Here is a 72089-nt window from a genome sequence, read left to right as displayed (position 1 = left end):
CTAACTTCATCTGACCAAGTTGCTCCCTGTACTGATTCGCTTCTGTCTCTTGATCCTTCTGAGAATTCACAGCTTCCATCTCCTATGCATGCGACTAAGCTGCCACCCTCTCTACCTGTTGCTGATTGTTCACCTGACAAAGTACCTACATCCACCGAACTTTCTTTGTCTTCAGAATGTAGAGCTCTCTCTGAATTTCCTCCATCTCTCACTATCCCACCTGCCTCTGTTCAACTCACTGCCCCATCCCCTGAATGGTCTTCAGCTATCCAAATTGACGATGACGATGATGATGAGATGCCTCCTTTGATTCCTGCTATCAACGCAATAACCCTCAGTGAAGCTCCTGCCCCACCTGTTGTTGAGAAGGCAATTCCCAAGATTGCTCCGACTGGAAAGGAGTCTGTGGTGAAGCAAAATGATGAGGGTATTAAGTTTGGTTGAGGTGTGCATGTACTGGTGTATTGCTTAGTTGGATTGTGCACCTGTATTAAACTTGGGAAGTAAAGGCTCATTAATGTTCACAACTGGGAAAGGCTAACCTTTAAGTAAAGCATTTGGAGGACTTTCATGGAATATGTACCATTCTCCAGAACTGGGTAGCTTAAAGTTAGCCTTATCCTTAAAACAAAAGGAAAATTGTGCGGTTTGAAATCTGTACGATTCTGAATTTATTAATTGGGAAAAGCTCATTTGTGAGCATAAATCTGATTTGTAATGGGTGGGGGGGGGGGTGGTGGTGTGAGGAAGGAAAGGGAGACGTGTTGTATAATTATCAATTCTTTCCTGAAAGATGGAGATGCACCAGTCTCTTGGTAGTGACCTTTAAAGGTTGATAACCAAGGTCATGTTCTTTGGGACAGGTAGTTACTGTACAAATTTCAACCGTTTCCGAGGGGTGTTTGGAGCTTGTGTGCTAATGGCAATGTAAAGTTCACCTTGAATTTCACAAGTAGCTGTGACTTAACTTGACTGAACTGGTTTTGAAAAGGTTTGTAGCACACTAATTACATTAACACTTGGCCTTGTGCTAAAACTGGCCTGCATACCTCAGCCTGTGAATATTTATCTATTTTAAAAAGAGGCTCAATTATAACAAAGACTTGTTTACATCACCTGAATTCTCCAACAAACCTGTGAGCAATTATTTTGTCTTTTAGATGTTTGGTTATGTTAAACTCCAGAGTATATTGCAATGTTATTTGCCTAGTTTCTGCTCGCAGGATGAGAATAGAAAATTGAAACCACATGTTTAATAATGTAATCTGGTTTCAAGGGTGTTCACACTAACAAATCTTTTTATTGCATGGTTTGAAAGCATTTGAAGTATCCAGGACATTTTCTTGTACATAACAGTTTAAGGTAAAAAGGTTTCTGTATTGGCACTGAGGTGTTTTTTAACCACATTTTTTAGGTTTGTGTTTAAGGCTATATAGAAGTAGATCAATCTCAACAATGCACTTTTAAAAACCATCTATTGAACCGGGTTTATTGCACAGTTTAGTTGCACAGGTTTGTACTTCACTTGAGCATGGGTGTGTGTAAAATAGTTTTAAAAATGGTGTCGTCACTTTCCCTCAGCCGTGGCACATTTTCTTTGCAAGTCACTAAAACATCCCACAAGCCTGAAATGTGCAGAGCCCTAGATTAAATTGTGACATTTTGTAGGGTCTGGGACAGAATCGGACAGCGATGAGTCGGTACCAGAACTGGAAGAACAGGATACAACACAGTCAACAACACAGCAAGCTCAGGTGTGTCTGCAAGTATGTGAATATAAGCATGATGAAACTGTTTCAAAAGGCAAGCTGTCGACAGTGTAGCCCTTTCTCCCTTACCAGCAATTTTAGTTTTGATGTTTTCCATCTGTCTACAATTGCCCGTTCTCTTGTTTTACCAGTAGATACTGTTTGCAAATTTCCACCCCATCCCTCCCCCACTAATCCAAAATTCAGAAAAGATGTGCTTGCAAAAAGGAAGTGCAATAAAGGTTCACAAGACTACATCTTGTTACATCTGACGTAAGGAGAGATTGAGAGGACGAGGCCTCTTCAGTAGCATTCAGAGAGATGACTACATTGGTCTGCCACATCCATACTGATCTTTTTGTCTCTACACTAATTCCATTTGTCTTTGCATCGCATCCTACGCCTTCCTTATCCATTGAAGTATCTGGCTAAATGCTCCTAAAGTTTTTCATTATTACTCCTTATTGCACCACCTCCTTTGGCAGGTGCGTTCTAGATGTTAATCACTTTAAAATTAAGCTTGCCCATCAAATCTCCTCACTTTATACTTAAGCTCTTTTTTAAAATGTGCCTAGCATGGGTAAAAGATTTTGACCATCTACCCCTCTTGTATAATTCTATCACATTACCCCCATCAGCTTTCTTTGCTTTGGATGGGGAAACAAGCCCAATCAATGCATGTTCACCCCATAAATAAAGTCCACCATGCCAGGCAACATCCTTGTGATTCCCTTTGGCAATTTGTTCAGTACATTCCTGTAGTGTGGCATCCATAACAGCACAAGCTTTTCCAAGTGCAGTTTTGATGGTAGTTATGGAGATGATTTTTTTTTAACCCCCATTCTACCCCCCCCACGGTGAAAGTAGACAGCCATTCTCAACAACAGCTTGGTGGCCAAAGCCTTGGAATCATAAATATTGTTTTTCTTTTTGTGACAGTTGGAACGAAGTATAGAAATCAAAACTTGACTGTTTTACAGGGGGGGGGGGGGGTCATAAACTTTGAGGAGTTATCAGGAGGCTATAGTTGAAAAAGAGTCAAGAATGGCTGATGGGGACAGTCTTAAAATTGAGACTGAATTGAATAGATGTCTTACAAGGTGATGGGCAATTCATTAATTCTCCACCCTGTGGCACACTGGATACGTTAAAGATTGGGAGATTTCTGGGTGCTCTGTAGTCTGGCAAATCCCATGGTCTGGCATATTTGAATCTGGCACTGTTCGTACAAACTCCTTATAGACAGTGTTGGAATTGAACCCCGGACCCAATCGCTGGCGCTGTAAAGGTGTTGTGCTAACTAACCAGTATTATTTCCTGTTTCAACTTTTCTACCATTGATATGTTTACATAGGGGGTTCCCTTAGGGGTCAATTTCTGTGGTCCAGCAATGGCCAGGTCTCAACATTGCCGGATTAGAGGTTCAACCTGTACAAGGATGGGGTTGAGCAATGGTGTTTCAGATGAAAGATCAGCCATGGTGTTAATGAAAGATGAAGTTGGCTTGAGGGACCCAATAGGTGGCAGTCGGATGAAACAAGCAAGCCCTTTGTCCCACTGAGTGGGCTGACAATCAAACACCTTCCCCACCTATCCACTCAGATTTGACCACATATTCTATTTGTTTTTGGTGTAGAATTAGGCTTGGTATCTAAATATTTCAAGTATTCTATTGTGTGGCTGAGGTTCACCAAATATTGTGCAATGTTTTGTCTGGGTCCTTTGAAGGCTTTGATTTGTACTCTGTGGAATCTGTGGAATGCTCTGCCACAGAGGGTGGTAGAGGCAGATTCGCTGATTATGTTCAAAAGAGAGTTAGATAAGACTCTAGTGGACAAAGGAGTTAAGGGTTATGGGGATAAGGCTGGAAAGGGGTACTGATAGTAGTGATCAGCCATGATCTGTAAAATGGCGGTGCTGGCTTGACGGGCTGAAGGGCCTACTCCAGCTCTCCTATTGTCTATTGATATGCTTAGTTTTTCAACAGCCTCTACAAGCTTAGCCAAATAAATTACTGGTATTCTTGAGTAGCTCGGCAGGTTAGCTTCGGGACTTGCGTGAGAAGGTTGGGCATCATTGTGACAGATGTATTTCCTGTCAGATAACACCACTTTTATGCATCTGTCTTAAGTTATTAGCTTTAACCAGTCTTCGTAACTTGTGTGTGCATCTTGAGCAGAAAGTGTTACATGAAATTTGAATGCTGACTTGGATCTGGATTGAGTCATTTGAAGTTGCATAATGCAACATTATGTACATTAAATAAAGGTAGTATAATTGTTGTGCCAGTTTCCTTTGTGTGGAATAAATAATGGTAGCTATTTTTGCTGCCTCTGCTTTGGAAGGTGGTATCCAGTACTGAGGGTAAAGTTCCATGGGTGTTGGCTGCTCTCAATGACATTTTGCTTTATCTTGAATCATCTGGGTACCAGCAAATTGCTGCTTAAACATTGAGGAATTTTGAGTGAATTGTGAGCCCAATTACAATACCTGTTTTCAGGCTTAACCTGTCTCGACATCCTTCCCCAGAATCATTGTCCACAAGACTTTATTGTTTTTGATTTGTGTCTGTGGGGGCTTCAACAATGTATCCAAAATATTTTTAAGCACTTCGAATATTGAAGCTAATCCTAAGAAGACTGGCCTGCTATTTTTGATTTGCAAGTTCATCAAAATTCAAATGTTCTCCAACAACTGATTTTAAATGTGATCTGCATAATTGGTTAAATTAAACTTGAATTTTAAAGCCCAGTCTAAATATGAATTTTGGTTTGACAGTTCCTTGGACTCCAATTACAGTAAAATCCTTGATATCCATCAGATGGTAGATGCGGGATAAGTGAATTTTCCAGTTGTTTGAGACTTGTATGAATGGAGAACTAACAGCAAAGCACGCCAATTTTAAATTTCCGTATTTTTTACCCATTTATTTTCTGCTATTATTTTGCCTGATCCTTGAATTCAGGATAACAGGATTTTACTGTCTATACAATAACTTCAGATTATATGGTTTTTAGTGTAGCAAATTGCTTATAGTTGGAACTTTTGAATCCCTAGAGTGAATTTCATGCGGCATATGATGGTGTCTTGATGGAGGGGGGTATGGGAAAGACAATAATTTTGTTGACATTCTAACATTTAGGGAAAGGAATTTCAGGTTTTGCTTTTCATTGGTATTGTGAATGTGGTCATCTCTGCAGATCAACTAGAACCTGCATGACACTTGATCATAAGAGGTGTCCTCTAATTTGGTTAATAGAAACACTTGCAAATATTTGCTTACTGCATAAAGTGGTTTAATCATTTTTTCTTTGCAGCTTGCAGCAGCAGCTGAAATTGACGAAGAACCAGTTAGCAAAGCAAAACAGAGTAGAAGTGAAAAGAAGGCGCGTAAAGTGAGTATTTCTTGGCACTGAAGTTGGCAGTTAACTTGAAAGTTGAGACAGGTGCCCTCATTCTGTACAAGTAATGGGTTAGTGACAAGTTATTTTACATTTTGATTGTTTTGATGTTTGGGAGTTTAGTGCTGAATTAATTTTTTGAATGTTGTAATAGCCAAAATGAGAGAGGGGTTTTCTTTCAAGAAAACCTCTCGAAATTTCAGAATTTGCTGCTTTTGTCCTATTTGACACATCTAGATGGTTAACATTGCACAGTAACCTCTCTGGGGGAGGCTTTTTAAAATTGTATCATGAGAGCTTCCCTGAAGGTTCTTTTATTCTTTGCAGGCAATGTCAAAACTAGGTCTTCGCCAGGTTACTGGGGTAACAAGGGTTACGATAAGAAAATCAAAAAACATTCTGTTTGTCATTACAAAGCCAGATGTCTACAAAAGCCCTGCATCTGATACATATATTGTTTTTGGTGAAGCTAAGGTAAGATCTAGTTGCTATTTACCAACTACATGTATAATTTACCAATAAGATCATTTCAAATAAGAAAGATGTGACAATGTTTCCTCTAGTTGTAGACCTGGCAGACTTTGGCACTTTCCCTTGTGTAACATGTTGAAACCAGCAAATCTACCCTATGCTGCACCAACAATGAATTTTCTGACCTGCTTTTCTAGTCTTAATCTTTTTCTTCCCCCACCCACTCCAAGAGGTACACTAATGTTTCTGTTTGATGGCAGTAAGGTTGTATTCTAATGTGAGCTAAGATGGCCACATACATCAAAATTAGATAGACACAAATGTTGGTTTAGAATGTGCTGCTTGAAGTATGAAATCTTGATCACGGGGAAATTTTATTTGCCGAAAGTAGTTCTGCAGTGGAATATTTCATCTTTATTCTTGTGCCTAGATTGAGGATCTATCTCAGCAAGCTCAGCTTGCTGCTGCGGAAAAATTCAAGGTACAGGGAGAATCTGTTGCCAATATCCAGGAAAACACACAGACTCCAACTGTACAGGAGGAGAGTGAAGAGGAAGAGGTATGGTTTTGAGATTGGTTTCAAAATCACTGCTCAATCTGCATCTGTTAACATTTCACCTTTAGTCTAGTTCTGATGATATGGTTCAAATGAGCAAAGGTCCTGATGTGGCCTAATTAGACATTGGTGGCATTTCTTGGTTCCAAAAGCCCATCAAAAACCCCTTGATGTTCATTTTTTTTAGCTGAATCCAGATTGTCTATTTCCTTCATTCTGGTTTTACCCCACTACCCAGAAGAGTGAAGGGGAAGTCCATAAGATGTAGGAGCACAAGTTGACCATTTGGCCTGTTAAGTCCACTCCTCTATTCCATTAGCTGATACATTTTCCCACATGCCCTCTTCCTGCCTTCTCCCCATAACTTTTGATGCCCTGACTATTCAGATACCTATCAATCTTTGCCTTGACTGTTGAACTGATAAAACAACCCTCCGAGTCTATTTATGAATAAGATTTCTTTTAATATGTATATATGTACTGGTGGAGAATTGGATATGTTTATGGATGGGAAAGGAATAGAGGGTTACGGGTTGAGTGTAGGTCAGTGGGGTTAGGTGGGAGAAAGTGTTCGGCATGGACTAGAAGGGCTAAGTTGGCCTGTTTCTATGGTTATGGTTAAATGCACCCAACAACCTGACCTCCACAGCCACCCACGATGGCAATTTCCAGAAATTTCTCCGCGTCTGTTTTAAATGGGCACCCTTCAATCCTAAAGTTGTGCTGCCTTGTCTTTTACTCTCCTACCACAGGAAACAGTTTTGCCACATTTACTCTGTCCAGTCCCTTCAATGTTTGAAAAGCTTCTATGAGCATCCCCCCTCATTCCTATGAACTCCAAGAGCCATCAAATGTTCCTTCTATGCTTATACTTTGAACCTTCTCTGAACCCTCTCCACTGTTGGCACATCTTTTATTGAATGAAGAGCCTAAAATTGCTCACAATACTTTGAGGCCCTGCTCTTGCATTTTTTTTTGCACTACCAATATGTAGTAATTCTGCATGACCTGCATGAAAAAGAATCTTGGGGTTGTATGTATGTATTCTTGACAATAAATCTGAAATTTATTCCTCTTGAAATGAATGCCAGCAATGCATTTGCTGTCTTCACCACCAACTCAACATGCAAGTTTACTGTGCTTAAGGCCATCTTGCATGAGCACTCCTCGGTCCCTTTGCAACTGACATTGTATTTCATTTGCCATTTCTCTGCTCATTAAGCCCTTCTGCACCCTCCCTGTTTCCTCAACCTACATTCCACTTCCACTTGCCATCACATCATCTGAAAAGTTGGCCACAAAGCCATTCATTTCATAATCCAAATTAGGAATTCAAGCAACCGGCAAAAAAATACGGAAGTTTAAAATTGGCGTCCCATGGTGGTCAGTTTGCCAAGCACGCACTCTTGAACAACAGGAAAATGTATTGCCTGGCATCTACCAATCCCCAGAGGTGTGGATATTGTACATCATAAAAAGAAGTGCCTCCAACACTGACCCTTGCCGGAACACAGCTAACAACTTGCAGCCAACCAGAATATGATCCATGTATTCCAACTCTACTTCATGCCAATCAGCCAATGTTCTTACTCACACTAGTATGTTTCCTGTTATACTATTGGCTCTTGTTAAGTAGCCGTGTGTGTGGATGGTTTACTTCACCCACACCCCTCTGCTTATTTTGGGCAAATGAGACTGCTTGGACCCTGGTGATAATTGATTAGCTTCTGCTAAAACCAAGCAAGAAAGTTAACTTGGAGTTAAACAAGAAAGTCTGCAGATGCTGTGCTAGTAGCTTACACAAAAATGCTAGAGAAACTCAGCACGTCACGCAGTGTTCTTTATGCAGCAAAGATAAAGGTGCATAACTAGCATTTCGGGCCTGAGCCCTTTGTGACTTGGTACAGGTATACCCTGCTTTACGAATACAAGCTTTACGAAAATTCGCTTTTATGAAGAAGCCCGTGTTTGGTGTCTGAAAGAAATTTGGATGGGTTATTGTTTTTCCGAAAATAGCCTTCAATAGTAGTGAATGGGTCTTTGCTTTACGCCATTTTGGCTTAAAGGTTTCATAGGAACGCTCTATTTTCATAAAGCGAGGTATTCCTGTGTTAGTAAATAACTCCCAGATGGGATTTTTGTGATACTGATTTGAGTGAATGAGTAGGAATACATTTGGACATTATGACTTACAGGTGTGAGTTGAACAGCAGTTGACTAATTTTTAACCTGGGTCATTACATTTGAATTGAAATATAAATGTAGAGCTGCCACAAAATCTTTTTTTTTCTTGTTTATTCTTTTGGACCAGCTTATAAACACCAAATTGAAGGGGACGTGGGCTCAACTTGTGCGATTGTTTTTTATTTATTCTCGTGTGCCCCCCCCCCCCCCAGTGTTCTGGAATGCGTTGGGAGTGGTGTTTGATTTTGGACTGAAAGAAAACTAATAGCAGAAAGGTTCACTAACTTTTAAAAATTTCTTTTAGGTTGATGAAACGGGTGTGGAGGTGAAGGACATTGAGCTGGTCGTGTCCCAAGCTAACGTGTCCAGGGCTAAGGCTGTCCGTGCTTTGAAAAATAACAACAATGATATTGTAAATGCTATTATGGTATGTTCCGTCTTCATTCTCTTCACGGTATGTTCTGAGGGGTGAGGGAGGGAAGTTGTAATTACCACTTCATTTCATACTATACTGAGTATCAAGGTATTATTGTTTGTTTATGGTTGACTGTCGAATAGTGTCGGATTCTGATGATTTTTAATTTTTTTTTTGCAGGAGTTGACGATGTAAGCTGCAAGATCGAAGTCCTTTTGGTGCAGCATCAGTACATTTGTACCATTTATATTGATACACCTTAAATAAAAATGTGGCTTGAAATATTTAATCTTGTTTAGACTAATCTATGTACATTTAGATTCCAGCAAAGGTTCATCTTGAAGTTGGTACCACGTACTTGCTTCATTTAATTCTTTGGGCCTGAACTTGCCAGGCGTTCCAGTCTGATGCTTTGGAAGATTTTAAAGCACCATTGCGGCATTTTCTCTATTGCTATTTATCAACTACCTTCCAGTATTGACAATGGAGTTCAAATAAAATGAGGGCTGCTGTAAATGTGTCTTGATTCTCCCGTCACTTTGGCTGTGCCCATGCGTCTTGGAATTGTACACCTCAGAAATGTTTTTTGGCCTGCCATGTCCATTGCTACGCACCATTAGCACTATGTCAAAATGCCTCTTAAATGGAGTGCAGTACAACTCCGATTATCCAAAATTCTCAGTTATTTGAAATCTTTTCAGAGCCAAACTGACTGGGGACCTCAGGGACCCTGGCATGAGTGGGGCCTTGTGGGAAAGTGTTGGTGATGGCGGTGGCCAGCATTTTTTGTGAGAATTAAACATTATTATGTTTACCTTGTTTAAACATGGTTTGATTTGCTGTTGCTATTAGGTTGTTTTTAAAAAATGACCAGTTCTCTGAAAAAATGTTTATCCCAAATAGGCCCAGTCCCAACCATTTCAGATAATCGGAGTTTTATTGTAATTGCATCCAATTTTACTGTCATCTCTGGCAGTGCATTTGCAATGTCAATGACTTTTGTACATTTTAAAATGTACAAAAGGGTCCCTTTTAAGATTTTTTTCATCACCATAAGCCTTTGCCCTCTTGTTTCTAATGCCCCTACCAAGGGGAAAATGTATTCTTGTTAGCTATATTTCTTCATCTTTGAAACCCCTTTGCCTCCATTGCTCCAGGGTAAACAAGCCCAGCCTACCTAATTTCTCCATAATTTAAATCTTCCATCCCAAGCAACATCCTGGTGAATCTAGTTTATAAAGTCTGCAGGTGCTGTGATTGTGGCTTAATACATGAGTGCTGGAGAAACTCAGCAGCGTTCTTTCTGCCGCAAGGATGTGTAACCAATGTTTTGGGCCTGAACCCTTCTCACTCCAGTGTGATCACGTCTTTCCTGCATAGTGTGGCGATCTGAATTGCACAATGTTCCAAGTGGAGTCCAACCAATGTTTTGTAAAGTTGCAACATAGCATCCCAACTCCGGCATTCTGTGCTCTGATCTATATTGTCTTTACCCCATCAACTTGTGTTGCCACTTTCAGGGAACAATGGACTTGGACCTGACTAATTAATCATTGTACCATTTACTTTGCCAATCTTATTTTAAAAAAATTTAAGGCTAAACTATCTGAATGAATTAGGCATTCTGACTTTGAATGCTCTCAATATTATGACTTTAACGTGTATCATAGACATTTCTCTTTGACCTAGTGAAGGCAATGGAATTATTCATATTTGCAAGTGTTAGATTACGGAATAACCCATTATCAATGGAAACTGCTCTTGTGAAAATGTTTGATCTTTTCGAGACATGAAAGTTGTCTTGTGGATCACTAACCATATGCATGCTGAAATCCTGTTGCAATACCTTGCGTTATTTCAATATTGATGGAGTCTTGGGTGTAGCGGATGATGTGTAATTTTATTTTTGTTTAAAGCAACTAGATGTTTTCTGTGTGATATTTGTGTAGAAGCACCGAGATCTATTAACCTATCTGCCGTTTACTTATACCAGCTAATACTGGCTAAGCCAGTGGCTCTCAACCTTTTGATGCCAGAGGTGCTCTGGTAAGGGATTACTGAAGGTGGTATGAGTGGAAAAAGGTCAGTGTAGCAGTTGGCTCGATGCTGTTACAGTGCCAATAATCGGAACCAGAGTTTGAATCTCGTGCTGTCTTTAAGGAGTTTGTATGTTCTCCCCGTGTTTGTGCAGGTTTCTTCCTGGTGCTTCCGTTTACTCTAACCGTTCAAAACGTTTTAGGATTGTAGGTTAGTTAATTGGGCAGCGAGGGTCCGTAGGCTGAAAGTGCCTGTTACTGTGCTGCATATCTAAATTTAAACTTAACAGCTGGGTTAAGCATTTGAAAGCAAATGAACTATGGTAACATCACTGTAATTTTGCTAATTACCAGTGAACCAAACTGGAAAGATGATCTGTCCTAAAGGTACACGTTTTCTAAAACCAGACTGATCTGTTCCTTGCATTGCTGTTGTGCTGAGTTGCACAATTAGTTTTAATTGTAAGTGCAATCAGCAATGGAACGATTTGAACTATTGAACTCTAGCTATATTGCACCTTTCTAGTTTTCAACATCAAGAAACTGAACTTGGCGCAAAGAAAATGTTAATTAAATTCATCCTTGTCCTTGTGTGCAACTTTGTTTGCTTCAAGCTTTGACCAGTGCTGGGCTGAACCAAGTACAATATCAAATGTTGTTTTCTTGTCTGAGCGATTTACCAATCAATTTCCATTCATGTTTGCTATGCCACCATGTAAGCAAATGGTCTTACAATACTTGCAAAACAAAACCAACGCTTGTGTGTGGATCTGAGCTTACTTGTATGCTGGTAGACGAAAATCAAAACTAAATGCTGGAAATCTGAAATGGTGGAAACATTGAGCAGGTCTGGTGTCACCTGAAAAGAAGCCACTTGTCATAATTCTAAGACACAGGACAGGGTGGATGATACAAGGGGGCCATAACAGGTTGGGGCTGTGATTTCTGTGTGGCTAGGTTGACAGTGGGTGACAAAAGTATTGCAAAAACAGGGCAGTCTGCACTAATGGGAGAGTGAGGAAAACAGTGAATTTTGACCAGCTCACACTGTTATTGGAAGTTGGCAAATCTGATACTGAGCTCTGCTAGTGGCAGTCTGCCCATATGGGGAAAATTCAATGTTTATTGAGCCGTGTAACCAACCTGGAGGGCACAGGAAAAGTCGGAGGGAGTGGGATACAAACTTGAATAGGCAGGCAGCAAGAAGATCGGTCGCTCTGCAAACCCAATGCAGAGGCTTCACAAAGTGGTCACTTGGCATGCTTGATTTCTACAGTTGCAACGACATTTAAATGCAGTTACTTGGTTGAAAAAGCGCAAATGCATCACTGTTTCATTTGGAAAGTCTGGTTCTGGTAGATGCCTGGATCTTACCAGGTTAGGCACAATTGAATATTGCACCAACGTGGATGGTTTAGATATTTAAAATCAACATTGCACATTGAACTGTTTGATTTTAAATTTGATTAGTCTTGTATGTAAATATCCACAAATTATGGAATGGTTTTATACCAGATGAAATTTGTTCAGAGTTGCCTGGGATTAAGGAGGACTGAAGTTGTTGAATGCATCCAGGTGTCTCAGTGGGCTTGGATCATTTTGACATCTATAAAAGTTGAGATTTTTTGCTTTCAACACTGCATCTGAGTTTACAGTGCCAGTAAACTTGAGTGTAAATTTTGAAATGAAAGTTTTAAACTCCCAAGTCATCAATAAAGATAATATAAGATTGTTTTCCACCTTTCCTGGGTCTGACTGACTTGCACAGCATCAGAGATCGTGATACCCTGGCATAATGATGGGAAACCCCAGCAACACAGCTCTCCTGTTGAAGCAAAAAGCCCTGCAAAAGGTAGTGGACACAGCCCAGGGCATCACAGGCAAAACTCCTCCCCACCATCGAGAACATCTACAGGGAATACTGCCGTCAGAGAGCAGCAGCAATCATCAAGGATCCACATGCTCTTCTCACTGCTACCATAAGGAAAGAGGTCTAGGTGCCACAAGACTCACCACCAGATTCAGGAACAGCTGCTCCCCCTCCACTATCAGACTCCAACAACAAACTCAATCAGGGACTCATTTAAGGATTCTTACTTGAGCACTTTTTTCTCTATATTGCTCACAGTTTACAGTTTTTTATTTGTTTACATGTGTATGTTGTGTAGTGTTTGCATATTAATAAGTGGTAATTCTGCCTTGCCCGCAGGGAAAAGAATGTTGTATGTGATGTCATGTGTGTACTGTGACAATCTGAATCACCATTTTGACAATGCTATAATAAGAAAATGAACAAAGTTGAAGAAAAGGTGTCTTGGGCTACTGCAGAAAATTCTATGGAAACGGTTATTAAATTTGTGAAGCAGAACCATAGTTTCTAAAATATAATCTATAAAATAACTGCTTTCATTTTTCTTTTACAATGTTCATTTTTAAACAATTTCAAGCATTTTTTATAGTGAAATTTTTACATTTTTGTCAAATGTTGACTTCATTTTTCTTTGAAACTGCATTTTTTGATAACGAATAAACTTAACAACATTTAGCTGTTCATCATTATTCCTCGAATTTTAAAACTACTCCCTGAGAATCTGGATAGACCCAATCCCCGAGCGGACTGGAGTTTAGGACCTCTATATTACTTTCCTTCCCAAGATCGTGTTATATGGCGAGCTCTTCACTGGCCACCGTGACAGAGGTGCACCAAAGAAAAGGTACAAGGACTGCCTAAAGAAATCTCTTGGTGCCTGCCACATTGACCACCGCCAGTGGGCTGATCTCGCCTCAAACCGTGCATCTTGGCGCCTCACAGTTTGGCGGGCAGCAACCTCCTTTGAAGAAGACCGCAGAGTCTTCACTGACAAAAGGCAAAGGAGGAAAAACCCAACCCCAACCAACCAATTTCCCCCTGCAACCGTGTCTGCCTGTCCCGCATCGGACTCGTCAGCCACAAACGAGCCTGCAGCTGACGTGGACATTTACCCCCTCCATAAATCTTCGTCCGCAAAGCCAAGCCAAAGAAGAAAGAAAGATTACTTTCCTTTTGATTGGGGGATGTCTTGGGTAAACTTATACCTCTCATTTTGTTCATTTTAGATTGGTCACAGTGTTTGAGCTACCGAAAGAAAATAGACACACACACCGAGAGCAGTTCAGTTTATACAAAAGTTTATTACTAATTTAAAAGCTGATTTCACACTACAATATGCAAGCCCTTTCCAACTATACTTATCAACGCTTGGACTGGTCCCAACTGCCAAAGCGAGGCAACGACTGCACACTTGTAGTAGGTTGTCAGGGCGCCGGTAGCAGCTTCTCCACCTCCCCCGACCGGGACGTTGCTCAGACTCTGGCTGTTCTTCCTTCTTGACAAGGGGTGTTCCCACCCCTCGGAGAGTCTAAACTTCAGCAGCAGGACCACAGACTTTTATACCCCAAAAACAATTAATCATGCACCCACTCCCTCTAACATTTGTCAGTCAAAATCAAAGCTGAGCATACTATTCTACAATTTAGAAGATTAATTATTATGGAGCAGGATGCTATGATATCCTGGTTTATCTCGTAGATACAAGGACTCATTAAAACTTCTTGAGCAAGACAGGTTGTGACCAATACGTCAATTTCAGAGTGTCGTATTTGACAACTGCTTTCCCTGGGCCTCACGGTGGAATTCCATTTCAAAGTGTATCTTCAGATAAGTCCCCATGGCTGAGTTTAATTACATCTGCTAGTTCTGAAAGTAAGGTGACCTGCTTGTGGACCCAGTGTCGTCAGTTCCACATAAGCAAAAAGCATCTGGGTACATGGTTTTAATCCTCCATTACAGGGGATATGTTAGAATGGGAGGATGTGGGTGATGTGCAAAATAAACCAGACAGCAAGTGACCCAGTGTTTGTAATTTTTTAAAATAAATGAGGCACTCAGACCTTTCTGATTTTTCAATTGCTTTTCCTCCATGGACTTGCTAATAAATTCTGTTCCCTGTCATTCCATCCTTGCCCTTTGCACTACTGTTTAATTTTGCATAGCTAATCTTGGCAGGAATAGTGATATTTTGTTCCTCCTACCTCACCCTGGGTGAAGAAAGTATTGCACTCATAAATTTGCTGCTTCTGCTGTTGGTGTGCCTGTTGGGTGGAGATTTTTTTTTGATACTACGGTACTACCTGTACTGCAGACACTTGGTGATCACAAGCTTCAAGTATAGAGGGTGGAGCTAAAGACAAATTTAGTTTCTGCTGATTGTGAGTTCAGTTTCAAAGTAATCACTGAAACGTGCTTGAAGTTAGTAATACATGCTCTTTGGTGAGGGCAAAAGGGGTTTAAGAATGCACACAACCTGATTTTGGCAAGGCAATTTACAATTTTGTAGGCATTGCAAGTTTTGAAGGAAGGGGAGACTGGTGAATAATTAGCGTAAACTGTTAGTGCTGACTGGTTTCAATTATGGGAGATCAGTAACACTTAAGGTGAAATGAGCACACTGCAAGCTGAAAATTTGTGCAGAGAATTGGGACGCTGGGTTTTCAGGAAGGAAAATGCGATAAATATTTTTAAGTACAATTTAAAACCAGCAGAAACAGGAGATCTGGAGGTTCATGAGCACAAATCTTTCAGTGTGGTCAGAGGCAAGATTTTAAAGGGATTTATGAATTTATAGATACAGAAATAAGTTATTCTAAACAAGAATGTTGTGGCCCTATATGGGGCACTGCATTGGGCACCACATTGAGGCTTTTGTGAGGTTATGGAGATGATTTAGTAGGTTGTGAAGAGAACATAAAAATTGTTCGGGTTTTCACCTTGAGGGTGCACGCAAATGTCTAGATTGTGATTAGTTGCACCCACAGTTAGGGGTGGAAACGTGTCCAAGGCTTAAAATTGAGTTAATTAAAAGATGTAGTTAAAACAAAAGTTTTTGTGTAATGTATTGTTTTTCTAACTTCTAGAATGAAGAGTGTGTGATTTGATTAGTTCACCTTTTTTTTATTGGTAGGTTCTTCTGATTGATCGTTCAGGATTGACTGTTTTTTGTAAGTTCAGCTATTCATTTATTTTCTAGTCACTTTGATCATATTTTTGCTTTGTTGCCCATGGGTGTGCTTGCTTTTCTACTGTAAATATTTTAATGAAACAAAATTTTATTACCTCTTGCAGTATTTGCAATTAAATTGGCTTGCAATTAATTTAAAGTTTATATAAAAAAAAAGTTCTGGACAATGTTCAGGCTAGCTAACCCATCACTGACCATATCAGAGTGGAGCAGTTATTCCCAAAGACTGAACTTTGTCTTTTTACATTAAAAAAAAACATCCATGTGGTTGAAATGGGTAGATGCTGGGTGAGGGAGGATTTTCAAATTCATTCTGCAAAATGAACTGTGAAATAGCATAATTTTTGCATTTAAAAATTTGAGAGTACAGCTTCTATCTTCTGTTTAACTGTAGCCCATTTTCCACTGGCATCCCAGTTAATTGACTGTGCAGTGCCCCAGGATAGGAAGCCCTTTTGCTGTTTCCACTGGAGCACCTTTAACTGGGACACTGCTTTTCCACTGAACACAACTCAACCCTGGAGATCGCAGAGTCTACCTTCAACTGGAAACGGGTGATTTTTTTCACTGATTTTATCAGCACGCCAGTGTCAGCTGTTGCTGGGGATATGAGTAGGGATAGAGGCGGTTAATCCCTGGCATGAAATGATGTCATTTGACACTGGCGTTTGGTGGACAATGTTAGTTTTCCACCGGATCATATCCCAATAAATTCCTGAGACAGGATGCCAATGGAAAAGGAGATTATAACTGGAAGCAAAAATTTGCAGCTGAAATTTGGGGTTGTGTTTTGGGGCTTGAGGAATTAAAAGGTAAATGTGCACTACCTCTCGCCCCTTTCTCACTTGCCAGTGATCCCAGGAATTGAACACTAATCAGCCTTTCAAGTGGCAAGTGTGAAAGCAAAGTCTGCTCAACACTGGCGTCATATGACGTCATCTCACGCCAGGGATTGCCGGTCTCAATCCCTAGTACAATCCCTGGTGTTGAGATCAGGCAAGTGTGAAACGGGTAGCAACATTGCAGGCACTTCCAGATCAAATGCTGGGGGTAAACCCTTGCAAGTGTGAAAATGTTCAGTGTGAAAGGCCAAACCCGAATTCCTATCCTGGGACACTGAATGGGCGATTTACTGGGATGCAAGTCTGAATGTTCCATTACCCCTTTTACACTTGCATTCCATTAAATTGGCTGTTCAGTGTCCTGGAATAGGAATGGGGGTTTGGCTGTTCACATTAGGGTTAGGACTGTTCTACCTTCTACTGGTGATGTCATGACAAATCCAGCGATGGTGGACTTGCCCTAAATCTGATCAATGTGTTTTGATCCTATATTCAAAAAAAATTAATCATGCCTAATTATAACATAATTAAACTTTATGAACAGCACAGTTTGAGCCCTTCATCCCCTGTTGTTGATGTGCCAATCTATATAAATCTTTATAAAGGACTGTGGGAAAGTGGTAGCAATAAATAACAATAGTGGACAATTTTTAAACATTGTGGGAAAGTTGGTAGTGCTTTAGTGCACAATTTATACAGTGTGGGGCGGGGGGGGGGGGGGAAGAAGAAGCTACCATCTTTCCCATGCTGTATAAATTGTGCTATTGCGCTACCAACTTTCTCACAATGTTTAAAATTTTTCCAATATTGCTATTTATTTCCCCTCTCTCTCACCCGCTGAAACTTTCCCACGGCAAAGTTTATACCTTCATTTTAATCTTTTTCTTCAAGTTTCTCATCCAAAAATTTGGATCATTTCAATCCCACAATGCAATTACCCATTTCTCACTTGCCAGATTGCAATGCTGGTGTCTTCAGACACCAGGGACTGTACTAGGGGTTGAGGCCATCAATCCCCGGCGTGAGATGATGTCATCTGATGCCAGCATTGAGCTGATTTTGATTTCACACTAGGCACTTTAAAGGACGATTGGCTGTTAAATCCTTGGATCACTTGCAAGTGTGGAAGGGGCTTGTGTCTTGCATCTACCTGCTGAGACAGTGTGCTGCTACTATACATTTGGAAAATTATCAGTTTGAGTCCAAAACCATCCATCAAAGGCTTCATTTAAATTTTATTTACAGTGTGGTGGAAGCAGATTCCTGCCATTGAAACCCATGTCGCCCATTTACACCCAAAATAACCAACAACTCCATATGTTTTGGAGGTTGGGGGAAATAGCACTCAGGAAAAACCCACACAGACACGGGGAGAACATACAAGCTTCTTTCAGACAGTATTGGATTCGAACCTGGGTTACTGGCACTGTAAAAACATTGTGCTAACTGCTACGCTAGAAATGCCATCATTTGGAAGACTACACAAAAGAGTCTGGAAAAACAACCAACTGAAAAACCTTACAAAGATAAGCGTATACAGAGCCGTTGTCATACCCACACTCCTGTTCGGCTCCGAATCATGGGTCCTCTACCAGCATCACCTACGGCTCCTAGAACGCTTCCACCAGCGTTGTCTCCGCTCCATCCTCAACATTCATTGGAGCGCTTTCATCCCTAACGTCGAAGTACTCGAGATGGCAGAGGTCGACAGCATCGAGTCCACGCTGCTGAAGATCCAGCTGCGCTCTATCCAGAATGGAGGACCATCGCCTTCCCAAGATCGTGTTATATGGTGAGCTCTCCACTGGCCACCGTGACAGAGGTGGTACAAGGTACAAAGAAAAGGTACAAGGACTGCCTAAAGAAATCTCTTGGTGCCTGCCACATTGACCACCGCCAGTGGGCTGATATCGCCTCAAACCGTGCATCTTGGCGCCTCACAGTTTGGCGGGCAGCAACCTCCTTTGAAGAAGACCGCAGAGCCCACCTCACTGACAAAAGGCAAAGGAGGAAAAACCCAACACCCAACCCCAACCAACCAATTTTCCCCTGCAACCGTGTCTGCCTGTCCCGCATCGGACTTGTCAGCCACAAACGAGCCTGCAGCTGACGTGGACATTTACCCCCTCCATAAATCTTCATCCGCGAAGCCAAGCCAAAGAAAGAAGAACATTAACTCAAAGGCTTGAATTGCAAAGATACAGCAGAGAACCTCTTTACTGGAATATTTGAAATGGGTATTTTGCAGAACGAAACCAAGTTCCATTGTATGCTTCATTAAATATTGCTCTTCGCTTCTCTCGATGAATGCACCCTTTATTGTTTAACTCCACTGTACACCTAGTGACTGCTCTTTTCAATGAAGCTATGAAGGAAGTAGCATGGGTGCAAAGCAAATCTGCAGACTTCTATTTTTTAAAAAGGTAAATCTCTATTGAATACATTTTTAAAAAGGTAGATATGGAAAGAACTCAAGCACAGCATTAGAAAGGCCAAAAGGGACCATGAAATGTTGTTGGTGAGTAGGATGAAAGAGAATCCCAAGGCATTTTAGGCTTTCAAAACATGTATAACAAGGAAAAGAATGGCACCTCTCAAAGACAAAGGAAGGAGTTTATGCTTGCAATCAGAAACTGCGTGAAGTAATAAATTGGTACTTTGTGGCAGTGTTCGATGATAGTGGTAGAATGGATGGTGGGGAAAATGCAAATACTGAGATCAATAAAGTGGTGAGGTGGAGTCTTTTTAACTACTTTAAGGTGGCTAAATCCCCAGGTTATTGAAAGAGGCAAATGAGAAGTTTATACAATTGAGAGGTAGATGGATTTTCCCCATTGTATTTTTTAAAAAATCTCATGCTGGAGGATGAAAATTTAAAGCTGTCCAGGACAAGTTTTTCTGCAGTGTGGTAAATGCCAGGGGGAGTGGTGAAAACATATTGGATCTCTAGCAGAGATTCAGTTTAATTTGGCACGAAAGAGTCTGTTTCCATAGCCCCTTTTACACGTGCATCCCACTAAATCAGCCCTTCACTGTCTCAGGATAGGATGACATTTTTGCTGTTCACATTTCATCACTCTTAACTGGGACACTCCAAGCATTCATACTTGCAAGGAGCCATCCCTGGGGTTAGGACTGTTCTACCTTCTACCGGTGATGTCATGATGGTGATCGATGGTGGACCTGCCCTAAATCCTGATCAATGTATTATGATCTTATATTTGAACAAAATAAATCATGCCTAATTATAACATAATTAAGCTTTATGTTTGGCACAACAAAAGGAGCTGAAGAGCTCACATACTGTGCTGTACATAAAAGCTTAATTATATTATCTTATATTTGAACAAAATTAATCATGCCTATAATTTAATTAAGCTTTATGTACAGCACAGTATGAGCCCTTTCAGCCTCTTGTTGTGCCGAACTATATAAACCTTTAAGGGACTGTGGGAAAGTGTGAGCAATAAATAGCAATAGCGGACAATTTTTAGTGTGGGGAAAGTTGATAGCCCTATAGCACAATTTATACAGCGTGGGAAAGTTGGTGGCGCTCAATTTAAATAGCGTGGGAAAGTTTGTGCTATCGCGCAATTTAAATAGTGTGGGGAAAGTAGTACTATTGCGTACAATTTATAAATACCGTGGAGACAAAGCAATGGTGGACCTTCCCTCCCAGAATGCTGTGTGGCAGAGAAAGGGCTGTGTGCACAGCTGCATGCACGGAGCATTCATGGAGGGGTTTCTCTGCCGCATGACATTCAGGGAAGCCAGGTCTGCCATCGTTTTGTCCCATGGTCTTTATAAATTGCGTGCTATAGCACTACCAACTTTCCCAAGCTGCTTAAAAATTGTCCGCTATTGCTATTCATCTCTCCTGCTGTGACCCCCACAAAAAAGTTTATACCTTCATTTTAATCTTTTCTTCCTTCACCTTCCTGCATTCCCACAAAAACTTGGGTCATTTCTATCCCAGAATGCAATTGCCCATTCTACACTTGCCAGATTGCAATCCCTGGCATGAGATTACATAATCTCATGCTGGTGTTGAGAAGATTTTGCTTTCACACTAGGCACTTTAAAGGATGATTGGCCATTAAATCCTGGGATCACTTGCAAGTGTGAAAGGGGCTCCTGCTTTACTGCTCTGTTTCAGTTAAGTAGAACAATCTGTGCATAGATTTGTTAGTTTTGTTTTGCAACAGAGGTGCAAATTGAGTTGCAGTGCCAGATGTCTCAGACATGAGGGGTAGGGCATCATCTGTGTGTAAATAGGATTTCCACACCTGGTGATTATTTGCCAAAATGGTGCAGTGTGGAAAGAACACCTAGGACGATTGAAAAATCTCAACTGGTCTGAGAAATGTTGTCTGAATGTGTAATATTTTGAACTTTAAATCAGGATGTTAATCTGGTAACTCCTTGCAGATTAATGTAAGAAAACTCTATTACAGTGCCAGGCACCTGTGTTTGAATCCTGTGCTGTCTGTAAGGAGTTTGTACATTCCTCCTGTGTTTGTGTGGGTTTCCTCTGGGGGCTTCAGTTTCTGTCCATCTTTCAAAACGTATTTGGGGTGTTGGTTCATTGGGTGTAATTGAGTGGCATACATAGTCTTGTGGGTCAGCCTGTTACCATGCTGTTTGTCTAAATTTTTAAAATTGCATTTAAAAAGGATAGCCCTCCTATCCTTTGCCCATTCATTTGAAATTTGTATATCCAGATTGTATCTTATCTCTTACCTCCATCTTAAAATGTAACAAGCTCAAAGAACAATTAAAAAATATAAATGAAAACTGCACATGCTGTTCTAAAAAATACTGGAAACACTTGGTCAGTTAGCCATCTGATCTGAAGGGTCTTTGCCTTGAAATATTACTGGTTCTCTTTCCACAGATACTGCCCAATCTAAATTGCCAGATTAAAAAACAAATTAATTGAAGAGCACTATCATTGCAATAAGCAATGGGCAGGTTACATTATGTATCATCAGGTATGAGGACGCTGATATTAAAATTGCAGAGGGCCTGTGTCCTTTAAGGTATGAGGTAGAGGGTGGGGGGGGGGAAGCTCAGGCCAACAGACAAAAGGTGAGAATTGGATATGGGTAGGAGGACAAGGGAGGAAAGGTGAAAATAGATTAGGGAAGGGGTGGCTCTGAATCCAGAGCTGGAGGAAAGGAGAGAAATTCAGAGGAATGGAGAATTAGGGATACAGGAAGGGGAGAGATGGTGGTGGGGGATGGTTAAGAGTCCAGAGATGTCAGTTAATGCCATCCAGTTAGAAGGTTCCCAGACAGAAGATGAGGTGTTGTTCCTCCAATTTACGGATGGTCTCAATCTGTCAGTGCATGACACCATGGACAGACATGTCAGCAAGGGAACAGGGCAGGGAATTGAAATGGGAGGCCACTGTGAGATCCCCCACTATTGTGGCAGACGGAACCGAGGTGCTCAACGAAGCAATCTCCCAATCTGTATCCAGTCTCAGAGAAAACAATTTGGTCTAGGTAGCAGAGAACGTGGAGGAAGGTAATGGATCCATTCCATTTTCCCCATCTTCTCTGCTACCAAGACTAACAGATGCTGCCTGACTTGCTGACTACCAGCATGTTCAATTTATATTAAAAAAAAAAAAATTCTGGTAGTGTAATTTGTTTAAAACTTTGATATTCCACCCCCCCCCCCCCCACCCCCTCACCTCTACTGTTGCATTTCAAGACCTGAAAGGGATTCACATCAGGCTCTATACAGTGGACAACTGACTGTAAAGTAGGCCAATGGAAATTGACACTTAACCATAAATCTGATTTAGACATACAGCATGGTAATGGGCCATTTTAACCCTAGAGTCCATGCTGCCCAATTTATTAACCTACAACTCGGTATGTTTTGAACGGTAGGAGGAAACTGGAGCCCACAGAGAAAATCCAGAGACACTGGGAGAAACGTATAAACTCCTTGCAGACAGCGCACGACTCGAACCCCAGTCCAGACCCAATCTCTAGCCCTGAAATTTCAGGTATAAATTTAGTATGAAATGTCTTGCATTAATTTACAGCTAAATATTCTTTAAATGGCTATTTATTTAAACCACTGCACTCTGTGGAGTTCAGATACAGCAAGAGTTTAATCCAGGATCATTTTCGTTTATCAAAAGCATTTTAACTTTGCATTGATTTATGAGAATGTTGTTTGAATGTTGCCACAATCTGCTCTTTTGGCTGAACTTTAAACTGCTGACCCAAAATGGTTACTCATTGTTTAGGCTGCCACTATCAACAACTGCTCTCCATTGCAATATTGCTAAAATGTCCATAATCCTAAATCTAATATTCTATCAGCTATTCCTGTTTATGATCAAAAGTAAAAACAAAGCTGGGGCAGGACAAAAAGTGTACTTTATATCGCAACGATCAAGATACATAACCAATGTTTTAGGCTTGAGCCCTTCATCAATGAACCATGTCACATTTATCACACACACGCATTGCCATTTGAGAACAGCTTCCACTTAATGCTGCAAGTCCTGAAGGTGAAAAGTTATCTGTGAAGGGATGAACAGTAGCATCTAAGTGAGAATCATGTGTGAGGCTTCATTTGGATTGCACAGTCTCAAACTATTACCAGTTTCTGACCAATGATTAATGGTTATGGTTTGCAAAGTTCCAAGTCCTCTTCTGTTCTTCTTTATTTGGCTTGGCTTCGTGGACGAAGATTTATGGAGGGGTAATGTCCATGTCAGCTGCAGGCTCGTTGGTGGCTGACAAGTCCGATGCGGGACAGGCAGACACGGTTGCAAGGGAAAATTGGTTGGTTGGGTTTTAGGTTTTTCCTCCTTTGTCTTTTATCAGTGAGGTGGGCTCTGCGGTCTTCTTCAAAGGAGGTTGCTGCCTGCCGAACTGTGAGGCGCCAAGATGCACGGTTTGAGGCGAGATCAGCCCACTGGCGGTGGTCAATGTGGCAGGCACCAAGAGATTTCTTTAGGCAGTCCTTGTACCTTTTCTTTGGTGCACCTCTGTCACGGTGGCCAGTGGAGAGCTCGCCATATAACACAATCTTGGGAAGGCAATCGTCCTCCATTCTGGAGACGTGACCTACCCAGCGCAGTTGGATCTTCAGCAGCGTGGATTCAATGCTGTCGGCCTCTGCCATCTCGAGTACTTCGATGTTAGGGATGAAGGCGCTCCAATGAAGGTTGAGGATGGAGCGGAGACAACGCTGGTGGAAGCGTTCTAGGAGCCGTAGGTGATGCCGGTAGAGGACCCATGATTCGGAGCTGAACAGGAGTGTGGGTATGACAACGGCTCTGTACACGCTAATCTTTGTGAGGTTTTTCAGTTGGTTGTTTTTCCAGACTCTCTTGTGTAGTCTTCCAAAGGCGCTATTTGCCTTGGCGAGTCTGTTGTCTATCTCGTTGTCGATCCTTGCATCTGATGAAATGGTGCAGCTGAGATAGGAAAACTGGTTGACCGTTTTGAGTTCTGTGTGCCCGATGGAGATGTGGGGGTGCTGGTAGTCATGGTGGGGAGCTGGCTGATGGAGGACCTCAGTTTTCTTCAGGCTGACTTCCAGGCCAAACATTTTGGCAGTTTCCGCAAAGCAGGACGTCAAGCGCTGAAGAGCTGGCTCTGAATGGGCAACTAAAGCGGCATCGTCTGCAAAGAGTAGTTCACGGACAAGTTGCTCTTGTGTCTTGGTGTGAGCTTGCAGGTGCCTCAGATTGAAGAGACTGCCATCCGTGCGGTACCGGATGTAAACAGCGTCTTCACTGTTGAGATCTTTCATGGCTTGTTTCAGCATCATGCTGAAGAAGATTGAAAAGAGGGTTGGTGCGAGAACGCAGCCTTGCTTCACGCCATTGTTAATGGAGAAGGGTTCAGAGAGCTCATTGCTGTATCTGACCCGACCTTGTTGGTTTTCGTGCAGTTGGATAACCATGTTGAGGAACTTTGGGGGGCATCCGATGCGCTCTAGTATTTGCCAAAGCCCTTTCCTACTTTTTGTTCTCTGCACTTTTCTTGGAGCTGTCTGAGGGCAAAGACCATGTCAGTGGTTCCTCTGTTTGCGCGAAAGCCGCACTGTGATTCTGGGAGAATATTCTCGGCGACACTAGGTATTATTCTATTTAGGAGAATCCTAGCGAAGATTTTGCCTGCAATGGAGAGCAGCGTGATTCCCCTGTAGTTTGAGCAGTCTGATTTCTCGCCTTTGTTTTTGTTCAGGGTGATGATGATGGCATCACGAAGGTCCTGAGGCAGCTTTCCTTGGTCCCAGCAGAGCTTGAAAAACTCATCTTGAAAAACCTCGTCTGTAAGAGGTTGAATGTTTAAAAAAAGCTAACATATTCCCAAAATCCCAAAATGTAAGTTTTCAATGAGATATTTGCTTTATACTTCAGGTCATGTTCAAAAGTCTGGTCCCCGCAGCATTTAAATAAAAATTTTTTTAACCATATTTCAAAATTTGATTGAGTATCAAATACATAATACCCCACACCCCCTTCAGTCCCAAGAAGAAAAGGAAAGCACATATTAAAGTGTGGGAATAGAAAAAAAGAAAGTAATAATGAGAATGGACTGCTGAAAGTGTTAAAAATCCATGTCTATTTCATTGTTAATTGGGTTCCATGCAGGTCTTAAGAGGCTAAGAAGATCATTTATAAATCTAGACTCCCAACCTTGTCTAGATTTATGAATCCCTGGTTTAGGGGTCCCCACTTGAAGTAAATGATAAATTTCTGAGATAGATTTCTTTGTTTTTCCCTTTCTTATCAGAGTCTCTATATCACTACATTTTGGTAAATACATTGTTAGACCCATCTTATCACTTAAGTATGCTCTGATTTGAAAACAGCAAAATATTGTATTAAAAATACCATATTTATGGAGGAGTCACATGATGGAGTAGTGGCCGGACAGTGAACTCCAGCCCTCTCCAGAAAAGTTCGGAAAAACAAAGGGAAGCACAAAGGCACAGAAATAAAAGTTAAAGAAAAGTGAGTATAAAGGTGGAAAGAAGATGGCGACAAAAAAAGAAAAATCGAAAGCAACGGTAAGAAGAGAGGAAGAGAAGACAACGGAGGAAAAAGGTGAAGGCCTTACCTGTTCGAAGAGGCCCGCGGCGGAGAGAGAAACCCGCTCCCTCAGGTCGGTAAATAATGGACTACAAAAATGGCTCGCTGAGCCGAGTAAAAGTGCGCAACCGCGCATGAAAAAAAACACACCGACGGGAGGGGGGACCAGCTGGGGAGTCGATCTCCACAGCCGGCAACGACAGCTGCAGAACACCTGCAGCAAGAAGAGACCACAGAAGACAATAGAAACAAGAAAGAAGAGAAGGAAAGGGCAACAAAGAAACAACAGATGGCCAACCCAGAGGAAGAAGAAGAGGAAGAGTACAGTGAAATAGAAGAAGAAAAGAAAGGCAAGATAAAGGAGGTACTTTCTCTTATTAAAGGATATATGGAGTCATTTAAAGAATGGCAAACACAGGAATTTAATGATTTAAGAAAAAGAATAAACAACACAGAAGAGAAAATGAATAAAATAGATATGACAACAGAAATGGGAAAGAAAATGGACAAGATGGAAGAGTGGGCAGTAGCAGCAGAAATGGAGGTAGAAGACTTAAAAAAGAAATTGGAGGAATCTAATAAAAAAAACTAAAGAGACACAAGAACTACTAGCTCAAAAAATAGATACAATGGAAAATTATAACAGAAGAAATAACATAAAGATAGTGGGCCTTAAGGAAGATGAAGAAGGCAAGAATATGAGGGAGTTTATAAAAGAGTGGATCCCTAAGACCCTAGGATGTCCAGAACTACAGCAAGAAATGGAAATAGAAAGGGCACATAGAGTATCGGCCTCTAAACCACAACCACAACAAAAACCAAGATCTATTGTAGTAAAATTCCTAAGATATACTAGAAGAGAAAAGGTACTGGAGAAGACGATGGAAAAAGTAAGAGAGTGAAACAAACCACTGGAGTATAAAGGGCAAAAAATCTTCATTTATCCAGATATAAGTTTTGAACTCCTAAAGAAGAGAAAAGAGTTCAATACAGCAAAGGCGATTTTATGGAAGAAAGGATATAAATTTATACTAAAGCATCCAGCGGTATTGAAAATATTTATTCCAGGACAACAAAACAGACTATTCTCAGATCCAGAAGAAGCACGAAAATTTGCAGAACAATTACAAAAATAGACTGAGGGATGAAGACGGGTAATGAGAGTAAAAATGATCACGATTGATATGTATGTGGGTAAAGACAAAAATAGACTGAGGGATGAAGATGGGTAATGAGAGTAAAAATGATCACGATTGATATGTATGTGGGTAAAGAGGTATAAGAGTGAATAGAGACAATGTGCATACGTGAATGTATCTGTACTTAGAGGAAAATATAGATAGTATAGACAAGAATTAATAAGGGAAGGTAATGGAATAGAGAGAATAAGGAGGGAATTAAAAGAGTGACCTTTGTGACATATGAAAAGTGAAATCTTTTCTGGGGGGGCTGGGTGGGGGGAAATAGCGGTCACTGCAAAATCAGTTGACGCTTGCGAGTGGATTCGCAAATCCAAATGGAGAGGGGAGATGTGGTTGTCCGACAAGGGATAAAGGACAACTCAGGAGGGGAAGGGGAGATTGGGGATAAAGAAGATAGAAATAGGAGAATAAGGAAAATGTTGGATGTTGTAGGAATGTTGTCTTATAAAGAGTTTAAAATAAGAAAACGGAAATGGAAAAGGAGGAAAGGTAATGATGGAAAAACGGAAAGAGAAGATAAACAAAATATAAAATGGAAACGCTGAACTATATGACTTTAAATATTAATGGAATACATAACCAAATTAAAAGGAAGAAACTACTAAATTTAAATGAATAAATGTATTCCATTAGAAAAAATAACATATAGGTTAAGAAATAATATTGAAATATTCGAACAAGTATGGGAGCCTTACATTAAATACAATAGCGAAAACCTACCGGGGACAAACATTACCTAAGTTGATGGAAGGAGAAGGAAAGAAAAGAATGGACTCAGTAGAATTTCTGGTGTATTTTTGTTGAATGACAACATTGTCTGACTGGCTTAATGCAACCTAGATTGTATACCTAAAATGGATGAGAGGGGAGGGTGGGGGGGTGGCTTGGGAGGAGGGAGGGGGGTGGAGAAAAAGTCACTGTATATGTGTGAAAAAGAAATAGTGTATATCATGGCTAATGTGATTTATGGTGTGAAAAATAAAAAATAAAAAAAACAAAAAAAAAACATATTTATTCTGAAGTGGTTCAAATGACATCAATTGCCCTTGCTCATAAGTCTTCAATATATCTGATCCCTTTAGGAGACCAAATTTCAAAAAATTGATTCTCCAATGTTCTAATGAGTCAAAGGAGTTTTAAGAGATAAATTACTCTTTATTCCAATTTCTGTATGCCAAATTTTAATCAAATGTTTCAATTGAGCATTATATCTTTCAGCAGTCAATAATTTTGCATCCCATTTATATACAAAGTCTTCTGCTTTTCTTTCTCCTATTTTATCTAATTCTATTTTTAGCCAGGCAGATTTTTTTCCCCCCTCTTCAAAAAAAAAGGCAAGAAATTTCATTTTGGCTGGACTTATTTTTAAAATTAGGAGCTGTAAACCTTCCAATTCATATTTCCATGTTAATTTTTCAATGGACACTCTAGAAATTTTATCATTCCATAAAAAATTCTAATTATTTAATAATTTTTGAGATATTAATATAGGCAATGTTTTCTGGGAAATATATTCATTTTTATACAATTAACTCTTCCTAGTAACATTATAGGCAATATTGTCCACCTCTTCAACTTTTAAGTAATGGCAAATAATTCAATTTATATAAATTTTGTAATTTATTATATGTACTGTGACAGAGTATATAGATATGTTTTTGGGAGATAAATTGGGAAAGGTTTGTTAGAGTAGCTCACATATAACCACTTTAAAACAGATCTTATTTGAAATATTGGAGCTATGTCCAATGCTAGACATATTGGCTCACAGCTTTTGCAAGAGTGTTGAAGAGTACTCAAGAGACTACTACTAATGGATTGTTGTTTACAAAAGGCAACAGATGAAAGATCTTGGAGCCACAGATTGTCTGGAAGAGGGTCATGTAGTTTTGCAAGCAGAGAAACCGGCTTTCTCTAAGAGAGAGACACATACACACAGATCACTTCCACAGTGTTACAGCCAGCAGAGATAACTGGGACTGGAAGTTTAACAAGCTGGCAAGCTTATGGAAAACCCCATTTGGAAGATGGCTTGGTCAAAGCCCTTGTGGTTCATGCAAGAGGAGAGGACTGGCTGTCTAATGTTTCACTTGGAATAAGAAAAACAAAAAGGTTCTCTTGTGGTGACCTGAAAGAAAGAGGTTATTGTCAGGAGAACCCTGAGGGGGCAAGTTTCGTTAGCCAGTCACTGGAGTGCCTGATTAAAAAGGAATCCATTGTGGATGTCATCATACAACAAATCTCTCTCTGAAAATGGACAAGAACCTTCCTGAGTGGTAACCATTTACCTTTCAAGCACCAAAGCCTGGTTAAATTCTATGCACAGTATAAGAATTGCCTGCAACCAGTGAACTTGGAGGAATGAACCCAAGAACTTTTCTGAGCTTACACACATATTACATATACATGCGCTTAGAATTAGAAGGGGGTTAAGTACATTAATAATGATGTTAAATTTTGATTTTATTTTCATGTTTAAATATAATTAAAAGCAATCTTTGTTTAAGTAACCATTTGTCTTGGTGAATATCTATTGCTGCTGGGTTTTGGGGTCCTCTGGGTTCATAACAGTACAAATTCCTAAATATTTTATTCCATATGTTGGCCATTTTAAGCTGAGTATTTCTTTGGCAAATAATATCACCTCTTGCGAGAGGCATAGTTTCACATTTATCCCAATTTATTTTATAATCTGAAACTGTACCATATTTGTCTAACATTGAATGCAGCTTTTGTAATGATTTGCTGGTTTTGTCAAATATATCAGCACAATGTCAGCAAATAAGATAATCTTGTTCCTCTTGAGAAATATCCAGATTCCTACAAATTGCTTCTGCTAAAGGCTCTATAGCTAAAACAAAAGGGATCTTGTTAATCAAAATGGGGCAGAAGTTTGACCATTTGTTACCACCTTGGTTCATTATACAAAGCTCTTATCCAGTTTATAAAAGTTTGTCCCACTCCAAATTTTTCCATACCTCAAATAAAAGAATCCCATTCTAATCTATCAAATGCCTTTTCTGTATGTAGTGATATTGCTACACTTTGATGACCTGTTTTGTGCTAATGAATTGTACTCAATAAATCTAGTTGTTATCAGATGACTCTTTCACAACCTGCTTTTGATCCATATTTATCAATTTAGGTAAATTTGCAAGGACTTTATTAAATTCAGATTATAATTGCTAAAGATATGGGTCTGTACAATGATGGCTTTAATGAATTGCTAATTTTTTTGTGGTATCTCAGTAATTACTGCTGTTGAAATGATTCAGGGAGAGTATGGGTTTGCAACACCTGATTTAAAACATCCATAAAGGTATTACTAAATCTTTACTCTTGATAAAATTCAGACAGAAATCCATCTTCCCCAGATTTATTCCCTCCAGTCGTCTCTTAAACTGCAGCACCCAGTTAGTCCTCCTGGAACCCAGGTGCAATTGCTGGAAGCACCTTTTAAATTGCAAGGGATCTACCTATTAAATTGCCAACCTGGTGACTTGAGGGGGATCCCATAATCCTGCAGTGACACATCACGTACTCACCGGAAGTACTGCTGGATGTTCAGATGCTGGCTGCCCGGTCACGCACGCAAGCACTGAATAAGTCACCGGAATAAGTGGGTTGGCTATTTTCATTTTTAAATTGCCTGTGGATGCAACCTAGGTAAGTTTAACTGGGTTCCCTACCTCTGAAGTAGATCACGGACCCGGTTGGATTCCGATGGGGTTGACTGAGTCAGATCCTTTCTAACGGCCAACATAACTGGTGCTAACCAGGCAATTGCCCGGTTAACCTTATTTTACATGGCAGTTTGAAAAGGCCTAGTGTTTGTTTAAGGTGGTATGTGAGTAAAAGAAAAAGGTTGAAAACCACTTTTAATTGTGCACATAACGAGTCAATTAGGGACAATCTCATAACTCCAAAGGAAATGAGCCAGTGACAATTTTTCTCAAGCAAAATATTTCAGTAGCAATTGGGTCCGGAGCAGTGATTCTCATCCTTCCCTTTCCACTCATGTACCACCTTAAGCAATCCTTTACCAATCGCTGAGCCTTTATGGCTTAGGGAATACTTAAGGTTGTATGTGGGTTTAGCGGGCAGTTTGAAAACCACTGGGCCTGTTTAGCTGAAGTCAGAATTTTGGTACATCTGTACATATCTGCATTTGTGTAATGGTAACAAACAGCACCTCATCATTTGCACTGGTCCATCGTGTAACTTTCCCTGTCGTTACTGAAGTCAATGCACATGATCAAATTCGATTGGAAGATGTTTTTTTTTTTAATTCATAATTTTGTCCGATCAGTAAAAACACACAAATGTTGAAGTAAACAGGTGGTTTTGCGGTGTCCATTGTCGGACTCTGGCTTTAACTTACTCTTAATTTAGTCTATGTGTAGTCTGAGTCCAGCGCGTTCTTTGAATGAAGTGATAGGAGAAGGTATTCGGTTCAACAGTCAATTTATTACACAGCACAAGAATAAAACTTAACAGAGCTCTGGGTCACTCATTAGTTCATAGGTCACTTGCACAGTGAGCTACTCCCCAAGACTGACCCCTATTGTCCAGTTGGTTCAGTTTATATAGGTCAACCTTATCATACAGAACAAAAGTTGGCTTCCTTTGCTAGATTTCATTATCATACAGAACAAAAGTTGGCTTCCTTTGCTAGATTTCATTATCATACAGAACAAAAGTTGTCTTCCTTTGCTAGATCTTTTTGCATAAGGGTTATCACAAGTCATCTCCTGTTTTGCAGATATCTGGGGTGTAGCACTCCCATCTTAATCCTCCAGGCCAGACTATCCTGTTGTGTTGATCAGAAATTAATTCATCCCCAGATATCTCTAATCACCATTCTGTTCTTGTCCTGCCAATTTCTGCTGTTCTCTTTAACACCTCCTCCTGCCTTAATCTTCCTCCTAGACTTGTTTTCCATTCCCTTTGTTTCTTACAGGCCATTCTTTGTTCTGATCTGGCCTGTGTCTCCTGTGCTACTCACCACCTCCTTCAGTTTGAGCATTCCTCCTAAATCGTTTTATGCATTTCCTCTCCCTGTATTTTGGGAGTAGACAATTTTGCTCAGCCAACTTTGCTCCATGCTGTGATTGCCACTTAATCACATTCCTCTTTTTCCCTGCACCATGCAGTACATATAAACTTATTAATTAATCATTTCTTTCATAATGTTTTAACCCCTAGATTCCAACACCATGGAGGTACTGTTTGATTACTTCCTGATGGGTATGTTGGGAGAGACAGGCCCAGGAGTAACTCAGCAGGTCAAACGGTGTAGTTTATATAGCAAAGATAGATACGTAACCAACGTTTTGGGCATCAAGATATCACACATACCCGAAACGTTGGTTCTTTATCTGGGCCATATAAAGTACACCGTTTGACCTACTGAGTTTCTCCAGCGTTGTTTTTTTCTTCAACCACGGTGGCTGTAGACTTTCGTGATTTACTCCTGGTTGTGAGGGCGCTGAGCCCTCAAAAGATGTTTTTGATGGACTTCAAAAGATGTTACCTCGTGTTTCGCTCATTATTTTGCTGAATTTGATCATTTCCTGTTAATGCAGCCCCCCCCCCCCCACGTGTATTGATTTCCTAGATGGGTGCAGCATTTGACATGATTAATGCTTTCCATTCACATGACACATGCTTAAAGCACGACGAGTTTGCAACGAAACGGCCATTTTGCTGGTTAATGGCGAGAGCAGCCATTTTATGCACAGCAAGGTGCCACAGCCATTAAAGTCAGCGGTGGAGGCTGCAGAATGAGGGGAAATGTGCACTGCAGCATCTTTCCCAGGGCCCTTCCAGCCGAAAGCCTGCGCGGCCGGCAACCTCGCACGCCATGAGGACGAGGAACGAGCCTGGATCACAGATCCGGAGTAGGGCTAAAATGGACGTCGGTGATGGTCGCAGTCAGATGACCTGCATTCGACGTCACTAACATAATTTTGAAGGGAGGGGAGTGGAAAACAATGCGCCTCAGAAATGAACCTGTTAACGACGTTGCAGCTCAACCGAGCGCCCATTCACTCGCCGAGCACGTCCGCAGCGGGACCCGTCTTTGGCGGAAAGCACGGAGGGAGGGAACGGCCCCGCGCGCCTCCAGCCGTGCGCGCAAAGCCGGCCCAATCAAAATGGGCAGCGACGTCACGGGACGTGGTAACCATGGCAAGCGGTGGGCTCGCGCGTGCTGCGTCACTACCCGGGCGAAGGGGAGAGAGGAGGGAGGGAAAGCAGCAGCGGCAGAGCGCGGTTGTCTTGACGCCACTTCGTTGCGAGCTTCCCGTGTCCAAGGAGAGCTTGAACCACAGCAACCATGTGAGTAAACGGTCTCGCCTGTCCTAATGATGTGTCCTTCTTGCCTATCGGGGGCTGCGAGGAGAAGTGTGAGTGAGGCGCTTTTTAAAAAAAACCATGCTAGGCCGCACCATCCCTCATCGACACCCCTCCCATAAAAATAATTAAACCTGTGAGGGTGAAACTGGAATTGAAGGTAAAAGATGAGGAACACTTTTTTTTCTTCTTCACAGTGTCTTAGTGAACGCTTGTAAATTTTAGCTCGAACCTTGTGAGGATTTGTGGTGGTTTAAAGCCTTTTAGTTTTAATGTAAGGGATTGCAATCGGGTGGCGGTTGTTGTAGGGGAGGGAGCGGCCGGCCCCACCGGTGCTCGCAACACGTGAGGCCAATGAAGCCAGGGCCGAGGGCCGGTTCCAGCGCAAAAACCTCCCCTCCGTCCCAGGAGGAACAGCCCTCCACTCCACTTCCTATCTCCACCCTACTTTTTCACACGCTGCGTGATTACATCCATTTTGCCTCGGCAGCGCGAAACGGTGGCGCAACTGCGGCGCTTGAAAGCTCAGTGAGCTTCGAGAAACTTCTGTGGGTCGCGCGCAGGCGCGCACTCGCCTTCTGGAACGGCTCTGGGGTCCTTTCGAACAGAGTCGACGGAGTCCTCTTCTCAACGGCCACGGGGAGCTGTTGGCCAGGGCTGTGGCGCAGTATAACGATGTGATCGCGGCCCTGTCTGGGCAGCCTTGCCCCCACCTCGCCCTCTCTCTCTTTCTCCCCGCCGATCCCCTCCCTCTTCCTGCCGCTATCGCTTCCCCCTCCCTCTTCCCCTCGCCCATGCTTATCATGTGCATACATTTTTTTTGCAGGGCTCTCTGCACATGCAATAAATCAAGAGGCTCCAAGGACTGCAAGGCTTTACTATATCTATTTATAGGATCGCGTATTCTATATTAATTCCCAGGCTTGGTAGAGCAGCTATTCTGATTATTTACATGTTCCTTGCATATGGATCGATAACGCTCAAGGCAACGTGTTAATGAGTTTTCTCCAGGGTGCAGTGCATTTTTTCTTTTTTTTTGCAGTACTGTTTTTATCTGTTCTCGATGGGGGCGATCTGAGTTTTTGTCAAGGATGTGGAGGGCTACACTGAAGGCTGGGATTTGGGTATCAGATGCACGTGGAGATAAAACAAAAGACTGCTCTGTGAAGCTCTAGTAATGAAGGGAGTAACACACCCACTTTTAGTCAGTTAATTCCTAACTGAAGTTAATTAACAGTTAATTACTAATCTGAAGGTTCAATTTTTTTGCAGCAAATTGTTTTAGTACATCACTATCCAGTGCAGGCATCAGTTTTGTGAATGTATGGTTTGGGAGGCACTAGAACCTTGGCATTAGTGAACATATTCTTAATTGCATTTAGATATTAGGTAAAAGTTTGTTTGGTCCTTTGTAATGTGACAGTATAGCATTAGGTGTTTCTTGAGCATTTTTATTGTATTTGCAATTTCAGAATCCGAATTTGTCATGAACAAGTCATGAAATTGGGTGTTTTTACAGCATCCTCATGGTGCAAATATTCACATTATAACCATCTTGCATTACTATATAAAAAAAAATTAAAATAATAGCGCACAAAAAGTAAAGCAGTGTTCATTGCTTATTCAGGAATTTGATGACAGCAGGGAAGAAGTTGTCCTTGTGCTGTTCAGTGCTTGTCTTGAGGCTCCTGCTTCTTTTTCTCACGGTAGCAGCGTGAAGAGGGCATGGCCTGGGGGGGTGGGGGTCTTTGAGGAAAGAGGCTGCTTTTTTAAGACACTGCCTCCTGTCGATGTCCTCGATGGAGTGAAGTCTGGTGCCCGTGATATGTCGCAGGACGAGTTAACAACCGTCTGGAGTTTATTCTTGTCCTGAGAGTTGGCGCCTTCATATCAGGCAGTGACACCACCAGCTAGAATACTCTCCACCGTACACCTGTAGAAGTTTACAAGAGTCTTTAGTGACACGCCCAATCTCTTCAGACATCGCACAAGTATAGCCGTGAGTGCCGCCTTTGTGATTGCATCAACATGGAGGCTCCAGGACAGATCTTGGCAGATGTTGACAGGAATTTGAAGTTCTTGACCCTCTCCAAGACTGATCCCCCGATGAGGACTGGATCGTGTTCCCCTGACGTCCACAATGATCTTGGGTTTTGCCGCCAAAAATGCCTCAGCAATTCGAGAGGTTGCTGGATTTTAAATATTGTGAGCTATCTCGACTACTATGACCACCCTCTGGACTTCAAAAAATATCTCCTGAACTTGTAACAGTCTGCCTTAAACCAATGCTTTCTGGTTGTAGCTACCTCTGCTGTGGGGGAAAAAAATTACTGTCTACATTGTGCCATTTGTAGTTTTGTACACCTATATCGGCTACCTCCCTCAGCCTTAGCTGGTTCAATGAAAACGCACAGCTTAGCTCCTTGTAATTAACATTTCATCTCAAGCAATATCTTGATGAATTTCTTTTCAGCCTCTCAGAGCAATTGTCCTTTCTATACAGTGGCAACCAAAATGGAACAATATTCAAGGTCAATTTATTATCTGGTTAAACAGGTCTATGATGCTACACACTTTAAAAAAAACATAGACATAACACATACAGTCAAATGATACATATGCAGAGTCCTTGTTTACAAATATTGTAATAAATATTATTGTTGAATAAATAGTTGAGTCACAGGGTTTGTATGAGCAGTTCATACAAACCCTGTATCAGCAGTCTTACTGTCCCTGTGTCAGCAGTCATCAGACTGTATCAGCAGTCTCACTGCCTGTGGGAAGAAGCTGTTTCTCAGCTTGGTAGTTCTTGCACTGATATTCTTAAACTCTTTCCTGATGGGAGTACTGAAAGATGCTGTGTAGGTGGTAGTGGTCCTCACTAATTTTGCAAGCCCTCAGATGATTGGGGGGGTGGGGGGAGGGAGATTCCAGTGATTCTCTCTGCTGCTCTTGTGGTCCTGTGGATTGACCCCCAATCCAATGTTCGACAGCAACTGCCACATTGTGATGCAGCCGGCCAGGATGCTCTCGGTAGAGTTCCTGTCTAAAGTTGATGGAATGGTGGCCGGTAGCCTTATTGCTTCATTCTTCTTTGGAAGTGCAGTCGCTTTTGCACCATCCTGACAAAGTGATGAAATGTGTGTTCAGGATAGGTCACTACTTAAGTGTACTTCGAGGAACTTAGTGCTCTCTCCCCTCTCCACTACTGAGCTATTAATGTGCAGTCGAGGATTGTTGACCCTTCCTGAAGTCCACAATCATCTCTGGCTTGTACACATTGAGGCTTGGATTGTTAATTCTCGCACCATTTCATGATTTGGTCTCAGCAATATTTACAAGTTGGACTACAATCTGTGTGCTCTGATATTTTATGCTAACTAATGAAGTCCAGTGTCCCCTCTGCTGCCTTTCTCATTTGTATCTAACTGCTGCTACTTTTAAGGATCCTTAGATTTGTACAGCAAGATTTATTTTCGTACATGCTAGGGCAAAGCTGGCCAAACGAGGCTTTTTGGCATGAATGTGTGGCTCACAAGGGTTTTGGCTATGTAGTGTTGGTGAGTGTGGCTTGATTGTGATGTGTGTGGGTGTGTTGCCAGCAGTGGAATCAACGGAGTGTTCGTGTGATTCAGGCTTTGCGTCCATTCGAGCTCCCAATGCCCCAGACATGCGTCTGAGCTTCCAATGCTCCGGCTGCTGCCTGGAGGTCCTGATTCCCTATCTGCCTTGCCTACCGAAGTTCCTGACGACCCAACTGCAGACTCTTGGCCCCGGCTCATGGCCTATCCGAGCTCTTGATGTCTCAAGTGACTCGGGTACTTAACGCGGTCAAAAGTTGTATGTGTGTAATAATTGATACCCCCTAAATTTTATACCAAAACTTGGTCCACACAATTTGATTATTATAGAAGTGTTTGTTGTGTACAATTTGATTATTGAATCTAATACAAATGAGAAGTTTAAAAACTACATACATTAATATTGTTACATCTATTTCTTGTATAAAATAATTCTATCAAAATGTGCGAGCAAGATTAAAAGAGTATAATATTTTTTCAAGTCTTGTGGCTCTCGGAACATCTGAAGTTTACCTTAATCAAGTTTGGCCACTGGGAGGTCACATAATGGAGTAGTGGCTGGTTGGGGAAAACCAGCCCTCCACGGAGAAAGTGAAAAAGAGAGTAAAAAGCAAAGCAGAACAATTAAAACCTAGAGAAGCTGCAAGACAAAGTGAACAAGAAGATCTTGAGGATGACTCCAAAGAAAGACCAGAACGACAGACAAAGAAGAAGTAATAGAAACTCCCAGAAAAAAAGGAAGAAGGCCTTACCTGTAAATGGGAGCAGGGAGTTCCCACCAAAAAATTGGCCTGACCTCCGAAGCCGGTAAGAGACCAACTGGGCGGTGATGTCTGCCGGGGTGGACTACAATAATGGCTCGCAGAGCCAGAAAAAGAAGCGCAAATGCAACTGCTAGCGTGTTCGCAGTACATGGACGACGCTGACGGGAGCGGAGCCCAGCAGCAGGACGGTGCAGAAACAGCTGGAGCAACCAGAGAGGAGACATCGATGGAGGAGGAAGCACCACGAAGACAAGGAGCTAGAGAAGGAAGACAAAGAGAAAGATAAAGACCCTAAAGGGAAAATAGAAGGTTTAAAAAAAAAGCAGCTGATAGATGAAGAATATTTTGATGACCCAAAATGGACATCTTAATGACAGAATTTAATACAATAAAAAAAATTGGAAAGGGCAGAAGTAAGAATGCAAATAATGAAATTGCTATAGCAGAAATAGGAAAAAGAATTGATGAAGTGGAAGAAAGAGGGGAAACTGGAAATGGAGATGAATGACCGACAAGAAAAGCTGGAAGATAGAGACAAGGAAAGTAAGGAGACACAAGATTTGCTAGCTCAAAAAATTGACATTTTGGAGAACTTTAGCAGACGCAACAACATAAAAATGGGCATGAAAGAAGGCGAACAAGGAGCAGACATAAAAGGATTTATAAAAAGATGGATCCCACAAATCTTGGGAGTGGAAGAACTCTAAGAAGAAATAGAAATCGAAAGAGCCCACAGAACATTGGCACCAAAGCCACAACCACATCAAAAGCCGCGCTCCATATTAATAAAGTTACTAGGATACACAATGAGAGAGAAAATATTGGAGCTGGCAAAGGAAAGAGTGAAGGAAAATAAAGAACCATTGGAATACAATGGGAAAATAATATTTTTCTACCCGAAAATTAGCTTTGAACTCTTAAAGAAACGAAAGGACTTCAACGTGGCAAAAAGCGGTATTATGGAGAAAAGGCTACAATTTTGTGCTACGACATCCAGCAGTGCAAAAGGTATTCATCCCTGGTGAGCAGATCCGGAAAAAGCTCATCGCTTTTCAGAACGATTGCCAAACAGACGAGATGAGGAGTATTAAAAAGATTTTTTAAGACAATGTATAGAAATAAGTTGATAATGTGAATACAGATGATTAAGGTGGAAAAAGAGAAAAGAAAGAGCTTTGTTATATTTTTAGAAAAATGTTTTTCTGGGAAAGGGGGAAAAGATCTACCACTGCGAAATCTGTTGACACTTGTGGTCATTATCGCAACCCAGGTGGAAAAGGGAGTTGTGGTTGTCCCAAAGACAGATTTAGTGTATTTTTTCAGTATATTTTGTGTTTGTTTTTGTTGGGGTTACTGTGGTTTTTTTGTTTGTTGTATCGTCGTGTACAGGAAAGAGTAAGAATAATTCAAAGAGTGATTCTGGAAAGAGAGTGATTCTGGAAAGAGAGTGATTCTGGAGAGAGCGCGCGGGTCTGGAGAGAGCGCGCGGGTCTGGAGAGAGCGCGCGGGTCTGGAGAGAGCGCGCGGGTCTGGAGAGAGCGCGCGGGTCTGGAGAGAGCGCGCGGGTCTGGAGAGAGCGCGCGGGTCTGGAGAGAGCGCGCGGGTCTGGAGAGAGCGCGCGGGTCTGGAGAGAGCGCGCGGGTCTGGAGAGAGCGCGCGGGTCTGGAGAGAGCGCGCGGGTCTGGAGAGAGCGCGCGGGTCTGGAGAGAGCGCGCGGGTCTGGAGAGAGCGCGCGGGTCTGGAGAGAGCGCGCGGGTCTGGAGAGAGCGCGCGGGTCTGGAGAGAGCGCGCGGGTCTGGAGAGAGCGCGCGGGTCTGGAGAGAGCGCGCGGGTCTGGAGAGAGCGCGCGGGTCTGGAGAGAGCGCGCGGGTCTGGAGAGAGCGCGCGGGTCTGGAGAGAGCGCGCGGGTCTGGAGAGAGCGCGCGGGTCTGGAGAGAGCGCGCGGGTCTGGAGAGAGCGCGCGGGTCTGGAGAGAGCGCGCGGGTCTGGAGAGAGCGCGCGGGTCTGGAGAGAGCGCGCGGGTCTGGAGAGAGCGCGCGGGTCTGGAGAGAGCGCGCGGGTCTGGAGAGAGCGCGAACTGAAAATGATGAATAAGATGAGTACATTGAATTATATGACCATCAATATTAATGGAATTCACAACCAAATTAAAAGGAAAAGTTTATTGACACTACTGAAAAAGGAGAGCATAGACATAGCATTTATACAAGAAACACACTTAACTGAGATAGAACATAGTCTTCTTTCTTTGGCTTGGCTTCGCGGACGAAGATTTATGGAGGGGGTAAAAAGTCCACGTCAGCTGCAGGCTCGTTTGTGGCTGACCAGTCCGATGCGGGACAGGCAGACACGATTGCAGCGGTTGCAAGGGAAAATTGGTTGGTTGGGGTTGGGTGTTGGGTTTTTCCTCCTTTGCCTTTTGTCAGTGAGGTGGGCTCTGCGGTCTTCTTCAAAGGAGGTTGCTGCCCGCCAAACTGTGAGGCGCCAAGATGCACGGTTTGAGGCGTTATCAGCCCACTGGCGGTGGTCAATGTGGCAGGCACCAAGAGATTTCTTTAGGCAGTCCTTGTACCTTTTCTTTGGTGCACCTCTGTCACGGTGGCCAGTGGAGAGCTCGCCATATAATACGATCTTGGGAAGGCGATGGTCCTCCATTCTGGAGACGTGACCCATCCAGCGCAGCTGGATCTTCAGCAGCGTGGACTCGATGCTGTCGACCTCTGCCATCTCGAGTACCTCGACGTTAGGGGTGTGAGCGCTCCAATGGATGTTGAGGATGGAGCGGAGACAACGCTGGTGGAAGCGTTCTAGGAGCCGTAGGTGGTGCCGGTAGAGGACCCATGATTCGGAGCCGAACAGGAGTGTGGGTATGACAACGGCTCTGTATACGCTTAGAACATAGTAAATTGAAGAGAAACTGGGTAGGTCATGTAGTGGCATCATCATACAACTCAAAAGCCAAGGGAGTAGCTATACTAGTTAGCAAGAATTTGCCATTTAAGATGAAGGAAGTAATAACAGACCCATTGGGTAGGTATGTAATGGTGAAGTGCCAAATTTATTCAGAATTTTGGAATTTGCAAAACATTTATGCACCCAACGAACAAGATCAGGAATTTATGTGGGACACATCTTACGGGGGGGGGGGGGGGTGATTTTTCAGTTTAACCTTGACCCAGTGATAGATTAAACTGGGAAGACCATTTAAAAAAATAAACAAATTTATGCTAAAATTAATGCAGGATATGAAAACTGATATATGGAGGAAACAACATCCAAAAGAAAGAGAGTATTCATATTATTTGAACAGACATAAAACCTATGTTCTTGTCAGTGCAGATTCAGGGGAGAGTCCGAAAGACCGAATACAAGAAAAAACTTTTATCTGATCACTCACCCTTATTATTAACAATCGAATTAGAGGATATTCCACTGAAAACCTATAGATGGAGGCTAAACCCTATATTGTTAAAAAGGCAGGATTTCCAGGAATATATTGAACCACAAATTAAAACATTTTGAGATAAACACAGAGTCAGTAAAAGATCAATTTATATTATGGGATGCAATGAAGGCCTTTATTAGAGGACAAATAATTAGCTATATGACTAAAATTAAAGTATATAACCGGGAAGTAGAACAGTTGGATAAGAGATAGTAACTATCAGAAAGGAATTAGTGAAAAGAGAAAACTCAGGAAAAAAAGACAATTGTCAGAGAAAAAATTAAAATACGAAATACTACAAACATACAAAGTGGAGAAAAACATTATGAAAACAAAGCAAAGATATTATGAATTAGGAGAGAAACCCCACAAAATATTGGTCTGGCAACTTAAAACAGAACAAGCAAAAAGAACCATTTTAGCGATAAGAAAAGATGATAAGCAGATCTCATACAACCCATTAGAGATTAATGGAAATTTTAAAAAAAATTCTACAAGAAATTGTATCAAATCGAAAATACAGGGAAGAACAATAAAATTGATGAGTTTTTATCAAATATTGTACCACAACTACAATTAGAAGATCAAAATAAATTGACAAACCCCTTTAAAATTGCAGAAATACAGGATATATTAATGAAATGACCAAACAATAAAACACCAGGCGAAGATGGATTCCCTACAGTTTTATAAAGTATTTAAGGAATTATTAACCCCCCTGCCCCTTCTAGAAGTAATGAAATGGGGGGAAGGGACCCAAAATCTACCTGAATCATGTAAAACAGCAACAATTACAGTAATTCCAAAAATGGGAAAGGACCCGCTGTCACCGGCGTCATAGACCAATATCCTTACTAAATGCAGATTACAGATTAATAGCAAAACGACTAGTGAATAGTCTGACTGACTGTGTACCGAAATTGGTAAAGCAGGATCAAACAGGATTTGTTAAAAAAGACGAGCAGCAGATAAATGTCTTTAAATTTATTAATTTAATCCATGCAGCACAAATGAATAAAACGCCAATGGTGGCAGTTACGCTAGACGCAGAGAAAGCCTTCAACAGGGTAGAATGGAACTATTTATTTAAAGTGCTACAGAAATTTAAACTACTGGAAAAATTTATTAATATTGGATTAGAGCACTGTACAATGGACTTTTAGCAAAGGTAGTAGTAAATTGATATGTGTCAGATCACTTTAAATTGAGCAGATCAACAGGGATGCCCATTGTCCCCTTCCCTGTTTGCCTTGACTATAGAGTTGACAAGGAAGGAACCTACAATAAAAGAAATAAAAATAAAAGAGAAAAGATTTAAAATCAGCCTATTTGCAGATGATTGTAATATATTTAACAGAGCCAGATAAATAACATAACATAATTACAGCACAGGAAACAGGCCATTAGGCCCTTCTAGTCCGCACCGAACCACCCCTTTCTAGTCCCACCTCCCTGCACAATGCCCATAACCCTCCATCTTCTTCTCATCCATATACCTGTCCAACCTTTTCTTAAATAATACAATTGACTCTGCCGCCACTATTTCTCCCGGAAGCTCATTCCACACGGCTACCACTCTCTGAGTAAATAAGTTCCCCCTCATGTTACCTCTAAACCTCTGCCCCTTAATTCTTAACTCATGTCCTCTTGTTTTAATCTTTCCTCCTCTTAACGGAAATAGTCTATCCACATCCACTCTGTCTATTCCTTTCATAATCTTAAATACTTCTATCAAATCCCCTCTCAACCTTCTACGCTCCAAAGAATAAAGACCTAATCTGTCCAATCTCTCCCTATACTCTAGATGCTTAAACCCAGGTAACATTCTGGTAAACCTTCTCTGCACTCTCTCCACTCTGTTTATATCCTTCCTATAATTAGGCGACCAGAACTGCACACGGAACTCCAAATTAGGCCGCACCAACGTCTTATACAATCTCAACATCACCTCCCAACTCCTATATTCCATGCAATGATTGATAAAGGCCAGCATACTAAAAGCCTTCTTCACCACCCTATTCACGTGAGTTTCTACCTTCAGGGAACGATGTACCGTTACTCCTAAACTGAAAGAATATGGAGAGATATCAGGATACATGGTTAATAAAAGCGAAGTGATGCCAATGAACAAAGTTGATTATACAGAATGTAAAAAAAAAAAAAATTCCCTTTTAAATGCCAAACACAGGCGATACGTTTCCTTGATATCAGGATAGATAATAACCTAAACCATTTGTACAAATTAAACTATCAACCACTAATAACAAAGATTTAGAGACTTGGAAAGAGCTGCCGTTAACTTTAATAGGGAGAGTAAACTGCATTAAGATGAATGTATTTCCACGGGTACAATCTGTTCCAAATGTTACCAATTCCCTTGATAGAGGAATTTTTATAGGACTGAAGAAAGTAATATGGAAATTTTTATGGAAGGTTAAGAAATATCGAGTAGTGTTCGAAAAATTAACATGGAGATACAAACAAGGAGGGCTGCAGTTACCAAACTTCAAAAATTATTACAGGGCAGCGCAGTTAAGATATTTATCAGATTTTTATCAGACGGGAGAAAAATCGGACTGGATAAGGATAGAATTAGATAAATTAGGAGAAAATGTCCCGGAACACTTAAAATGGGACGAGAAGTTGGTGCAATACAACAATTCGCCAGTATTACATCATATACTTAAAACATGGAAGAGAATACATCTGGAACGAAAAAAGATAAATGATCAAATACCAAAAATGTTATTGACACAAAACCCATTAATCCCTTTTACAATAGATAATTTATTTTTCAAGGAATGGGCGAGAAAAGGAATTAAGAAAATAGAAGACTGCTTTTTGGGAAATAATTTATTAGCATTTGAGCAATTAAAAGATAAATATGGAATAACACATTGTACAATGTTTGCATGCTACCAGTTGAAAACTTACTTAAAAGATAAATTGGGAACTAGCTTGAGACTACCAGAGAGTAGCAGCTATGAATACGTAAAAACAGACACAATGAAAGTAAAAAAAAAGGATGACAAAAGTGTATAACAAACTGCAATATAAGGAAGAGGATGAAACAAGGTATAAACCTAAACAAAATTAGGAAAAAGATATAAATATAAGGTTTAAAGACGAAACATGGGAGGAGTTATGTACAGGAACTATGAAGAACTCAATAAATACTAGATTATGTATGATTCAATATAACTGGCTACATAGACTATATATTACTCCTCAGAAATTAAAAGAGTGGGACCCAACAACATCGGATCGATGCTTCCACTGTAAACGTGGAATTTGGACATGTACAAAAGTGAAAACTTTCTGGGAAGATTTAAACCTAATATTAAATTACAAAATTACAAAAAAAATAGCATGCCAAAAGATCCAGACATTTTTCTGTTTAAATAATGAGACAAAAAACTAGGCCTAAAATTAGATAGAGCCCAAAAAAGATTTATTATGATAGCGCTTGCAGCAGCAGACAAGTATATAATGACAAGTTGGAAAATGGAAGCAAGCTTAAAATACAACAGTGGTGAATATAGAAATGAACAAGTGTATTCCATTAGAAAAAAATTGCTTACAATCTAAAAGACAAATGTACTTTATTTGAACAAATTTGGGAACCATACATAAAATATGTTAGAAAATGCCGACTTCGGACCTCCATCTCCTAAAGTGATATGAATACAAGCAAGATAAGACTTAAATATGGAAATATGGATGATACGTTTTTCTTTGTGTGGTTTTATTATTGCTTTCGAAGGGGGTGGGGAGGGATGAAAGGGGTCGGAGGAAATGTCACTATAATGATGAACACATATTATTGATATGGTTCGGTGCACTAAACAAAAAATTATATAAAAAAAAACAAGTTTGTCCACTGCTGCCCTAGGGCCTGTACATTTCTACGCTCACTAGACCTCCTAAAATGCATCACTTTGTACTTCGAATAAAATTTCAGCTGTCATTGGTCTTTTGAATCTGCCAGTTAATCAGTAATTTTGTTCTTCTCCATTAATGATGATAATGTAGGATGTATGATCGTCTGCAAATATGAGGTGCACCATAGTCACAGGCATTTAATGGCAAAAGCAGCCCTATATTTTTACCTTAAGTCTCCTATTACCAAGTCAGTTTTGGATCCAACTTGCATTAGATCCCATTGGCTCTATGTCGAGTAACCTTCCTTGTGGGACCTTGCCAAATGCCTCTCTTTTTAAAAAAAAAAAGAGTTGGGGATTGTAAGACCTAGTCCTATTTCAACTGTACTTTTACTCATCTATATACTTTGGAACATTCAAGTTAACGATGATCTCACCAACCCCCATAACTTTCCTAACAGTGAGAATATTTTCTAATTTGTGGTTGCTTGATTTATGCCTACTTCCCTTGAATAAAGAAACTGCATTTTCTGTCCTCCATTCTTCTGGCACCTAACCAGTGGCAAATGAATGTTTAAAATCTGTCAGCCACAGCTCTCCCCATTCTTGCTTGATATTCCCTCCTGGATTCACATTTATTGCTATTAATTATTAGTCATAGAGTTTTACAGCGGTGAAATGCGTTCTTCAGCCCAACTTGTCCATGTGCTGACAAAGTTGCTAACCTGGGCTATGCTTATTTACTTGCATTTGGTCGGTCTTTTTACATGTACCTGTCTTTTTAATGTCATAATTGTACCTGCTTCCTCTAGCAGCTTGTTCAATATATGCACTGCTGTGGCATATGTTCTGGCTGCACTGATCCAAGATTGTACTGTAAATTTGGCTTTCTGGAAAAAAGTTTCCCCCAAGATGGTAGGAGATTTAAAATTTGCGTTCTCTGAATGTGGGTGATGCTGGCAAGGCTGCTTCCTACTGCACTGTCAGGCTGACATTTTCAAATGGTAAGTCTGATTTTAAAAAAAATGCAGGCGATGGAAACTATTAAATGGTTCAGAATGAGGGATGATTGAAATTGATGGTGAGAAGTGGGGGAGATGAGTTTTTATTCCAGTGAAATGTAACTTTGTAAATGAATATTATGGCTTCAGCTTGAGTGCCAGATTTGAATCTTGTTACCTTCAAGAAATTTATAATGAACAGTTGACGTGATTGAAAATTGTACTCTTATGAAATAAACCAGTTTGAACTAAGAATGAGCTTGAGTCTATTATATTGTATTTCTTATTGCTTGGATGTTAAACTGATTCTCCATCTGTCTTTGGGTGGATATTAAAAGATCCTATGAAAAGCAAAGGTAATTTCACTGGTTTTGGGACTAACAAGAGTTGTTTCAATCAACGTATCTGAATATTAGCTGGATATTATCAAGTTCATTGGGAACTTGCTCTGCAATAATTTGGATCCTATGCTTTTTGCATTACACCTGAAAAATACTTCTTTTGCAGTAAAGCTTTCAAAGCTTTTAGGATGTCGTCCATTTAAGCAATTTTTTTTGGTCAAAGTTCATTGCTTGTACATTTTAGTAGACATTTGCCATGAGAAATCCTGCTCTGTTGGCTACAAAGAAAGTGCCAGACCAGAATGGATCTCAATATTTTGTGTAGCTCTGTATTTATGTGGCATTATCTATATAGCTTGTTGGTAGTAATTTGTGAAGTAAATATCCTAAAGGTCTCAAGGAGGAAAGACTGCATAAGAATAGGCCCTTTGACTCATTGTATCTATTACCAGCTATTAGACACCTACCTACACAAAGGTAATTTTGCAGTATCACGGAACCAATCAGCCAAAGGTCTGAGGAAACCAAAGCACCTGAGGGAAACTTGTATGGTCATAGAGAGCATGCACAGCACCAAAAGTCAGGATCAAACAAAGGTTTCTAGAGCTTTATGCACTGATTGGAAAAAGAGAGCTACAGTATATTTTTAGTCTCTACATTTAAGATGTTGTATTTTTTAATCCCTTGCCTTGTGAATTGGTTATTTGGGAGCAAGGAGGTGGTATTTTGTAAGGTCCCTTCCAATAGTTAATTATGTTCAATTGATTGCCCTTGATTCGTTCATAACCTGGAGTACTCGGGTGATAGCTCCTTGTCCAACTGCATTTGAGCCTGCTACAACTGCATTTGAAACTGCTAAGATGGGATCACCTCAGTGGACAGAGGTGTGCTTAGTGTGTTATAAATTCTGTCTCTGTGCCAAATGAGTAGGCTGTAGGCCCAAGTTGATCGGGGTGCAAGTCCAGTATGGCAGAATATATAGTAGGGACAAAAAAATGGCAGTCTTTGAATGCATATTGTTTTGTTGATATCAGGTTCTGTGCAATCAAACTTGGACAAGTTTTCAAAACGGCTCTACTCTTCCACATCAAAAATATGGTGCTGCATATTGAAGTCTGCACAGACAATAGAACTGCTGCCAGCCTCCTCCAGCAATATGGCTTCAGTCCTGGCAGCCAGTTTGTGCTAGCTTGAATGTTTTTTCTATAACTGGGTTTTACCCAGGTTTTTTGGTTACATCCATCACCTCAGTATATGCAAGTTGAACACTGTAAAATGCCTGTGTGTAGGTGAATGGTGAAATCTGGGGTGGAGTGAAATCAATGGGAAAGTGGGAAAAATAAAGTGTGATTAATGTAAGTAGGTGCTTGACATTTAGTGTGGCATCTGAGCTAAAAGGCCCATTTCCTTGTATGACTGGTAATAAACAGGTTTTTGCAAGATGGATGTGGGACAAGTACAATAAAAATTGCCCATAAGATGATTCAATTTCCTGAACCATCTTATATATAATCATATAACCATTTACGGAGCTGAAACAGGCCATGTTGGCCTTTCGAGTCCGCACCGGTTCACTAAACTCTTGTCACCAATCGATTTGAGATAATGTGCTGTTTACCGTCTTAGTCAACTCCACAATAGGATTCTATCAGGTGATCTGCCTGGGCCACAGTTTCAACTTCATCTTCAGAGAAAATTTGAAATTCCTCAATGTTTAGAATCTTGATGTATACAAAAAAAGTTAATTTGTTGTATCTGAAGCACTTTGGAACACTTGAAGACTTGGTGGATGCGGATTTTTAAAAAACTGTCTATTTCGGCATACAAGTTGACCCTTAACCCTCAAAAAGCACAAAAATCAGGGGTGGTCTTCTACACCAGATATAAAAATTAGGCCTTAAATTCAACACAAAAAACCGCTTGACGTACATTTGGCGAATAAGAATACCTGGAAGCACCTCTCCACTGCCATTGTAACCCATATAACCATATAATAAAAATATTATATAACCCACCCAGATATTTTACAATTGCAGACCCTGTGAAGTCCCCGCTCCTGCCTGAGGTCCCCAAGGCTGACACATAGCCTTGGTTCCTGCACTGAGCATACTTGGGCAGCGAGGCAACTTCTTCGATGCGGGCAGCACCATACCTGATGTTGAGAATGGAGTTGCCGACTCCGGCTACAGCCAATGTTGAAGACTTGGGCCCAGTGTCGATTGGCATCTTCCCAGCCAGAAGCAAAAGTTTTTTTTAAAACTTAATTGACAGATTTGTTACTTGACGATTGGGGAGTTGTAACAAAATTTGGGTTGTTGCTAGGAGGCCCAGGCGCTTGCAGAAAATTTGGTGGGGAGGGTTATCGTATATGCTCGATATATGATAAAACCATGAAAATGGGGACCTGTCTTATTTGAGGATCGACTTGTACGCCAAAATATATGGTACATAAGCATTTGGATTTAAAGTCCAGAGAAACTGCACAAGAAAACCAAGTTGAATAAATTACTTGACTTGCTGGAAGATGGAAATTGAAATTGCTGAAACTCATCACACTAACCTGGTCCATCTTGGGATCAACATGAGATGCGTGGATCTTTGATGCAAAGCTGTTGATGCCTTATGATACCTATGCCTTATTGACCACTGAGATGGGCATAGTAGTTTACAAGGTAAAAATGTACTTTTTCGATTATCTGGAAATCACTTAACCAAAAATCGGCAACATGACATCACAAGTTGGGGGGAAAATTCGCCCAACATGCTTGTGTGGGGCTCTGATGCGCTGTTACCGCCAGTTTGGGGTAACCACAGAACTCAGAACCAGCTGGGAAGACAGACGCTGAATCCCGGCTCAGAGAAGCCAGCTCAGAGAAGCAGGCTGGAATCTCAAGCCATCAGTGAGCGACTGGAGGAAATTGGCGGGTCAGGCAGCACATGGGGAGATTGTCCTTGTTTCAATTAACTCCCTCCCCTCTTTCATTTATTCTTTACCCTCCACTGTACTTGGTTCTCTGTCCTAGCGTTATCAAGGAGAGTGGCCTTCCAGGCAGGAGCGGGGACCTCTGGCTTCCAGGCAGGAGCGGCGATGGCCGATACAAGTATTCTGTTGATGCTACTGGGCTGCTTAAAGCCATTTCCAGTTATCCGAAAAATCGGGTTCACTGAAATATGTCCATTCCCAAGTATTTTGGAAAATCAGAATTGATTAGTCTTGCTGATTATCAACTGATGGGCAGTAATGTTTAGTAATTGTCACCGTGCAAGATTGGAGTCAGTTAATGGCAATTGATTTGTAAATTAAGCCTTAAAAATAGAACTTTCAATTTAATGAAGTGATAACCAAGAAATTATAACTAGCAAGTTGTTGGTGTTTTGAGACTTCCTCAGTTTTCAGTGGTGCAGTTACACTTCCAATTTGCTGTAGATTTAAAAAAAAACACAATTATCAATTTATTATCAAGATGTCATGTTAGGAGTGCCAGTGGTTCAGATCTCAGATTTCATGTTCAAAGCCACTACTTTATAGTAATGAGACAGTTCTGTGGAGACTTCTATAAATCCACTATAAGCCAGCTGCTGTATCGATAATCAGGAAGCAGTTTGTTTGATGGCTAGTTTTCATGTTCGTCTGCAAAGAGTAGTTCACGGACAAGTTGCTCTTGTGTCTTGGTGTGAGCTTGCAGGCGCCTCAGATTGAAGAGACTGCCATCCGTGCGGTACCGGATGTAAACAGCGTCTTCATTGTTGAGGTCTTTCATGGCTTAGTTGCCCATTCAGAGCCAGCTCTTCAGCGCTTGATGTCCTGTTTTGCGGAAACTGCCAAAATGTTTGGCCTGGAAGTCAGCCTGAAGAAAACTGAGGTCCTCCATAAGCCATGACTACCAGCCCCCCCCACATCTCCATCGGGCACAGAAAGCTCAAAACGGTCAACCAGTTTACCTATCTCGGCTGCACCATTTCATCGGATGCAAGGATCGACAACGAGATAGACAACAGACTCGCCAAGGCAAATAGTGCCTTTGGAAGACTACACAAAAGAGTCTGGAAAAACAACCAACTGAAAAACCTCACAAAGATTAGCGTGTACAGAGCCGTTGTCATACCCACACTCCTGTTCGGCTCCGAATCATGGGTCCTCTACCGGCATCACCTACGGCTCCTAGAACGCTTCCACCAGCGTTGTCTCCGCTCCATCCTCAACATTCATTGGAGCGACTTCATCCCTAACATCGAAGTACTCGAGATGGCAGAGGCCGACAGCATCAAATCCACGCTGCTGAAGATCCAACTGCGCTGGGTAGGTCAAGTCTCCAGAATGGAGGACCATCGCCTTCCCAAGATCGTGTTATATGGCGAGCTGTGACAGAGGTGCACCAAAGAAGAGGTACAAGGACTGCCTAAAGAAATCTCTTGGTGCCTGCCACATTGACCACCGCCAGTGTGCTGATATTGCCTCAAACCGTGCATCTTGGCGCCTCACAGTTCGGCGGGCAGCAACCTCCTTTGAAGAAGACCGCAGAGCCCACCTCACTGACAAAAGACAAAGGAGGAAAAACCCAACACCCAACCAATTTTCCGCTGCAACCGTGTCTGCCTGTCCCGCATCGGACTTGTCAGCCACAAACGAGCCTGCAGCTGACGTGGACATTTACCCCTCCATAAAGCTTCGTCTGCGAAGCCAAGACAAAGAGAAAGAAGAAAAGAGTTTTCATGTTGATTATAATTGCTTTCTTATCCATGTGATTTGCAAGTATTTAAATTGTAAGGGTATTTCAAATGTTGGGAATGTTGTAATTTATGGGCATTGCAAAATTTTATCTATAATGGGTTTTAGAATCTGCCAGATGTATATTACTCCTTATACATGCAGATTTTAAAAAATTAAAACTTCCGTTCCATTATGTGCATATAAAACAGCATTTATCTTCCTTCAATAGGGTGCAAATGCTACCCTGCTTTTTATTTGCCCGGACTTGCCTAGATTATGTTGGTTGTTTATGCTCCATGTTAGTCTCTTTCCATTTTTTATTGTTGTATTTATGCATTCCTTTCTGCTTGGGGCTGCACTACCTACTACTTATTCTTGTGTTATCCTTGAATTTTTCTGTGTGCCTTCTCTGTTAAAAATTTACTAAAATTTCATGTCCTTAGAACAACTGAAGGATAAATATGATTTACCTAATGGAACCTTTCACTACTTTCTGAGGGAAAAATGGGGCCCTACCATGAAGGGAACAAGGTGGAAGAGCTACTTCGACCGAGAAGCGTTCCCAAATTTGTATCCAGAGAGCCCAAAACTGGGCCTGCAAATATTGAGGAAGAGATGGTAGTTGGACTTGGGAATAATGATCGAAGAATTGTTGGTCAGATTTATGTACGGAAAGTGTAACATTGGTGTTCAATGCCAGACTGAGATTGGTACAATATAATTTCTTACACCAATTATATCTCGCACCACAAAAATTACATAAAAGGAAAACCAGAGGTATCGGAAATGTGCTTCAGGTGTGGGTTAGAAATTGGTACCTTTATACACTCCACATGGGCCTGTGCGAAGGTGAGACCCTTTTAGTTGGAATTATCTCGACTCCCTGCTGGATCCAGAGCTATTTATTGGGAAACCTAGAGGACGTGGGCAGATCATTAACTAAATTCCAAATTAAATTTGTGGCTATTGCCCTGTCAGTAGAAAAAAAAATGCATTGTAATCACCTGGAAGTCCGACTGCCTCCTACTCATCACTCGATGGACCACAGAGATGCACAAATAACATATAATTTAATAAATATGAAACTTTTGCCAAAATATGGCAACCTTAACTAGAGCACTTTGGTGTGCAATGAACCACCTTAAGGAGTGGAAGTAGATTAGAAAGACTGGTGGTATGCTGAATTTTTCTTTCTAACATTTTTTTTGATTGTCACTTTAATTGCTTTAGTTGTTTAAAGTTTATATAGTATTTGTATCTGAGAAGTAGATAAAAAGAATTGGGCTTTTTCCAGATGCGATACTATGTTTTTAAAAAAAATTGAAAAATAAAATTCTCAAAAAAAAAACTAAAATGATCAAGTCTGGTCTAACTGTTCTTTTAACTCTTTTTCAATTACTTCCATCTAGAAATAAAATGCTAGTGGCTTTTGCATCATTTGTCTTGACCCCCTTCATTTCCTTATCCTGTTTCTATTCTATGGTTATAATGAAATTGTTAAAGTTTATTTCCTATTATTTTTTTTAAATTTCTATTGATTTTAATAAAGAACTTGTGCAAACAAAAAGGGTACAGTTCAATAAGATAGTATGGACAGTTGCATTAATTAAATAAGATATTCTGTATATCACTAACATAAATTGTAAATCATATCCATAATTAATATTCTAAATAGTATACCTTTTTTGGAAAATACTAATAGTATTTTTTTTAAATGGTAGAGGAGAATAACTCAAACCCCTTACCTTTACCTAACCGTGTTGCAGGATGCTATATATGACTGGTATAAAAAGAAAAACAAAGGTTAAAAAAAATTAATACAAGGAAAGATACAAGTCAAACAATTTAATTATATTGGAGCAAAATTATAAAGGAAAATATTGAGTCATAAATGATCCCCATAACTTATGGAATCTTGTATCTGAATTATTAACCATATAACCATTTACAGGCCATGTCGACCTTTCGAGTCCGCACCGGTTCACTAGAACAACTCCACTAGCTCAACCAAACTGCTTCCCTGCAGTTCTTCGGGAAGGTTGATCGGGGTCCGCATTCTGCCTGGTCTGTTTATGATGCTCGCCTCACTTCAACATAGCAAATGCCCTCTGGCCTAGATAACCAGAGAGGTGTGTACTGGCAGTTCACTTTGCCTGACCCACCAGGTCCCTCCAGCTCCTGTTTGCTTTGAAGGGACAGCCGTTTTATCAGTGACAGGGATCTCCCAATGGCCAACTGCTTTAATTCCCTGCCCCACTCCCACGCTCACATGTAATTGAATAATTTTTTCCATGTTCTTATTTTTAAACCCTTTCATTTTAGAAATTGCATTTGATTTCTATCTCTTGTTTAAAAAAAATACAACCCTTTTGCCAGTTTGCCTAATTACCCTGAACTGTCGGTTTCTATTTTGTATCCTGGTTCTACATGCTGATACTTTGGTCAAAAGTCCACCAAATCAAGGCCCTTTCAAAATTCAATTGCTTACATTGTAAACCAACAACCAGACCTCATTACATCTTTTAATAAAAGAATTAATGAAAAGCCCAGTGATATTCCCTTTCTTTAATAGTATATACTGTATAACCTTTGTATTTTACTACAAGTGATCTTGTCTCGTGCCTGTGATTTTTGTTTTAATTGTCACCTATTTCTTGATATTGCTAAATGGTTATTACTAGGGTATTCTTTAATCATCTGATATCATCTAGGTCTGACCATTGTTTAATTAGTTAGACTTCAGTAGCAAGTAGCACCATATTTATTGACAGCTACTTAAAGCTGATTCTGTTACATGTACTCATGAGAGTCACTGGTGAGTGATCAAGCACAGAAACCTGACGCTTTTTAATTTGAGAAACTGGTTATGGAAATTTAGTTTATTTGCTGCTTTATGGCACTTGGCTGTGTTAAACTAATTCCATGCATGTTATGATTGTAGTTTTGGAATTGTTGCAATTTTCTCTTTGCACCCACCCTCCCTCTACCAATTAAAAAAAATCTTCAGTTTAGTTAAATTAGCTTATTCTTTCACAAATTCTACCTGAATGTTCTTGGCTTCTGCATCTGTATTGGTGACAGTAAAAGCAGAAAATTTGCCTGAATTAAAGTCTTGGTTTCTGAAGGAAACTAAGGGATGAGAATTGAGCTTTGAAGCACTAAGGCACTTTTATTAAGGCAAGGGAGAGAGGAAAGATGCAGGGAGGTTATGAAGTAAATGACTGTACACCACATCAAATACTGATTAAATCCAGCAAGAGAATATTAGCTTTATGACTGTAACTAGGAACCTATTTATCATTGTATGAAAATTGATGAATATTGTGCAGTATTTTAGTTATGTGGGCACATGTCCCTTTCAGATTAGAATCTTTGTGAAGCAGGAAGCAACATATTTGTATGGGAAAAGAGGGTGACTGTTGACTGGAGCTTGGATTCGGCTCTGTCATCAACAGAGGTCATGGGAGCACAGAAGCCAATAATTGGAAGAGGTGGTAGGATCCACAGGCACTCTTGTCTCTGGACTCTTGCTTCTCTTTCTCTTCGTGGTAGGGGTTCTGGACTAATGCTGACAATTTGTGTCTTTATGGGCGAACAGAAGTAATTTGATTAATGTATTTATAAACATGACAATAAAGGAATCTTGAACAGGGAGGCGGTAACCTTTCATTGTTCATAGTTTTCTTGGGTGTAATTCGTACTTCAAATACTGCTGGTGATGTTATGGCAAAACCAATGATGTGATTGCCACTCTTGGATTAAAGTGTTGCCATCATCTTTTACCTTTTTTCCTATATCGCCCCATGTATTTCTGCTATCTTGCATTTGCTTGACCAGCATGTTAAGCCCCCTACCTAATAAATTGTGGTGTATCCAAGCAAAAGAAAATTCACACCATGTTTGTCCCTAGATATTGTATTTGAATCTTTTGCGTCTGGTTACTTTGTTTGGGTGTGGGGGGGAGAGGGAGGGGGGTAAAAGATTTTGAATGTCCAATCCCAACACTTTGGGTGTGGTATCACTGGAAAATGTGGACCAATTTGGACATGTGGTTGGACAATAAAGCAAAGCACCCTGTATCATTGCTTCCATTCCCTTATAATATTTTCCCTTTTGTCCACTGAAACAAACATGAAAAGTTGAGAGCCTCTGACCTGGCTTTTTTTTTTAAACGCTAGCAGACATCACTCATTAAAATGTAAATACTTTTTGCATGCGCTTTAAACTTGTAGCGTTTTCTTTTCACACAAATCTTGTGATTGTTTTCGCTCCCATGATACTTTTAGGCAGCCAGCTTCTGCAAAATGGTATGACCGAAGAGACTACGTCTTTGTTGAATTTTGTGTAGAAGACAGTAAGGATGTTGAAATAAATTTTGAAAAAGAGAAGTTTACATTCAGGTACGTAGTAGATATTCAATCGCATTTCTGTCAAAATGTCTGTCATAAGTTTAGGGCAGGTTTTTATTGCGTCTCTTAAGATTGCTTTTGAAAAGAATTTAGGCTCTAGTTGTAATGCTTTTCTCATAATACTGTTCATAATCTGAGTGTTAGTTGGGTGATATTTATCGTTACTCTAAATTCCTGTAAATTTGTATTTTTGAGATTTTGGTCACAGTATGACTGCCCTGCAATTTTTTCAGATATTTTACTGCTGCAGTTTTGGGTTTTTAAATCTGCCGGTTTTATAATATTAACTGTAATGATGTTGCCAGCAAGAACGTTCTCATTTGTTCATCGTGGACACCTTGGCATTGCGCAAGATTCTCATGCACTCACTAAAGGCAATTTATGTGAATCTTTGTCTTCCACCTCTATTTTTCTCTTTAGGTCTCCCCATACTGCATAGTGTTCTTAACTAAGTAGGCAAATCAATAATCTTTTGCAGTCTGCCAAGTCCCTTTTCAAATTTTTCTTTGTTTAGATATGTCTAGCTACTACTTCAATTAAGCCACAAAGGAGAATCTCACTTCACACCTTTCTGCTCCATAAAAGCGCAAAACATGGAGGACCAAACTTGTAACACCAGGATACTGGCATTCCTCTTAATATTCTTACATAAAGGCTGAAATATTGTTTCAGATCACATTGTAATTTAGAAGATTGAAATAGAGTGCGAGGCTATCTGGGGATCATGCACACAAGGGGAAAATATGCCTGCTATTTGGTTTTTTATAAATATTGTGGGTCTTGCATTTTAGGTCTGTGGATAGATGATAATTTTAGCTGAATGCAATCTTGGTAATGTTCGCTGTTGATTCTTGTTCACACAATTTCTCTGATTCTGGCTAATTTGCAGTTGGAGATTAATGTTAGGACCTGAAAGATACTGTCTGAACAATTGTAAATTGAGGATGCAATTTTATAGGGGAATGAGATTTGCAGAATGGTACCTGTTCAATTTTTCCACCTAGTGGAAATACACAATGCTGTTAACTGACCATACAGTTGATAGTTTTATTGCTGTTTCCACTTTAAATTTACAGCCTGCACTAGCTTTATAGACAACGCATCTGTTCTGCCATAATCACAGATGAAGAGTCAATCCTACTTGCAACAATGCTGGGTTGGCTAAAGAGTTGCCTTAAAGTTCACCTCTTTGAGCCATGGGTTGCTGTTCCTATTTTGATAGAGCCTTGGGGCTCTTGGCTGGTGCATGTTGGAGTTTTAATCACTGTACCCATCAGCAGCGTCACCATATGATCAAAGCAAGAGCCTATCTGCCTGCCCCAATCAAAAGAAAAAAAATTGCAAAACCTGGACAGGTTTCACAAAGTATTGTGATCTCACCGCACTTTAGTCTTTTTCTGATCTTCTGCAAAACATGGTCTAAGTATTTACACTCATTGAAAAATCATCTTTGTTTTTGGTCATAGTTGAATCAAGGTACAATATTCTAGATATCAAGATCTATCCTAATTTCAATATGTGTTTCTGGTGAGTACTCCAGTGTCAGCATATTTGATGCATTGAGCTTATGAAGATGGTGACCAAATCAGTAAGTATGAGGGCATAATTAAAGTCTTGGCAAATACCTGGAACTTCACAAGGTTATTAAAGAACATCTTTGCGCAAAAGCTTGCAAATTTATTTTCCTTATCTCATGCTGAATTCAACTGCAGTTATTTTTGGTTCATCTTGTTAACAGCAAACACTAGGAATTGAACTCGGGGCTTTTTGTGTTTCCTTTACACAAAGTATGTAACTGTATAATTTAAGTAGATTGATTTGGTGATTTTTTTTATGGTTTACCATTTTGAGCACTGTTTCCTCTTGTTTTAATTTTATCCACCATTTTGAGTACTTTCCTGAAGCTGCCCAAACCAATGCTTCCAAAAGTATTTGTGGAAATGGGTGATTCTTGGAGTGTTAATACTCTTGTGGCTTGGATACTACAAGTTTTTCTTGAACACAAATTGTAATACATGCAGCTTGCCATTAAAAAAAAAAAGCCTCAATTCCATACCCCCAGCTTGCAGCATGTTTGTTTTGTAATTAGATATCTGCTTTCAGATCTTTTCCATTTAATCCTAACTGTTTGATATTTCAGTTGGCTGCAAGAAATATGTACGACAGCCAGTATATTTTTATCTCGCTCGTCTTCTGGGGGCCTCAACTTGTTAGGCATAGTTAAAATAGCAACTTTTAACTGACATGTGCTAATGGAATTGGTGTGGATTTGCAAATATGAAAGCATGAAATGTTGGAACCAAAATTACTGAATGTGCTGTTAATTTCCATGTTTAAATGTTCTCTTGGTTTATACAGTTATTTCTTAATGCAAGTTTGACTCAAACATAAGCTGCTGTAGTTAGTGTGCATTAAACCATGCTGGACATGAAGGATTTTGATTATCTGGCATGTTGGAGGTAACATCCTACCTGTCCTCAGGCTAAGAAGGGAGAACCTGTCAAGGTTCAACAAGTGCCCAGTGAAAGTTTTGAAGAGTCCATTTGATAACATTTGAATCAGAGAGTTTGGGGTCAGTTGTGTCACTATTGTTCCTCAATAAATTGAATTGCGATATAACAAATGTGAAAAGAAAACATATGAGGCCTTTTCCCAGATGTTGTCAGAGCTGAGTGAGGGCAGAATGTTTGTAATTCAGGTTTTTGTCAAAGCTGAAAGTTTTGCAAATGAGCAATGTTTAAAGTAGATGAAGGGTGATTCAGAGAAAGTGGTAGAATGGATGATGCATGGAGTCATATAGATGAGAAAAGAATGGATGTTCATGATGCACACCATTTTGTCAGCACATTCCCTAGTGCCTGAATGAAAATACAAGTTTTATTTCCTTGATTTAAAAGTTGATAGAAATACTTTACATGGGATTTGAGAGGAAAGTATTAATATCTTGGGTCAATAATCATTTCAAGTTCATCAAACAAAAATTAACTTATTTTTCAACATTTTTGAAAGATGTGTTATGTCTCTGGTCAGCGTCTAGAACACTAAAGGAGATAGTGTCATAGTGAGTGTCAGGTGGAGAATTTAATGAGAGTTTCTGAGGAGTGTACTTCCAGATAGAATGAAGGAACTTGAAAAAGGTGTTCAAAAACTGCAAAGGATTTTACCTGAAAGCAATATGACATCAACCTTCAGTGTTGGTACTTTCTTTCCAACCGTGCTGTTGCTCTGAGACTTCATATTCTGCTAATGTACCTTGTAGATTTTTTAAATTATTGATCCATAATGTGTATTAAAATACCTATCATAGATTTTGGTTTGGCTGTTAATATTTGAGAACAAGATACTGAAATTCACTTTTGTATGGCATCTTTTTCTTGTAGCTGTCTGGGAGGAGCTGAGAGCATAAAGCATTTTAATGAAGTTAATCTTTATAGTGCAATTGACCCAAATGTAAGTATTGGACAATAAATGAGCCAGTTAAGTAATATCCTTTGCTAATTTTATTTTGCTTCTTTGGCTAAGAAACATGTAATGGTCATAGTTGAACTAGGCGGCACAGTTAGCGTAGTGGTTAACGCAACATTATTACAGCGCTGGCGACCCAGGTTCGAATCCAGCACTGTCTGTAAAGCGTTTATACTTTCTCATGTCTGCATGGTTTCGCCGGGTGCTTCCACCCTTCATTGTGGGGTTATATGTTAATTGGTATATTTGGAGAGGGCACAGGCTCATAGGCAAGAAGGGCCTGTTACCGTTCTGAATGACTAAATTTAATACTCTGCCAGTGTAGTTGTTCAGTTTTCCAATAAAAATACAATAGTCATTTTCTGTCCTCTTGGTGACAATATTATTGATTTTGTTAAATCCTTAGTTTTGAAATTTTTTGGGTGTGGGGAGTACACATTTTTCCAATAAAATAATTTTTGCAATGGTCTAGTATTGACCTGTATCACTGTTGTCTGTATTGTTACATTAATATATTTGTAGGATTCCAGACACAAGCGAACAGACAGATCTATCTTGTGCTACTTACGAAAAGGAGAATCTGGTCAAGTATGGCCACGGTTAACCAAAGATAAACTTAAGGTAACTAGGACATTGCAGTGTTTTCTAATATCCTGTCTTCATTGATTTCAATTACTGACTGGCCACTTTTGCAGTTAAACTGGCTCAAACTGGATTTCAATAACTGGGGAGATTCAGATGATGATCCAGAAGAGGAAGATTTGTCCAGCTTTGAAAAGTTCTCACAGGTACATCATTTATGTCATTTGCTAATGTATATCACTCCATGTGGTTATTACTTGCAGCGGTTCACCAACACCATCTTGGCCAATTAAAGTTGGCTCAACCTGTGAAGTCCATATCCCTTGAATTAGTAAAAAATAAATACAGTCGCTTAACATCCACGATTCTGTGACATAGGACATTGAGATTTGGACATTGTGTGAACACCATATTATAGACTTAGCAAAGCTACAACACTCAAGAGACTCTCGATTGGATGCTGCTGCCTATGAGTCGAAGCACACTGTTACATTTGTCAGTAGGGAAAGTTCACATTAAAATAACAATATAAAGTATAATACAGTACATAAGCCAGTAACATAGGCATTTATTATGACTATCAAGACATAATTATAGGTTATATATGTACTGTACCATTATATGTCTGGCAGCACAATCGCTTTGTATACAAGAGACATGAAATACACATGTTGCCTGCGGGAAGCTGTTGCATTCACGACATCCGCTAGGTCCTATTCTCCGATCGGGATTTCTGAACTGTTATAACCTTATGGGACCTCAAACATTGTCTGAGGACATAATGCAGTGCATGACTGTACAAATCCTTCAAGGAGTAGTTGTATTTGTTGAGTAGGGGGTCAATATATCACTGAATCCAGAAATTGATGCCCTTCACAAAAGTACCAGCAGGAAGAGATGTTCTGGGAAGTAAACTCCTGAAAAGAGTTGAAATCTTGTTAAACCTCCTTAGCTCGCACTGGATTTTTGATTCACTACCTGCCAAGTTTGTGTTCTTTCGCCCACTTGTAGCTGCACAATATACAAACCTTCAAGGAATAAATCAGCTGCATGTTGTATGGTTAGCACTATTTGTACACCAAGTACAGTGGACAAAACTACATCGAAACTATAGTATTCCTTGCACAATGGTACTGAAAATTGTTTTAAAAATAAATTCTGAATTGGCAGAAAACTTTTCTCTTGGGAGTACTTTGCAGATGTGATGTTGAAGAATAATACGGTAATGTCTTCTATGCTTGTGTAGCATGTAGATTCTCAATGGGTCCTGACAGTTTATTTAAAAAGAAACCAAATCTGTTAAACGTCCTTTAATGCCTGTGTGTTCCTTTTAAAAAAAATCTCCTTTATTTTTATTGAATGCCATTTGTGCTTGCCCATTTTACTTCATGCGAGCGCTGATGGTGTCAGCTGGCTGTGGAGCTGTTGCATTGCGACAGTTATTGCTGTGTACTAGCACTGGAGAATAAATCGGACTTATTGTCTCCTGGTGATTTTTAAGTAGGATCATTATTAAGATTAGTGAGAGATTGCACTTGGACCATCCTGGTCTGTATAAATAACTCATCATCACCCCATGCATTTCTTATCCATATTTAGTATGTATTTATTAATGTACTGCTTAGATTTAAGTTTTTAAAAAAATAAAAATGCATCTTTATAGATGATGAACAATATGGGAGGAGAAGATAGAGACATCCCAGACGTTGATGGAATGGATGATGTAAGTATGAAGATATTAGCTTGGAGATTTGTACTTTTAAATTTATGGAATGAAAATTGTGCAGCAACCCACTAATCGCAATTATGACCACAGTCTCAAGGATTCAAGTCTCCTTTTTAAGTATTAAAATCTTGTGACTTTAAGTCGTGTAGATTTTGGTAATGTGGTTAATTGTATGTTTGGAATATCAAACTGACTGCACTATTAACTGGCTTCTATTACAGAGAAGTCGTAGTCCACATTGTAGGAAAAAGCATTAGCAGTTCAATTTTTCCCCTTGTTTGCTTTAGTTTTACAGGTGCAGACAATCGAAGTCATTACACGCTCTACAAGTCCCTTTCTAAACCACACAAACTCTTCAAAATCATACTTTTGCCCAATATTATCCTTTGGCTCATATTTGTTTTGGGTTAGTACAATGCACAATCATTGTTGCATCAATTTAAATTGCTCTTTAGATGTCAGAAATTCTTTCAGTTGTAGAACAGGGTGAAACACTAAAGTCTGCAGGTGCAGTGATTATGATTGTTGAGGTTATATTCTTTGATAACCACCATGCTTTTTCTGTCCCAGACAAAATGGTCTAGCGAATGAAGGGAACAAACTTGCTATAATAACTGAAAATGGGTGCAATTTCTGAATTTTTAATTTCCCATCAAGCAAGAAAGGGGCAAGCACAGATGTGATACTCAAGACAGGGGTGGTTATAACACAGTTAGGCTTGAAACCAGGCCAGTGCAAGGTCTATAGCCAAATTAATAAGGTATAAAGTTGATGAATTTGATCAAATCTACTGTAAGAAAAATAAGTACATCTTTTGGACTACACAAGTATTGAGATTCAATACTAAGTATACTTTTCTCAAAAATTGGAATAAAAACATATTTTGATGTAGGTCTGTCCACTGTCTAAAAGGATACTGCATGCTTCCCTAGTTAGTATCCCAAGGGATACCCAGATTTGAATTTTGAATTTCTAACTTGTTGGGTTTGCATGTGGTAACTATTGCAAATGCACTCATCTTAATTGTCTGCATTTTTTCTTGCTTCAAATTCCATTTTGATTTGAGTATTTTGATGCCCTTTTGTTTCCCACTTGTTCTTTAGGATGGGTCGCAGGATAGTGACGATGAGAGTAAGTCCAATTCTGTATTTGTTTATTCATTTTGTTTCAGCTTGTATTTTGTTATGTCATACCTCTTTTTATTTTTGCAGAAATGCCAGATCTAGAATGAATTAATTGAGAAGAAAGGCTTCAGGGAATTGGAAGAAACGCATCCATTAAACTGTTAATTTTTTTAACAAAACACAATTATAAGTTGATAGCTGTTCAGGGCAGTGAAGCATCTTTCAATCCATTTTCAACCTGTTTAAAAGGCTTTTCTAGGGGTCAATGTATACCTGAGTATTGGACAAAATTGCTTCCTGTTACAGGGCAATATTTAAAAGGAATATGCCATTATGCATATTATATGCAGTCCAAAAATATGCCAGGACTTGAGCAAAAATTATTTATAGTGATCTGAATTCGTTACTGATTAATATTAAATGTTGTAGTTGGTTCTTGTACAATCTAATACCAAATTCCTTCAGTATCAATTAAGCCATCTTAGTTAATTCAGCCGTTAGGATGCTGAGGTTTTACAAAGTTTCCAGTGGCTTTTCATCTCTAAGAACTGGTTCAGACTATTAATGGTATTGTTGACCCTTAAGCTTCTACATCTGTTAGTGTGATGAGTGATAAAGCTGTACATTGTCGCTTGTTGATCTTAAGTGGCTGTACATTTAGATGACCAAAAGTGTATTTGCACTGTCTTAAGTATGAATGCAAGTTTTGAAGAAGCTGTTAATACACTATCTTTAGGATGTATTTTGTGAAATCTGCTCAGTTCAAGCTGAAAACCTCAATTTATGTCAAATGCAATGGAATTTTTTTTAAGCCTACAATATCTTTCTAATAAACTGTTAACACTTAAAATGTGTGTTTTTAATGTCTTGCACAAATGTGAAGGATTTATTCTCTGAAATAATATCACTACACTAAAATTTGTTTTTTTAATATCTTTAAATTTTCAATCATATTGCAAAAATTCCTGTGTGGGAATATAGTAAAACTCTAACCTTCTATTCAGTTGTTTGGAAATCCAGATTATATCTGGTGTCCCTTTTAAATTTCACATACTTACCTTATTCACTGTACAATTTTTTCTTTAAAAGTGAACTGTTCGGTAATTCTGTCAGCACCACCAAAATATTGGAGTTTTGCTCTACTTCTATTTCCTTCCCAACTTGTTGATGTCTTCATTCCCTTTCTTACCTCCCCCAAGAAAAATCCAAAAGTCTTAATACTTTTTGGCATTGTATATAGACTGTGGCATTTGGCCTGCTGTGTAACCTTTGCATATTAAAACCCAGATCTGAATTTTGTAACATTTTAGAGTTGGCACCAATAAAAATGAAAGTTTTGTTGTAAAAGAACAAATGCTGAGCATTTGGAGGATGTGACTGCAAAGCTGGATCAACTGGAAGTTTTTGGGCTGAGGTATTACCAGACTGGACCCAATGCAGCAAATGCAAGAAAAGAATAAAAACCAGATGAGATGCTGTAAAGCCCAGCATTGGTCATCAAAAACGTGGTAATTGGGAGGGTTGAATTTATTCAAGAGGTAAAGGCAGGAGTTTGAAAAGAACATTAGATGTTCAGGATGAGTTTTTTCCTTGTATCCTTTTGATTTTTTTGATAATTTGACTAAACATGCAAACAAAAGTTGAACTGTGATAAGAGCTTTAGCTTGAATAATTCATCCTAAGATGATGGATGACTGAGCTGGTCAGAAGTGGATGTCAAGAAGAATACAAACTATTCCTGAGGGATTCGAGAATATAGTGCAGTAAAAGTCCTCCAATCAAGATTGCTTGGGTTGGTCTGGATTCTTGAACAGCCCTTTTAAAATTCAAATTTAAGGAGAATAAAGAGATGAACAGGTGAATTTTGATAGTTTATAAATGAAACATGTTTTTCATAACTGTACATAGAATTTGATATGTGGGACTTGGGAAAAGAATTGAAAGCAGGTTAATCTTCTGCACTTGCTCCTCTTGTACACTCTCCAAACCTGTGGCCTTGAACAGCATGCTGTCTGGAATAGCCATAGCAAGTAAGTAACTACAATGCATTTGTTTATAATTATGCACTAGGCCTGTTGCAGTAGATAGAGTGCCAATTAAGCAGGCTGCTATTTTTCTGCATGATGTCATTCTACTTGCAAACATTCAAGCAAGCTCTTGTATGAAGGGTTTTTTTTTTCAAACCAGGAGAAGAGGTTTGGTTTTTTTAATATTACATTGCTAGCATTGACAGTGTTTATTATCCATTCTTGTATGAATCTAACTGTGACTCGAGTTAGAGCTAGGATCTTGCCCAGATTGGGGAAGAATAGTATATTTTTTGAATCTGATATCTTTGCAATAAGAGCAAAAAAAAGGGAGGCCATTCACCCCTTCATGCCTGCTCCATCGCTAAAATCAACCTCTCCTTTTATTTCTGTCTTGTTATGGTAATAAAAGTTGTGATTTCTGAATGAAAATGCCCAGATCCCTCTGACCATGTTTTATTAAACTTAATTTGTGTTCCAAAATGCACTGCTTTGCCTTTTTCCAAATTCTGTTCCATTTGCTATTCCATGCCTTTCTGCTTGTGTGCATTCTGCAGGCCTCTGCCTGCACACTACCTGATATCCAGTGCTGTCTGCAGTTTGTACATTCTGCCTGTGTTTCCAAAGGATTTACCACTTGCCTCCCATATTGCAAGAATGTGTGGGTTAATAAGTTACTTGGCCATGAACTTCCTCCTATGTAGGTGAGAGACTTGGGAGAATAAAATAAGATTGGTGTAAATGCAATGGTTAGTGTGTATGTAATTGGTCAAAGTGGCTGTTTTTTGTACTCTGATTCAATGGCTCCATGCAGGCAAAACCTACCACCACTATTGAAAACATCTGCTAGGAACGTTGACATTGGAGAGCAGCAGCCATTGTTGAGAATCAGCCACCCAGCACACGCTCTATTCTTGCTGCTGCCATCAGGAAAGGGGTCTCAGTGCCACAAGACTGGCACCATCAGGTTCAGGAACAGCTGCTCCCTTTCCACCATCAGACACTTCAATGACAAACTCATTTAAGGACTTTTTTCTGGACTTTATTTTTTTTTAAAAAAAATTCAGTGTGTTGCATTCATTATATGTTTAGTTTGTTTACATGAATACACTACAGTTTTTTTGCACTTCCAATAAGTGGTAATTCTGCCTCGCCCACAGAATAAAATCTCAGTTGTATGTAATGTCACGTATGTACTCAACAATAAATCTGAAATCTATAAAATGTCATTGAGGAGTCTTAATGTTGTGCCCACCTATCCTATTTTCTACAAAAAAAATATGAAACCCTTCTTACCTATTTTGCTTTTATCCATGTGCCTGTCTTAAGAGCATCTTAAATGCTCCTCATGTTTTAGCCTCCACTGCCACCCCTGGCAAGGCATTCCAGGCACCCACAACTATGTTTTTAAAAAAAACCACCCCCTACATTTCACTTTGTGCAGATGTCCTCTGATGTTTGCTATTCCTGCCCTGGGAAGAGGTGCTCCTGGCCTTATAATGCCTCCAAGCTATAGGGCAAAAGGATTAATGTGAGGAAGTGAAATAGAGAGCAAGAAAAAAAACCAAGTTGACATGTATTCAATTAAAAGCCATTGTTAAGACTTCGTTTCTCTTTTCGTGATGGATCGGCTAAATTGTCATCTCCCATTAACTTTGTATTCTATCACTGCGGATGAGATTGTCAGAGGACTACGCGAAAGGGGGAGAATTACAATCCACAGTTTGCCTGACAACTACAGGGTCACGTGACTCATGCAGGGTGCTCCAAAAACCCATTCAGCAAGCCCCCTACCTGCAGCCGCTTGCCTCTTGTCCACCAATCGGCGATCAGAATGGTTGTGATGGCATTGTGACAGCGCCGAGCTCACGAGGGCAGCTTGAAAGCGGATGAAAATATATAATGTGCTCTGAAGGAGACTTCGCTGCATTTTATTTTAAAGATGTAGGTATTTGAAAAGAATTAAAATAACTCCTTGGTGGGGCAATTAAATGATGTAAACTAAAGAAAGATGAGGACTGAGGTGATGCTTGGGTTCAATTCCATGGCGGCCATCAGGGTCCCACCGAGTTGGTGAGCCTTGGAGTGCAGGCTGCAGAGGGGACTGGTTATATCCACTCCAGACAAGTTTTCAGTAGGCTAATATTCAAGTATTACCCGTACCCGATGCTGCTGAGGTTTTAAGGTCTGCACAACATTATAGGCTGAAGGGCCTGTACTATGAACCATAGAACATTATAGCAGAGAAACATGCCCTTCCAGTCTGCAGAACCATTAGAATCAGGATTTATCGTCATGAAATTCTGTGTTTTGCTTAGCATCATAGCATTCATATTATAACCATCTTACAACATTTAGTGCACGAAAAGTCAGGCCGTGTCTGTGGTTCATTCAGGAATCTGATGGCAGCGGGGAAGAACCTGTCCTTGTGCCGCTGAGTGCTCGTCTAGGCTCCTGTACCTTTTCCCCGATGGTAGCAGAGTGAAGAGGGCATGGCCTGGGGGGGTGGGGTCTTTGAGGATAGAGGCTGCTTTTTTAAGACACCGCTTCATGTAGATGTCCTCGATGAAGTGAAGTCTGGTGCCTGTGATGTCACAGGCCGAGTTAACAACCCTCGAGTTTATTGTCCTGAGAGTTGGTGCCTCCGTACCAGACAGTGATGCAACCAGCCAGAAAGCTCTCCACGGTCCACCTGTAGAAGTTTACGAGTCTTCGGTAACGTACTTAATCTCCTCAAACACTTCACAAAGTATAGCTGCTGGTGAGCCTTCTTCATGATTGTAGCAACACAGAGGAGACTGAACAACTTTTTTTTTCCCAAAAGGTTTACTTGACCAAAAAGAAATTGATATTATGATAGACAACTTCAAGCTGAACAACAAAGATAATTTCAGATTTTCTGAATCACATAGTAAGTTGGAGAAACATTAACTTTTATTGAATTTAGCATGTTTAATCGCATAATGATGCTGATACATTGCATTTGTTCAACGGACCTAAAAATATTTTGCTACAGATTCTCATTTGTACTCAGTATCTGATGCCTCTTGTGTCAGTGTCCAACAATAGTCAGCCAGCGTTGACGGATTCCAGTTTCCCTGATACAGCTTTTCCATGGTCGCAATGTCCTGGTGAAACCTTTCACCGTGTTGCATGAATTGGAAAACAAGTTTTATGAGGCAAGGTTAGTAGAATTTTCTCTTTGGAGTGTTGAAGGATAGAGGTCTACATAGGATGATGATGGACCTTTTCAGTCAGTTTGTGGGGTTTGATATGAGGATACCCCACTCCTCAGAAAGGAACATTATGTACGTGAATGGATTGAGGTGAGTAGGGGTTGCACAGGTCCAGACCCACCCTCTCAAAACCCCCTCTTGGATCCAATGTCATGGTGAGGTCCAAGACGGCTGGGGGAAGTTCTGTTGCAGAGAATGGCCAGACCAAGCTTTGATGCCCTTTCTGCTAGATGCAGATTCCATGGTTGAAGTAAAAACACAAGGCTGGAGAAAATCAGCAGGTCAAACAATGTCCTTTATATAGCAAAGGTAAAAATACAGAACTGACGTTTCATCAAGGTAAAACTTAGTTTGTCTACATATTGCTGGTGGTTTAATGTTTCCCGTTGCTATTACTGGAGCACTGGCAAACATGTTCGCAATATATTTCTGTGTACTATTCTAATAAAGTCATTAGTCAGGTTAAAGACCCAGCTATGTTGTCAATCAGCTCTGACACATGGCTTCTCTCCCATTATAGACAAACCATACTCCCGCTGTTGGCACAGCAGGATTCTAAGATTGCACCCATCTCAGTTTCTCATTCTGCAGCTTGTCTCAGACAGGGCTGGCTCAGCAATCAGTGTATTCCTATTGAACAGAGCATGATTAGGCTGCTTGAATTCCAATATCAGTGACCTCTCTTTACACCACGAACACGACCCCATCCTCAACACACAATGATAATGGTCAAAAGTCGCCCCTTGTCAACAAACAATGCACGCAACTGCGCAATTTAGAACTGGTTGAGTTTACTGGTTGCTATTCTCATCCCCATACTTTTGATCAGATGCTGGGCATCATGAAAATTGGTTTGGAGAAGGCACCTGATCTGGTTCAACACCTCCATTAAAACAAAGCTGCAGCGTGTGCTGCGCACAGACCAGTATCACAGAACACAATTACTTATTGTTGAAATTGTGTTTCTGAAAGGAGGACGTTTCGCAACGTGATGATTTCAATTTGGTTGGGTGAATAAATCAGCCTGCCTTGCCCTCCCGTTTGCTCTTCAGTGGCATCTGCTGGATCTGTTTGCTGCTGACCTCCACCTGCCACTACACTGGCTGCTCACAGGGTCAATCTACTTGCAGCTGCTTAGGTGGGACTTCCATCGAGGTTTTCCCACTAACTTTAGTGCATAGGTCGGCTGTCACCTCCCACCAAGTTAAGATATATTTTTAAATGTCAATACTTAGCATAAGGAACTGAGTGAGCTGAAATGGTCCACTGATAGGATGTGCTTAGCAGGGAAGTCACATGGTCGGGGAAAACCAGCCCTCCACGGAGAAAGTGAAAAAGAGAGTAAAAAGCAAAGCAGAACAATTAAAACCTAGAGAAGCTGCAAGACAAAGTGAACAAGAAGATCTTGAGGATGACTCCAAAGAAAGACCAGAACGACAGACAAAGAAGAAGTAATAGAAACTCCCAGAAAAAAAGGAAGAAGGCCTTACCTGTAAATGGAAGCAGGGAGTTCCCACCAAAAGGTTGGCCTGACCTCCGAAGCCGGTAAGCTACCAACTGGGCGGTGATGTCTGCCGGGGTGGACTACAATGATGGCTCGCAGAGCCAGAAAAAGAAGCGCAAATGCAACTGCGACTGCTCGCGCGTGCGCAGTACAGGGATGACGCTGACGGGAGCGGAGCCCAGCAGCAGGACGGTGCAGAAACAGCTGGAGCAACCAGAGAGGAGACATCGATGGAGGAGGAAGCACCACGAAGACAAGGAGCTAGAGGACGAAGCACCACGAAGACAAGGAGCTAGAGAAGGAAGACAAAGAGAAAGATAAAGACCCTAAAGGGAAAATAGAAGGTTTAAAAAAAAGCAGCTGATAGATGAGGAATATTTTGATGACCCAAAATGGACATCTTAATGACAGAATTTAATACAATAAAAAAAATTGGAAAGGGCAGAAGTAAGAATGCAAATAATGAAATTGCTATAGCAGAAATAGGAAAAAGAGTTGATGAAGTGGAAGAAAGAGGGGAAACTGGAAATGGAGATGAATGACCGACAAGAAAAGCTGGAAGATAGAGACAAGGAAATTAAGGAGACACAAGATTTGCTAGCTCAAAAAATTGACATTTTGGAGAACTTTAGCAGACGCAACAACATAAAAATGGGCATGAAAGAAGGCGAACAAAGAGAAGACATAAAAGGATTTATAAAAAGATGGATCCCACAAATCTTGGGAGTGGAAGAACTCTAAGAAGAAATAGAAATCGAAAGAGCCCACAGAACATTGGCACCAAAGCCACAACCACATCAAAAGCTGCGCTCCATATTAATAAAGTTACTAGGATACACAATGAGAGAGAAAATATTGGAGCTGGCAAAGGAAAGAGTGAAGGAAAATAAAGAACCATTGGAATACAATGGGAAAATAATATTTTTCTACCCGAAAATTAGCTTTGAACTCTTAAAGAAACGAAAGGACTTCAACGTGGCAAAAAGCGGTATTATGGAGAAAAGGCTACAATTTTGTGCTACGACATCCAGCAGTGCAAAAGGTATTCATCCCTGGTGAGCAGATCCGGAAAAAGCTCATCGCTTTTCAGAACGATTGCCAAACAGACGAGATGAGGAGTATTAAAAAGATTTTTAAGACAATGTATAGAAATAAGTTGATAATGTGAATACAGATGATTAAGGTGGAAAAAGAGAAAAGAAAGAGCTTTGTTATATTTTTAGAAAAATGTTTTTCTGGGAAAGGGGGAAAAGATCTACCACTGCGAAATCTGTTGACACTTGTGGTCATTATCGCAACCCAGGTGGAAAAGGGAGTTGTGGTTGTCCCAAAGACAGATTTAGTGTATTTTTTCAGAGTATATTTTGTGTTTGTTTTTGTTGGGGTTACTGTGGTTTTTTTGTTTGTTGTATCGTAGTGGACAGGAAAGAGTAAGAATAATTTTAAGAGTGATTCTGGAAAAAGAGTGATTCTGGAAAAAGAGTGATTCTGGAAAGAGAGTGATTCTGGAAAGAGAGTGATTCTGGAAAGAGAGTGATTCTGGAAAGAGAGTGATTCTGGAAAGAGAGTGATTCTGGAAAGAGAGTGATTCTGGAAAGAGAGTGATTCTGGAAAGAGAGTGATTCTGGAAAGAGAGTGATTCTGGAGAGAGATTCTGGAAAGAGAGAGATTCTGGAAAGAGAGAGATTCTGGAAAGAGAGAGATTCTGGAAAGAGAGAGATTCTGGAAAAAGAGAGATTGAGGGGTTGTAGAGGTGAGAGAGAACTGAAAATGATGAATAAGATGAGTACATTGAATTATATGACCATCAATATTAATGGAATTCACAACCAAATTAAAAGGAAAAGTTTATTGACACTACTGAAAAAGGAGAGCATAGACATAGCATTTATACAAGAAACACACTTATCTGAGATAGAACATAGTAAATTGAAGAGAAACTGGGTAGGTCATGTAGTGGCATCATCATACAACTCAAAAGCCAAGGGAGTAGCTATACTAGTTAGCAAGAATTTGCCATTTAAGATGAAGGAAGTAATAACAGACCCATTGGGTAGGTATGTAATAGTGAAGTGCCAGATTTATTCAGAATTTTGGAATTTGCAAAACATTTATGCACCCAACGAACAAGATCAGGAATTTATGTGGGACACATCTTACTGGGGGGGGGGGGGTGATTTTTCAGTTTAACCTTGAACCAGTGATAGATTAAACTGGGAAGACCATTTAAAAAAATAAACAAATTTATGCTAAAATTAATGCAGGATATGAAAACTGATATATGGAGGAAACAACATCCAAAAGAAAGAGAGTATTCATATTATTTGAACAGACATAAAACCTATGTTCTTGTCAGTGCAGATTCAGGGGAGAGTCCGAAAGACCGAATACAAGAAAAAACTTTTATCTGATCACTCACCCTTATTATTAACAATCGAATTAGAGGATATTCCACTGAAAACCTATAGATGGAGGCTAAACCCTATATTGTTAAAAAGGCAGGATTTCCAGGAATATATTGAACCACAAATTAAAACATTTTGAGATAAACACAGAGTCAGTAAAAGATCAATTTATATTATGGGATGCAATGAAGGCCTTTATTAGAGGACAAATAATTAGCTATATGACTAAAATTAAAGTATATAACCGGGAAGTAGAACAGTTGGATAAGAGATAGTAACTATCAGAAAGGAATTAGTGAAAAGAGAAAACTCAGGAAAAAAAGACAATTGTCAGAGAAAAAATTAAAATACGAAATACTACAAACATACAAAGTGGAGAAAAACATTATGAAAACAAAGCAAAGATATTATGAATTAGGAGAGAAACCCCACAAAATATTGGTCTGGCAACTTAAAACAGAACAAGCAAAAAGAACCATTTTAGCGATAAGAAAAGATGATAAGCAGATCTCATACAACCCATTAGAGATTAATGGAAATTAAAAAAA

At 40.2% G+C, this 72089-nt stretch overlaps 2 protein-coding genes across 7 annotated transcripts in view; both read left to right on the top strand.

Moving 5' to 3' along the window:
- Positions 1-9064, top strand: part of naca (nascent polypeptide associated complex subunit alpha) — a 20814-nt gene extending 11750 nt beyond the window's left edge. For 2 of the 5 annotated variants that reach the window (XM_069905965.1, XM_069905966.1), the window contains 6 exons: positions 1669-1754; positions 5066-5143; positions 5477-5623; positions 6051-6179; positions 8665-8787; positions 8956-9064. In XM_069905965.1, coding sequence (XP_069762066.1) covers positions 1669-1754; positions 5066-5143; positions 5477-5623; positions 6051-6179; positions 8665-8787; positions 8956-8970 — 578 coding nt within the window. In that variant the 3' untranslated portion in view covers positions 8971-9064. Of the gene's footprint in view, positions 428-1668; positions 1755-5065; positions 5144-5476; positions 5624-6050; positions 6180-8664; positions 8788-8955 lie in introns of all 5 variants that reach the window. The other 3 variants (XM_069905964.1, XM_069905963.1, XM_069905962.1) reach the window with 3 other exon arrangements.
- A 24126-nt stretch (positions 9065-33190) lies between these two features.
- Positions 33191-63219, top strand: LOC138747061 (prostaglandin E synthase 3-like). 2 transcript variants are annotated; one of them, XM_069905959.1, is made up of 8 exons: positions 33191-33324; positions 55350-55463; positions 58853-58922; positions 59460-59558; positions 59633-59725; positions 61183-61242; positions 62349-62376; positions 62457-63219. In XM_069905959.1, coding segments are annotated over exons 1-8 (486 nt in total). In that variant the 5' UTR covers positions 33191-33322; the 3' UTR covers positions 62477-63219. The 2 variants fall into 2 exon arrangements, with proteins under 2 accessions (XP_069762060.1, XP_069762061.1); XM_069905960.1 differs by lacking the exon at positions 61183-61242.
- Positions 63220-72089: the final 8870 nt, after the last annotated feature.

Source organism: Narcine bancroftii, chromosome 12, assembly GCF_036971445.1.
Source record: "Narcine bancroftii isolate sNarBan1 chromosome 12, sNarBan1.hap1, whole genome shotgun sequence".
NCBI classification, from domain to species: Eukaryota; Metazoa; Chordata; class Chondrichthyes; order Torpediniformes; family Narcinidae; genus Narcine; species Narcine bancroftii.
This window is presented reverse-complemented; position numbering and strand designations above follow the sequence as displayed.

Coding starts and splice junctions, on each gene's coding strand:
- LOC138747061 (XM_069905959.1), top strand. Junction 59,559..59,632: donor TAACCAAAGATAAACTTAAG/GTAACTAGGACA, acceptor CCACTTTTGCAG/TTAAACTGGCTCAAACTGGA. Junction 59,726..61,182: donor GCTTTGAAAAGTTCTCACAG/GTACATCATTTA, acceptor GCATCTTTATAG/ATGATGAACAATATGGGAGG.